This window comes from Malaclemys terrapin, chromosome 1 (assembly GCF_027887155.1).
Source record: "Malaclemys terrapin pileata isolate rMalTer1 chromosome 1, rMalTer1.hap1, whole genome shotgun sequence".
NCBI lineage: Eukaryota > Metazoa > Chordata > Testudines > Emydidae > Malaclemys > Malaclemys terrapin.
The window spans coordinates 211020132-211092220 of NC_071505.1; the positions used below are offsets into that span (position 1 = coordinate 211020132).

At 45.1% G+C, this 72089-nt stretch overlaps 1 protein-coding gene and 1 pseudogene across 2 annotated transcripts; both read right to left on the minus strand.

Moving 5' to 3' along the window:
• Window positions 1-2872: 2872 nt before the first annotated feature.
• Window positions 2873-3027, minus strand: LOC128830701 (U1 spliceosomal RNA; annotated as a pseudogene).
• Window positions 3028-4970: 1943 nt separating this feature from the next.
• On the minus strand, window positions 4971-52444 carry LOC128824361 (organic solute transporter subunit alpha-like). 2 transcript variants are annotated; one of them, XM_054005944.1, is made up of 8 exons: window positions 52383-52444; window positions 33930-34081; window positions 33732-33805; window positions 19305-19463; window positions 17257-17368; window positions 16453-16599; window positions 12176-12281; window positions 4971-8531 (listed from the first exon to the last, which is right to left on the minus strand). In XM_054005944.1, exons 2-8 carry the CDS (start codon window positions 34035-34037, stop codon window positions 8344-8346), a joined length of 894 nt encoding a protein of 297 aa, XP_053861919.1. In that variant the 5' UTR covers window positions 34038-34081; window positions 52383-52444; the 3' UTR covers window positions 4971-8343. The 2 variants fall into 2 exon arrangements, with proteins under 2 accessions (XP_053861919.1, XP_053861918.1); XM_054005943.1 differs by lacking the exon at window positions 52383-52444 and adding an exon at window positions 51831-52376.
• Between the last annotated feature and the right edge of the window lie 19645 nt (window positions 52445-72089).

The following is a 72089-nucleotide window of genomic DNA, read 5'->3' on the forward strand; positions in this document are numbered from 1 at the left end:
ACACACACACACACACAAACCCAACCCACAAGACATGAAACCTCACTTATGACTCTTAGACTCTTACATTCAGCAAACTGCCTGTAACCAACACAACCAAATCCAATGTGCAAGATCCGTATTATATGTAGCACACAGGTAGCAGCTGCTGATGGCATTGACAAAAGCACAGACACACAGTGACAGTGCAACAGATGAATGGATAATGGAACTGCAGTCCAGAATCCAAGCAGAAAAATAATCCATACGTAATGAGGTACCCTAAAGCAGATGTGCATGAGAAGAGAATTCACAGATGATGCAAATAGGAATGTGAACAGCTCCCACTGTTAACATCCTATCCAATGCCACTGCCCACACAGCATTAATGTTGCTGGGCAGCCATGCACATGTATGATTGGGAATAGCATTTTCATGGAGAGTGGAACTTTAGTCTCGGTTTACATTAATTTAGAAATACAGTAAAAAAAGACCAAGGCCCAAACCTATAACAGCTATCTGACCTATTCAGAACACATTGGTTAAGTGAAACATTAATTCAATAGTGAAGTGCCCCCACACTAGTTACATACCCCTGAATGATGAACAGTACACATCCCTACACAGACGGCTTCCAATATATGCCTAGTCCTTAGGACAGTAATGTGACCAGCATATAAATAATTGACTCTTTACTATCTTAGTCACTGATCCACCCCAAGCACTCCCAGGGATTAGTAACCCTACCTGGGCCCCAATTTCTGCTGAGGATCCAGTTCATTCAGAGCGAATGAGGTGCAAGTTAAAGCTACCTTCAGCAGTTTTCAGTTGCCTTAAAAAAAAAAATGCTGTTTCTCAAGGGGAACATAGTGAATGAAGACTTGGATGTTGCCCACCTGCTGCCATTATCTATGAACAGCCTGCATACACCACTTCCTGAGCCCCCTTGCTCGTGACAAGAACATGACTAGTCCTCTCATGAGTTGAGCTAGCACCTTTTTGTCAAAAACCTACACTGTACTACACAGGACAATGAACCCCCTGGAGTAGTGCAGATTTAGTAATCTAGGGATTAAATCCTGTTCTCTGCTAATCTCTTAAACCATCCAATACTGCTACACAGACAGCAATCCAAAAGAAGAGTTACTATACATTTGTATATTCCTATTTAGAAAGGTGATTCTGCAACAGGACATAAATTCCATAAGAATTGTCCTGTTGCAATCTAGGGGCTTCAAACCAAGGCCCTGGTCTAATAATAAAGTTCACCTAAACAGATCTCATTACAGGATTGGGCCAGTAATTTGAGGGGTGGGGGGTGGAGAAAACAGATTAGCAAGTGAGAGTGAGGAAATAGAGATATCTTCATTCAAAATTAGCAGCCTGTAGCAAACAATGTCCAAGTCTGAGGCCCACGTTGCTTATCCACACTAATGCTAAGAGATACAAGTAAATACAATATCAAGTTCACTACATAATAAACATCAGCCATTATGCATTCTAGACCTCTAGAAGTATGGCAACAAACAAAGCTCTTGGGGAACATAGATCACACCCTCTCTCAGTCTAAAGAAACTAATCCTTTACCTATCCGCCTTCACATAGGTTTAGATGTTATACCATGTGGTAATTATTTCCAAATCGCAAGTGCAAACACTCACCCTGATTGGAAAATTAGCAGATTTCAAACTCAGGTAATTTGCCCCTAATGAGGAACTTGTTGAACTGAATTTAACAATTAGCTCATACCCTTTCCTGGCTGTATGTGACAGGGCTACAAAAAGGCTCAGAAACTCACCTATTCAAAGATTTTCAGTGAAATATTATCCTCCTTTTCTACATAGCGCTTAGACTGGTAGTTCAAGGATTGTGGTCCTTGAAGAGCTGGCTGATCACATGATCCTGGCTCTCCTCGTTTCCAGTTGCTAAACTGCATTAAAATATACTAAAAAAAAAAACCCACATTACTTCCCTAATGTTACTTTTCTATATGAGCAGCTGCTGTAGTTGCCAGATGGGTGCCCTGCAATCAGGTATCAGAGAAGAGGAGGTCCATATGCAGTTGTGAACGACAGAACACCACAGTCAATGCAAGGGAAAATGTCCACAAGATAATCTCACCGTTAAGTTGTGATCTACACTAGAACTGGTTGAAAACCTTTGAAATCTCACCAGTTCTTTGTTTTTTTTTCCCCCAAAACTTTGTCAACATTTTGGGAAAGCTTTTTGCTGTTTTCAAACCAGCGTTTTACGGCGGTTAATATTTTACAGCAATTGGGAACGCCAATGAAAAAGTTTTCAATTAGCTCTGGCCACTCTAGGAAAATTCCTGTCCTAGAGTGGTGCAGCCCTGGCATACCAAGAGCATTATCATTTATCACTGTAACTGGCATCAGAATATTCCCAGAGAACACGTCATCAAGTTAAAAAAAGGACAACATGCAGCGGAGAAAGGGTAAAGAGAATCTTTTGCAACAAAAAAAGGACACTTGAGAGATACACCTGTACATGGTGCCTCTTTGACTGCCTTTGTGCTAAAGCAGTAGGTATTTTAATAGAAGCTGAGATTCTCAGGAGTGAAGAATGCTATGTTTATGCAAGGAGACAGTAGAGCTTGTCTACCTATGAGGTTGCACTTTGACCTCTCAGAAACTGCATTAAGGTGTGCCTTAAAGAGAAAAGAGCACAGAAGTATTCTGCATATTTTCTCTTATGAATCAACTGTACAAAGGTCCACTCCTCACACCTATTCTACAGGCTGGAAAAATTGATCTAGGTGACCTCTCACCCAAAGATTATGCAGGCTGGAGATTTGAACATAGCAAACAGCAAATCATTTTATTGTTCTGCCTAGTAAAGGCTTAACTGCCAGTAAGATGATTTTTTTTTCCCCCAGGGGAAAGCGCGAACGCAGTCCCCCACTACCACAAATTATGCAGTCGAGTTTCCCGCATTTGGGGAAATCAGCACACCCGCAGTGCAATGGATGAACCTCACCCTGGGAAAACCATCTTCGTGATCATGGTATCTCCCCTGCCAGGTAAGTATGATAGGTTAATTCACTATCCTACTGCATTTAGGAGAGTGTGTTTCCTAGTAGACAGTGCACAGAAGCAGGAGCCAATAACTTCTGGCTTTGGTACTGATTCCCCCCTGTAGCTTTGAGCAACTCACTTAACTTTTCTGCCTCAGTTTCCCCCTCTGTACAATAATGATAATAATACTCACCAAGTTCACAGAGGTGCTGGTGATGGTAGGATTAGCTAGTTAACATTTTTAAAGGACTTTCAAAATATGCAATATAACGGTGCATATATTCCACTTTTCACCCATCAGTCTTAAATTGCTTTATAAAAATGTGTGTATTTTACATTGGGGATGCAGAGACACAAGCAGATTAAACAACTTGCCTGGGGCCAGAAAGCAAATCAGTGGTAGGGTCAGGAAGAGAATCAGGGTCCAAAATAGTTAAGAGACTGTAAAAAAGAGTAAAGATGATAAATGGCAATGTATCAGTTTGGGGGAAAGAGAGCACAGGGATCTGTAGTCTTTATTTACCAGTCATGATCTGCTGGAGATGATAAACATCACAGTAATGATGTTTCCAAATGATATTCTTTGACTTAGTCTCCCTTTACATCACGCCACCTGCCCTCTCCACACTACCAATGACACCAGCCTCAGTACTCCTGTTGTGTCCTTCTCTCACAGACAGCCGCATCTCTGAGGCCTCTTCCATGCTACCCTTATGCTCAGCATGCCCTTCCATTCCCTGTTCCAGCACTGCCAATGCTTGTGAGTTCATTGCAATATTTGGTGGTTTTTCTAAAGCCCCAGCCCTTGGATTCATGGGATTACCAGGGAATCTCAGCTTTCATTTTTTAAAAAGTAAGTTTCCACGCCTTATAACTGTGGAGAAAAGCCTGAAAGCATGAACCCTAAAGGCTCAGAAAGCAGAAGGCATTTTCAAAAATCTCATGATTTTAAAGTCATGACAGAACAAGAAGTAATAGTCTCAAGTTACAGCGGGAGAGGTTTAGGTTGGATATTAGGAAAAAAGGATATTAGGGTGGTGAAGCACTGGAATGGGTTACCTAAGGAGGTGGCGGAATCTCCTTCCTTAGAGGTTTTTAAGGTCAGGCTTGACAAAGCCTTGGCTAGGATGATATAGTTGGTGTTGGTCCTGCTTTGAGCAGGGTATTGGACTAGATGATCTCCTGAGGTCCCTTCCAACCCTGATATTCTATGATTCTATGATTTTGGGGGCCCGACTTGTGGTGTTTGAAAATATGGGGTTGGCAATGGTGCTGGGCCCTAGAGCCTTGATCTTGCAGCGGCATCTGTGAAGGTGCAATTGTAGGGTCAGCACCTGAGCTGCCCCCTCACCACATCCAAACCATTCTAAAAAGGCATTTCTGCCATCTCACCTATTAGCAGTGAGGGGGAAGAAAAGTAACCATAAAAAGCCCAACCCTTGAAGAGAATTGTCCACACATGGACACACCTTGCTATATAACCACACAAAAATTGTACTGTCACTCTTGTCCTTTTCAGTTTATTATTCTCCTCAGTCTCACTAGTTTTCCAAATGCTTACAACATTTTAACCTTTGATTGCAATTCCCTCGCACTTCTCTCTCCAGTTCTTTGTTTAATATGGATGGTGCTTTTTATCATCACAAAAGGCACGATAAAAATATCTTTTTCCTATCTTATATGACAATCTGAAGTAGGCTTGGCATCAAGGCTATGAAGTTAACCCCTCATTTTATGGCAGCTGTTTGAAATTTGACTCATGGAACCTGAAGATCAGTCACTCTCTGGCCAAGAGAGCCTTGACATTATAGTATTTGTAAACCTTTAATGTCACAAATACACACCATTGGAAACAAAATGTTCTTACTCTTTGAGAAGTGATTGTTACCAGAATGAGGAGAAAGCACCTCAGAATGCCAGAGATCGAGCTAGGAGGAAAGACACATTACAAAAATAAAGTAGAAAACATTGTCATGTTTTATTTTTGGATAATTAAAATAAAACATTAAGAACAACAAAATTGATACATTCTACCACTTTCATGATCATTTTGGCTCTGGTTCAGGAAAGCATTCCTATTCAGGAAAATACTTAAACACATACTTAAAATTACGCAAGTCCTGTTCTGACCTAATTAGGGTTATACATAAGCATATGCATAAATGCTTTTCTGAATTGGGGCCTTGGGCCCAGATCCTCAACGGTATTTAGGTTCCTAACTTCAACTGATTTCAGTGGAAATCTGTCTTCTTAGCTGACAGCGCAAAAGTCCACTTAATCCACTTGCTAATCAATACCTAAACTGTAAATTTCATTGCTCAAATATGCAATGTAGTTGTAGTTGTGTCAGTCCTACCTTGAATGGTCCCTTAGAGTATATGCTAACTACTGATGCTCAAGAGTCTGTTCCACCTTGCATTTAGCTGTGATGCTGGAGTACCTTTCCCAAACCTAAAGAAGAGCTCCGTGTGGATCGAAAGCTTGTCTCTCTCACAAACAGAAGTTGGCCCAATAAAAGATATTAGCTTATCCACTTCATCTTTCTATTGCTCAAATATGACACATGAATAATAGTAGAAGTATTAAAAATCTACTCTAAAAGCATAATAGCTAAAGAGACTCTCATGGTTAAACTAAGCTCACATTGATTTTAAAATATAAATCTATTTTAATGAGCATTTCAGATATGTGATTGTGACAAATGCTCGGTTGACAGTGATGGAAAATGAAGCCTTCTCTCCACAGAATAGGTTAATCAGAGGCAGTATCAGAAGAGGCTTCTTGCTTTGCCCAGATGACACACCTTTAACTGTGTGTGGGAAGATCCAAGTAATTCAGTCTCCATGCCTGTTCCCAACACTTGATTTGAGTTCTAAATCCCCATATATACTAGGAAATTGATCAATTATTAGCAACAGGTCCCAGTGAAGCAATGCTGAAAGCCATTTAATTTAATGTATGGAACAAAACAATTTTCAACCTCATTAGAGAAAAAGCATGACTTTTGAAAATGATTTTGTCCCATTTGCACTAGCAATTAAACTGTTTCCAACCCCAATTCATGAGAAGACTTGTTGGCTCTAAATAGTCTATTTTCCCCATGTGGGATCCCATGAAGTCACAGCCAGCCATTATAAAACACTAGCAAATGCCATTTTATGTGGATAGGTATTAGATTACAACTATGGAGTAACCATGCTAATTGCTGTGGTTAAGTATCTATGGCCTTGTCTACACTTGGAAAATACATCATGTTAGAAAACGCGTTAAATAACAAGATGTTAAACATGCTTTGGTACATAGCATGGACAAGTACAACCGTGTTTAAAAGGTGTAAGCTGGTCATGATTAACCTTAGAGGGAGAATCTAGAAGCTAAGTCATATCTGATATCATGTATTTAAAACAGACACATTTTCCTAGTGTACATATGGCCAAAGCATCAATGCCCAGTGTGAACTAGAGAAGCCAGAACACACTCAACACACTCAACTCCTGACAGCTTACTAAACATTACATCGAAGTTATATCGAACCAAAATGGAGCAATTAGCCTCCTCCAAGAACACTGGATTTCCAGGGACCCCTTAAAATAGATGGAAATTCATTGAAATGAGGCTAACCAATGGGTGTCAATGATGGCAGTGTTTGTACCAACAAGTCTAAAAACAGTCTAAGTCTTAGTGCAGTGTTTCTTAAACTGGGGGTCCCGACCCAAAAGGGGGTCACAAGACTATTGTGGTCGGTCATGAGGGTGGCATCTGCTGGCAAAGTGCCTTGCTCTGAAGTAAGCAGCAGTGCAGAAATAAGGATGGCATGGTATGGGGGGGAGGGACATCAGAGCTTGAAATATTTTCAAAGGGAGGCCCAGCAAAACAAGTTTGAGAACCCCTGTCCCTAGTGGGCTTCAGGATGGCTCAGGATTGGGGGGCGAGAGGGGAGCAATTCTTTGAAAATGATTCCTTTTAATAAAAATACTTAGCCTTATAGAAAAAAATTGTATACATTATCTCAAAGCGCTTCACAAAGATAGTTAAGTATCATTATCCCCATTTTACAGATGGGGATACTAAGGCACAGCAGGTCAGTGGCAGAGCACAGAACATAACCCACCTCTCCTGCCTCCCAGTCCCATGCCTGATCCATTGGATCACACTGCCTCCCATGGGGAGGACTATTGGTAGCTATTATTAAATAGTCATGAATGGTTACTGTGTTCTTACTGGTATAAAACAGTGGTTCTCAACCAGGGACACGCTTACCCCTGAGGGTACACAGAGGTTTTGCAAGGGGTACATCAAATCATCCAGGTATCTGCCTAGTTTTACAACTGGCTACATAAAAAGCAATAGCAAGGTCAGTCCAAACTTAAATTTTATACAGACAAATGAGAAAGTAAGCAATTTTTCAGTAATAGTGTGCTGTTACACTTCTGTATTTGTATGTCTAGTATCGCAAGCAAATAATTTTAAGTGAGATGAAACTTGGGATATGCAAGACAAATCAGACTCCTGAAAGGGGTACAGTAGTCTGGAAAGATTGAAGTATCAGAGGGGTAGCCGTGTTAGTCTGAATCTGTAAAAAGCAACAGAGGGTCCTGTGGCACCTTTAAGACTAACAGACCCTCTGTTGCTTTTTTGGAAAGATTGAGGATCACTGGTATAAAAAAAAGACAGGAAAAAGTGACAGCCCTCACCCAAAGAGCTTATCATCTGTTGAGGTGGATATTGCATGCAGGATGTGGTGGGGTTTGAGAGGATATATTTACTGAGGTATGGTAGCTGTTTCGGGCTTGGTGAGAAGAGTGAGAGTTTTGAAGAGGGATTTGAATAAAGAGAGGGTGGGCACCTGAGGTGTTGGACCAGGGAGCGAGCTCCAAACACGGAGGTGGCTACATGAAATGAGGAAAAAACAAAAAAGAGAGTGAGTCTCCAGTGTTGCTGCATTGTATAAACACTGTAATGTGTGCAATACAGTATTATATCACTTCACATTTACACTGCAGGGTTCAAACAAGCTGATGGGACCCAAACTGTCTGACAACTGCATGAAATTATATGGACACTGAAATCTCTCACTCTGTGTATATCTCTCTGAAAATAAGGAGGTTTATCCTCCCACTTTTTGGACCTTTCTGTCCAGGTCAAATGAATTTATACCAGAAGCTGTTCCTGTTTGAATATCTGCTGTTTGCAGTATAAGGATATAAAAGTTGTAATGGACGTCTCCTCAAGTAAAGCATATACATTAGTCAGGATCTTGCCATGGGCAAGCTGTGTTGGGCTACAAGTATTGTCCCAGCTCTCACAAGACAGCACATCCATCCATCTTCTAAACATTGTGGGTTCCATCTTCAATAACTTTGCCATTTAGATTGATCTTGGTGTTCTGTTTGCTGTTGCTAGTTTCCTGGTCAGTGCACCCTGGAAGTTCCAGATCATCATATCTTTTCCTATACACCACCCTTGAGATCAGTGTTATCAGAAACATTTCCATTATGAGAAGCTGTTGGTTCATATCTGGCAAAAAAAGAAATCATGTCAGAATTGGGGAAGAACAGTAGGTTTAACTCATCCCCATTTGCCCAAAGGGTATAGGCACTGACTTTTATTTTTCCCTGGGGGTGCTCCACACCTATTCTGCCCCGAGGCCCTGCCCCCACTTCACCCCTTCCCCTGAGACCCCACCCTTGCTCTGCCTCTTCCTGCCCCCGCTTCAACCCCTCCCCTGGGGGTCCCTGCCTGCCTGCTGCTGTCTGCCCTCCCCTGAGAGCCTCCCCACAGCTGCCAAACAGCTGATCAGCGGCGCCACGAAACAGCTGTGGCTGGTGGGTGCAGAGCACCCACTATTTTTTTCCCCAAGGATGCTTTAGCCCTGGAGCACTCATGGAGTCAGCACCTATGCAAGGGAAGCAGCTTCCTCCTAAGCCAGCAAGTGGCTGTTGTAGCCCAGGTGGGTACACTCCTGCAGAGGGTAGCCAGGACTTGCAGTCTAAGCTGCCAAAGATCCACAGAAGCTCTGTAGGCAAAAATTGCCTTGGGATGTGTTGAATCAGCACACCTCCTGGATGCCCAGGCCTCCCTGCTCCCTAGCAAGTGTTGGCTTGGGGAGGGTGGGGGCAAGGTTCCTTGTTTCTGACTCCTTCCAAGGATGAGACTGGTGCTACTGCCTCCCATTTTTGGGTGGAGTTGCAGCTGGGAGCCTTGGTTCAGGGTTTACACTGCTGGGAGATGGGAGTGAAGAAGGTCTAAAGCCTGGTTTACACTTAGCTATGGAGCTCAGGGATGTGAAAAATCTACAGCCCCGAGCGCCCTAGCTATGCCAACTTAGCCCCTGAAGTAGATGCAGTCTTGTTATTGGAACAATTCTTCCATCGATCTAGCTATCACCATTGAGGCAGGTAGATGACCGACAGCAATAGAAAATCCTTTTCCATCATTGTAGGAAGCATCTACACCAGTGGACGCTATGGGGCACGCTGTGACATTTTGTACTCCAAAATACCACCTTGGTGCCCCCATATTCACCAGTGTTATACAATTGCAACAAATTTTGTTCAAAATATGTCATGTAAGGTGTCAATGGAAAAGGTATGGTTTGCTGATTATGATTACCCTATTTGTATGCATGTATCATTTTCGTATCTAAAGTTATGAATATTGACTATGGGCTAGTATTTCAAATGTGGTTACTCCTAGGTAACACCCATAAAGTAGTTTACATCCAATCTAGCCAATACATTGTGAATGGACTATTCAAGGTAAGGGCCCATCAATAAACACAATGGGCCATGGGAAAAGCTTTCCTGATGGACTTTCCTGTGAACATTCTAGCCAGAATATGGGTAATGGCCCCTGCTATGACTCATCCACACATGCAAGGGCATATGACTATATCATGTGACACTGGACTCCATCTTGTGCCTGTACTTTACTGTACAAACTGTGCTGGGATTTTGCTTGGAACAAAGAATTTCCCTCCACATGGAAGAAGCTATACAAGGGGGAAGTGACATCATCACTGGGCCTCACTCCTCCTACAACAAACACATGGAAACACCTTAGGAACAAAGACTGAACTGGGGATGTGGTCCCAGTCTGAAGGGATTTCTAGCCTGTGTATGGAAGATTAGTGGACTGTTTGTACCATCAGGGTGAGACACTGATTGATTCAAATCCGGTCTAGTGTATAGAACTTAGCCTGCAATTTTGTTTTTTTTCCCCTTAGGTAACCAATTTTGATTTGCACGTTATCACTTACAAGCACTTCCAATCTCTCTTTCTGTAGTTAATAAATCTGTTTTATATTTTTTACCTAAAACAGTGCGTTGTTTGAAGTGCAAAAGGGAAATCCGCTCAGGAACAGGGGTTGGTACATTGTCCTCTCCACATTGATAGAGGGGTGGACTGGGAAATAAACTTACACTGGTCAGGCTTTTGACCAGAGCAAGATGGTACAGCTCTTGGGTCCTAGGCTGGGGAGCTAGTGGAGGGACTGGCTGGAGCCACTGTATTGTCAGTCCATGAGTGGCTAGGAGAAGCATTCATGTAACAGCAGATGGGGGTGTCTCTGTCTGTGAATGTCTGTGACAGTGCAGGATCTGGAGGGGTCTGCAGCTTGTCCCAGCATCACAGTGAGTGAGGAAGCCCAGGCTGGTGATACAGAAGGCTCAGTGATACTCCAGTTCCAGGTTGCACCCTGGGAAAGTCCATCACACTGGCCCCCCTAGGGGGGCACAGAGGAACGTTTAGAGGGGTGAGTGGCAGGCCCAAGCCAGCCCCCGTGGGGGGGCAGGGAGGGAGAGCCACCCAGTCCTGCTCCACCCCCAGGCCATCTCCAGTGCCAGCCGCAGCTCCACTCCACCCCATGCTCTAGCCCCAGCCCAGCTCTGCCATCATTCGTTCTCTGCCCTGAGGCCACATCCACCTCTAACCCAGCTCTTCCCCCCATCCCCAGTTCTGCCCCCAGCTCCACCTTCAGCCCCAGCTCCTTTGCTGAACCAATTGTGCAGTAATGGAGTGGGGAGGGGTGTGGACAGATTCCATTACCGGGGTGGGGTGGGAGATGGATGACAGGAAAAGTTTGGGCACCACTGGTCTACACTATGAGGCTGCAGCACCATAGCGGTGCTGCTGTAGCGCCCATAGTGTAGACATGGCCTAACACTCAACTGAGTGGTATTTGTCTGTACTATGGTAACTTTTGAACACCACATCTGATCAATTCCAAAATTTCAGGAATATTCTAGGCATCAAAGAGCAGAAAATGGTAAAAAAACAAAAGGGGGAAAATGGGGGACACACCACGCCCCTGGCATCTGGTTAGCAGAGTCACAGCTTCAAGTGCCTCGGTAATTGTCTATAGATCAAAGAACCCGCTGATGGCAACCATTAACACTTTCCAGCCTAACGATGCCCATCTCATCTCTTTCCAGCCTCCCAGCCGAGTTTAACATGCTGACAGCCTAAATGATTTATCTCCCCACAGAAAGAAAAGAAATGAGAATTGTGGGGGGAAGATGGGAGTGGGGGGGGCACGATGGCACACACAATACCTTGTAGGATCAGCTCCTTAATTCTCACTGTTTTGGAGTTCATATCTCTGTAAAGTGCTTTGTTGCTCATGAAAGCACTTTAGTAAATACATACTTTACCTCCCAATAGATTTGTGGGTGTCCAACTTCAGAAACCTTTGAAGGGGCCTAATTTTCAAAGTCTTGATGTTTAGTACTTTATGAGATCAGACGCTTTAACACATCTCAAGTTAGGCACTCAAAATCACTAGTCATTTTTCAAAACGTACAGTATTGCCAACCTCAAGCATTCAAAAATCAGAAGATGGGCCCCAAAAAAACATGAGAAAGTTTTTTTTTTTAATCTCATGATTTTTAATCCTGATATGTGTTGGATTTTTTTTTCTTTGACATCTGGTTTCTGAGTCATTATTACTTATCTCTGTAACCAGGAGAGATAGAAAAATTTTTCTGGGAAAGTTGAAATGCTCATGTAACTGCAAGATGCCAGGAAACAGATATTTAAGGGAAATGCCAAAATGTCACAAGACACACATTAAAATCGAAAGCGTTGGCAACACTGATTTCCAGGCCTTTATACATTTAAAGAAATAACCCTCCCCCACTCTACAGCCCTCCAAAAGAACCTACACGCTCCTCTTGCGAAAGAAGCCAGAGGTGGTGCACAGGGAATAATTCCTTGCAGAGCCAGGATATTGATGATGGCTCCCTGGAGTTGGCTCAGAATGAGGACAAACTGTGAAAAGAAACAAAGAAAAGGAGATTGATACTTCAGTACTACAGAAGGGCTGTATCTCAGCACAGTGATCTTGCTTTCATGAAGAATATAAAAATCCTCTTCCACCTTGTCTCTCTCCTCATCTCCTATCCTAAGCCTGCCTCCCCTGCAGAATAAATCTTTTGGTGAAGGCAATATGGCTCACAGCTTGAAAATTAAATCAAACTTCCTAGCTGTAAAAAAGGCTTGACCCCAGCTCTTCGGTCCAAAGATGCAATGGCTGTGAGGCTTCCATTTGGGGTAACAATCAATATTTACTGCTTCATATCAGAATAAAACATAAGAAAAATGGAGTCTTACCAGCCCTGTAATTATTAATTTGTACCCACCTGTAACAAGGGGGCAAGATTCTTCTGTTGCCCTACTCTGGTATGAGGTGTTGGAAAACACAGACACACACACACACACACACACACACACACAGAGAGAGCAGAGAGACGCTGACTGATTCCTGCTAACTCACTGTGGCAGGGGTGACTCTTAAACTGTCCCCTAGTTATAAGGGAAGTGGCTTTTGGTGCAGAAGAAACTAGATTCTAGGACAGAGATGTCTTTGCAGGGGAACCCTAGGAAAGCCAAGCTGGGGAAGAAAGGGCAGGGTGATGTGTGTGCATTGTTGTAGTTTGAGTAACCAGTAAAGCCAATACGTCGGGAAGGGAGTAAGTTTGGACTAAATTCTGTGGACCAGTTTTATAAAGTTGTATACGTGCATAAAGATGCAGATAGGTTCCCGGTGGGATTCACAGACATGCCTAAACAGATTAGGGCCCAGATTTTTAAAGGTATTTAGGCACTGCTGTGCTCAATGTTGCAAAATCTAATTGATTTAGGAGCCTAGCTCTCATTTTCAAAAGGGATTTAGACACACACAAGTCTAAATCCCATTGACAGTCAATGGACAACACATTTAAAATCTGGGCCTAGGTGCCTAACTCCCATTGAAGCTATTGTAGGCACCTGGCCTGCTTAGGTGCTTTTGAAAACCCCATTAGGTGCCTATCTGCATCTTTATGCACCTAAATACCCTTGTAAATCTGGCCTTTTGTGTATAAATTCTTCTTAAAGCAGGGTAGAAACACGGCCTGCTCTCTTGAACTTTTCTTGCCCTGTTCCTGACCTGAGAACTTTCCCCCTGTGCTAGTCAGTGTCTCACTCGGGAGTTTGTTAGGAGCCCGTGTCTCTAGTTGGTGTGCGACCAGAGCATTTTTGAAATCGGTCAGGAAAACTGAGCTCTGCATACATTTAGTGCAGAGTGTTCGCTGTCTTAGCATGTTCCCAGCCCTGCCCACAAAGTAATCAGTAAACAGATGTAAAAATTAAGAAATTCTTTAAGGCCAGTGAGGACAGAATAGCATTCAACTACTTTCTCGGAAACTGATAAGTGTGGAGGAGGGAAAGAAAATCTGTGGTTCAATATAAGATTATAAAATCGATTGCATAGGTTAAAATGATCTGAACTCCCTCATGAATACATTTCCCATAAAAATTCAAAGACAAAAATGTTCTCATTCACCTCAATTATTATTGTCTTTACTAGTTTAGTGCTGATAGTGTACAGGACACAGAGAAAGACATAGTTCCTGTTCTAAGAATTTTATAATCTAAGGGCCTAAAGAACTTCATACGAGGTGTAATATTCACTTCTGTGAATAGTGCCTTGAGTTTAATGGGACTACTTGTGGTAGTAAGTCTAACTACTGAAAGTAAGTGTTGTAGGATCAGATGCGAAGGCCAGCTGTGATCATGCAGAACAGATTTCAGATCCAGATCATCCGGATGAATCACCCAATGAAGTAATTTTTAAAAACAAACAAATGCATGTGATCTCAGAATAGAGAGAGTGCTCTAGGGTGTGACACCTCTTAGTCTGTGCTGCTCTTAGCCATATATCTTGGTGGGCATCCAAAATATTTACGGGACACATATGGAGTATCAGTGACTCACTAGCTTGAAATCGTGTTTAATTCCATGTTGAAGTAAATGTACAGGCTGACTTCAATTAAATAGGGTTGGGGGAACTAGCCTAAAAACTATCATATATAGATCTATACCTGAGAGCAAGAGCCAGTAAAAACTACATGCTGCTTTTGTACTGTGTTAGATGGTGCAAATCCCAAAAACCAGAGTGAATTTAAAGCTGTACTGGTCCCAGATCCAAAAAAACTTTGCCATCTCCATCCTGCCAGACAAACAGCAAGATCTGATATGTGTTGCTGGATGGCATCCAGCTGCTGCCTGCCTCCTACCTGTTCCTTCAGGGCATGTACTGACATGTACTGACTACTTGTGAGTGCCTCATGGACACAGGCTGCACCTCCTCATTGACAGCATGTGGCCAGAGAGACTACGCAGCTTGCTGTACACTGGCCTAAGCCTTCTCTATACTGAGTGTATACCCCTAGTGTAGACACTGTACCAGTGCGTAACCCCTTTGCGGTTTAGAGAGAATGGCCCTTTTAAATCTGTGTCCTGAGGGGAGGAAGTGTTGATTTTTCCAGGAAGAGGAAGTTCTGTTTTGAGGGGGTGGGCATGGAGAGAGGGGAAACGACAGGGTGCATGTGTGTCTGTAGCTCCAGATAGAAGGGCTGCAGCAAGTGGGCCATCACACAGTGAAGCAGCCAAGAACCTGCCTGAAGCCTGGGAGGGACAGAGCAGCCGATCAGGGACACCCCAGGACAGGAGCCAGGAGGAGCACCATGCCAGGGTGGAATCTGAGAAACAGGAGCTGGACTGAGGATCACTGTTGCCCAGAGCTGTATGGGGCTGTGAGTACTGGGTCTTGTGACTTTGCATTGGGAATAAGGGGAGAGGCGGTAGCTAGCTAAGTGGGGAGGTTGCCGCTCTGTCTGGGTTTGCAGAGAGTGGCAGAAGAGGGCACTGGAAGGGTTTGTTGGGGAAAGTTTACTGGTGCCCAAGATGACCAGGAGCACCCAAGACTCACTGCCAGACTGGAACTCTGCCCGGGACTCCTGATCTCTGAGTGCAGACGTAGTGCTCAGTGTCTGCCCTCTCAGACTGTGGTACTGCTGGGCCTGTGGGGCCGTGTGGTAGATGTAACTCTGTTTTACCACTGCCCCATCTTCCCTCCTGTTGTTGTTCTCCATTCATCCCTCTGTAAATAAATATTTCCTCTCCTGTATTCATTGTACTATTCCGATGTGCATGTGTTCACATCGTGGGGTGTGGAACAACGTCCCCCTGGGGCGGAAGGGACTTTCCCTGCTGCGTTCCTGCGTGCGCCTTTTCTTAGCCAGAGCTGCCTACAGACCAGACTCCATTTTGGCCATGAGGGCACTAAAGTTACAACTTAGTGTGACTTGCACTAGGGCAACTTAGTGAGGTAAACTGCCCAGGTGTGAGTCATGGTTTACAGTTCTGGCCATTGCATTTACACTAAGGTTTTTCACTGATGACTAAAACGTAACACAAACAAGGCCTTACAGCACCACCTCCTAGGGATGCCCACAGATGGCAGGGCCCAAATAAGAGGATACTGCCTCAGTCCTTGAGTATGGAGGTATCTTTCACAGGTTTCTTTAATATTGAAAATGGATAGAACTAAATCTGGCCCATATCTGGCCCCACTCTATTATTCAGTGGTTTCCTACCAATGTTTTTATTATTGTCTTATTCTCATTTGTAGGCTGGCCAAGAAAAATAACTAACATCACAGAAACAGCAGCATGTTGCAACAATTGAAACAAGAAGAACCCCCCACCCCAGTTCCAGAACCCTTCCCATCTTTTAAAGTACACACTAGAATTTTAACATTGTATTACAGGATACACCATCTACTATATGAGGCTTCCTTTATGCTGAGAAAAGAGAGCTCAGCTATGTGCTATTTTTTCCCCACAGCCCAAGGAAGAATGGATTATAAATATTTCTCAATTCTCCAGCATTATACAAACACCAGATGCAAGTTAATACAAGTTGAGCATGAACAAGAACAACGCTTCAAAGAGAAACTACATCTTTAACCAATCAAAGGGTGTGTCTTTGTACAGTAAGTTTTAAATTACAGTCTTTGAACTGAGAAGCAATAAGCCGTACCAAATTCTGCCCAGGACTTGGGTTATTCTATATCAATAGCAATGCAAATTCTGAACTGAAATGTGAAGATTCTTACCTCATAAAGTGCAAACTTAGGGATGATCTTCTTACAGTTAAGAAGAACTCGAACTTGTTGAAACATGATTCCAATTGGCCACAGAGCAATGATTGTAAGGACACCAACAAAGCAGTTAATCCATATTGCAGCTCCATTAGGGGTTAACTAAAAAGCAAGTTAAACAGGCATATGGATAAGACTCGGCAGCTGTGAAAACATGCAAAAAATAAAACGCTTGTTTCTATTTTTATGAAAGCTGAAATCAACAGCAGAGGCTCCTGGGATTTGCACTGGAAACTGCTCTGAGGACACTGCCAACAGAAGGGATAATATGGAATGCAGTTCTTGCTCACCAAGCAGCCAGTGGCTTGCAAAACTGGTAGGACCTGGGAAGGTGACAAAGAGCTAGATTCTTCCAGGACCTGAGCACCGTCCCCCTCCCAGCAACACCAGTGGGAATTGCAGTGCTCAGGATCTTGCAGGATCAAACCCAGAATGACCCACCAAAGGCTTCTTCTGAAAGACAAATTGTCTCCCCCAGGAGCCTCAAAGATATTTTACAAAAACAACAAGGAGTCACATGATGTTGTGAGCGTTATCTTGTTGCATGACAACCGGCAGCCGTGCAAGGTGAATGTACAATGCTACTTTATACTGAGTTCGCACAAGTATAAATGACAGCACAATATGCAGCGGAATGGTGAATTGGGTCTACTGTTTATAGGATGTTGGTTGGTACATGAACCTGGCCTTTTAGATACTAATTGTCAAGCCAAAGTGTAAAAGCTTGGTGAGCAATGGCTGATTAGAATATTTACTTACATCAAAAGGGCTGTAGTTTCCATTGATCCAAAGCACTATTGACAGAAACATTAGCACAGGTCGAAGGAAAGCAAGCTGAAAGGTCCCCAACTTCAGCAGAAACAGGGTTCGTCTGACAAGTCAAAAAACCACCACTGCTCAATACCTTGTTAATAAGCTTAACAACACTTCACTAGTTAATGTTTAATAGTAGAGGCCCCACATTTTCCATATGTACTGTACATGGCTGAAATCTGGCAAGGAACATCTTCTAGAACCTAAATAGCTTGTCTAGAATTCTCTACTTTTTCACAGCATATTGAAAGATGTAGACACGAACGTAGCAGAACAGGCACAACATAATGTTTTTTGCTCCATTGCTGGTTCTGCAGCAGCAGTTAAATAACTAATGGAGCTGTGCAAAAGGCGATGTATTAGAGTCTACTGGGGAGCCAATGGCAAAATAGCTAGCACCTGAAATATGCCATTAGCTCCTCCACTGCAGCCATACTATCCCAACCTTCTGCTACAGTGGGCAAGTTGGTGCTTCACTACCAGCATTAAACTTAATGGCAAGTTACCATAGATCTTTATTCCTTGTGTAGAAAAACCATGTCACATATGGTGGCTTCTTCCTGATTCCACCCTTCCTGATTAGCGAACCCCCAATCTTGTGGTAGTCCAGGAAAGCAGGGGGTTTGCAGGATCAGGAGAGAGGATCAGCATTTTCTGAAGTATTCCTCCATGAACACTGTTCAACAGCCATCCACTTTTCCTCCTAGGTCGGAGGAAATCATCCACCTTCGACCACTACACTTCCTAGCCCCAGCAGGACAGCTGGTGCATGCTTCCCTCTTTTCAGTGAGTCATAATCACAGACCCAAAAAACATCCTTCAGATTTTAATGCTGTTTTAAAAATACCATAAGGAAAGGGCGGGGCGGGGGGAGGGAAGGGGAAGACACTTGTCACTCAGATACATGAAAGCTGATATAGCTGAACTATCTAAGTGTACACTGGGCAAGGTCCAGCTCCTGCTCCCCTTTTCTTTGTCAACTTTATTATTCCTCATCTATTTCCCAGCTCTCGCTCTCTGGTTATTTCGGTCTTCGCTGTTGTGCCCTTGGCCCCTCAGACACTCTACCTAATGAAGGCTCAGCAGCCAGCCAGCTGCCATTTAATGTATAATGTGATATATTAATGAACCTTGATTTATTATAATTGCTCAATTAATACAGCCATAATTACATCATTACAGTGGTAATTTTACTCCCGCAAATAATTATAGAACTACAAATGGTACAAACAAGTGTGAAATGGGCTGAGACAGGTCACCCGATTAGTGCATTTGCCCTTTCAAGCATTTGGAGAATTGTGTGACAACAGAGCAATTGTTGCTGATAGAAACCTGTTACTGTACCTTCCCCTGTTCCTGACCCTTATCACTCTTATCTGCACTAGCCTGTCCTACCTACCATCCTTATTTCTTATAAAAAAATTTAAAAAAGCTAAGTTCAACCGAACAAGAGACACCTGCAGGAGGGGCCAGATGAGGATGAAATTTTCAAGAAGTCATCCTCTGTCCTGGAAGAAGCTTAGAGAGCTCAAGAGTAGATAGAAGGCAAGGCCTCCCAACCCTAGGTACCGATGAGAAGGAGCCCAACACAGGTCTACAGAGGTAGGAGCCATCCTACGAAGACAGCCATCCTTCCATACACTGGCAGCATGACTCCAGCAACAGCCTCATTTTCACTGAAAGGCTGAATGTCCGCTGGGTTGACCAAGAATGATGCTACAGAGACTGTCTGGTCCCCAACTCCAAGCCCTTCCACCCCAAAACAGTGGAGGATAGCCACATGGTGCAAGCTAAGAGAGTCAATTTTGATGTGGCCCCATAATGATAATACACCTTAAAATAGACAGCATGAGATACAGAGGTAACGCATACAAAATGTGCCGGGTGCAAGTTTTCTCTGGAGCGGGAAGACCCAGTATTGTATGTGTGGCTCTGCTAAGTTGCTGGTTTCTGACACCAGTACTCTAGCTGGAGAGCTCTCAAGTGAAACTCACCTAGTGATGTGTACATAAGGGAGGCAAAGGCAACAGCAACAGCAGGGACCTGTGCTGATCTTGAAACGATCATTTTCAAATCTCCTGAGAAATAACTTTTGACCTCCACACTCTTCAATCATCATCAGCAAGAACTTGTGGATCACAATGGCAAAAAAACTACAAGAGAAAAAATATCAGGTTAAATATACACATAGTGCATGTGCTCTTTGTATACCAGCATAGACATGTATCCTTAACCATCCTACTACAGGAATTTGCAATGCTTGACATTTCCTAAAGTCTGTTAGTAATAGTAATATTTAGCGCTAACTGCATAGAAACATTACTTTATAAGGGTAGGCTGAGTTAAGTATTAATTTCATTTTTCAGAGAAGGAAATCGAGACATAGAGCAACTAATTGATTTACCTAAGGCCACATAGCATGTAGGCGGGAGAGTCAGCATTAGAATGCAGGAGCTCCTGGCTCCCACCCTAGTGCTCTATCCATTAGACGATGCTGCCTCTGCTTTTTGTACTATTTCTCTACAGGTATGTCTACACTACGGGATTAATCCGAATTTATATAATTCGAATTTGGAAAACAGATTGTATAAAGTCAAATGTATGCAACCACACTAAGCACATTAATTCGGCGGTGTGCGTCCATGTACCGGGGCTAGCGTCGATTTCCAGAGCGTTGCACTGTGGGTAGCTATCCCATAGCTATCCCATAGTTCCCGCAGTCTCCTCCGCCCATTGGAATTCTGGGTTGAGATCCCAATGCCTGATGGGGCCAAAAACATTGTCACGGGTGGTTCTGGGTATATCCTCCCCCCTCTCCAGGAAGCAACGGCAGACAACCTGTCATAACTATAAAGGGAAGGGTGTAACAGCTGTCCTGTGTACAGTACTATAAAATCCCTCCTGGCCAGAGACTCCAAAATCCTTTTCCCTGTAAAGACGCTCAGGTAACCTGGCTGGCATCTGACCCAAAGGACCAATAAGGGGACAAGATACTTTCAGATCTTGCGGGGGGGGAAGGCTTTTGTTTGTGCTCTTTGTTTGGGAGTTCGTTCGCTCTTGGGACGGAGAGGAACCAGACATCAATCCAGGTTCTCCACATCTTTCTAAACAAGTCTCTCATATTTCAAACTTGTAAGTAAATAGCCAGGCAAGGCGTGTTAGTTTTCCTTTGTTTTCTCAACTTGTAAATGTACTTTTTACTAGAGTGTTTATCTCTGTTTGCTGTACTTTGAACCTAAGGCTAGAGGGGAGTCCTCTGAGCTCTTTAAGTTTGATTACCCTGTAAAGTTATTTTCCATACTGATTTTACAGAGATGATTTTTACCTTTTTCTTTAATTAAAAGCCTTCTTTTTTAAGAACGTGATTGATTTTTCCTTGTTTTTAGATCCAAGGGGGTTGGATCTGTATTCACCAGGAGTTGGTGGAAGGAAGGAGGGGGGATGGTTAATTTCTCTTTGTTTTAAGATTCAAGGGTTTGGATCTGTATTCACCAGGGAATTGGTGAAAGGTTTCTCAAGGCTTCCCAAGGAAGGGAATTAGCTTTGGGAATGGTGGCAGTGGACCAGATCTAAGCTGGTAGTTAAGCTTAGAAGTCTTCATGCAGGCCCCCACATTTGTACCCTAAAGTTCAAAGTGGGGATACAGCCTTGACATGGTAGCATAGCGGTGGGATTCATTTTAAACCCAAAAACCAGTAAGATTTTTTTTTCCTTCTAGCTGCTTGGAAAGCAGAGCTGAAGGTAGATGCATATCTTATCTCTCCTTGCCTGAAGGCAGAGGTGTTAAGTTTTTTTAACAAGATCCTTTGTTAAGAGAAGGGTTCCATTAATGAGCAAACGACTGGTAAAAGGAATTTACAAGCGGAATTGTTTTTTTTTCTTTTTACATCCTCGGGAGTAGCTAGTTAGAAAGTCTCTGTTAACTCAGCAGCAGCCAGAGCTGAGTACATCCCAGTTTCAGTCAATTGCAGAGGGGGTGACCCAGCACAAGAAAACAGGAAAATGATTACCAAAGAAGTAGCTAAAAAAATAGAACTGGCCGAACTAGAAGCAGAAGAAAATGAAAGAAAACATCAGAGACTGCTTCAATTAACAAAACTCGAGACAGAGCAGAGAGAAAGAGAAGAGAAAGCCAAAGAGGAGGCCCACAACAGAGAGATGGAGCTGAAAGAAAAAGAGATGGAGGAGAGAGAAAAAGAAAGGAAGCATGAACTGGAAGTAGCAAAGGCTAGGCCGGATACAACAGCCAATCCTAACAACCCCTCTCCAGGTACCACTTCCCATCCCAGAAAATTCCCCACCTACAAGGCAGGCGATGATACTGAGGCCTTCTTAGAAAATTTTGAGAGGGCCTGCCGTGGATACAGCATCGCTGCAGACCAGTACATGGTAGAGCTGAGGCCGCAGTTCAGTGGACCCTTAGCAGAGGTGGCGGCTGAAATGCCTAAGGAACACATGAACAGTTATGAACTTTTTAAAAACAAGGCCAGACTCAGAATGGGGCTAACACCTGAGCATGCCCGTCGGCGGTTCAGAGCCTTAAGGTGGAAACCAGATGTGTCATTTACCCGGCATGCCTACCACATTGACAAAAATTGTGATGCCTGGGTGTCAGGAGCAAATGTTAAATCTCTGGAAGATCTGGTTTCCCTAGTAAAAATGGAGCAGTTTTTAGAGGGTGTTCCTGAGGAAATAGAAAGGTACATCCTAGATAGGAAGCCCAAAACTGTAACCGAGGTGGGGGAGATTGGAGCCAAATGGGTGGAGGTGACAGAAAAGAAAAAAACTAGTAGCAGTTGGAGCGAATATCAGAAGGGGCACCCCGAAACCAAACCTTACCACCAGGGACAACCCAAGGCCCCACCCACATCCCAAGGGAAACCCCAGACGCCTTCTCACCCCACCACACCAGTCTCCACCAACCAACATTGCCCCGGTGATACCTTAGCAGGGCGATGTTTTAAATGTAATGAACTGGGATATATAAAGGCTCACTGCCCCAAGAACCCCAACCGATTACAGTTCATTACACCACAATCAAACCAAAGATCCCCAGACCCAGATGCCTCTCTCATACCATCGGAGCGAAGGGAAACCTTGAGAGTGGGCGGAAAGAAGGTTATCACTTGGAGGGACACTGGGGCACAAGTGTCAATTATCCACCAATCCCTAGTGGACCCCAAACTCATCAACCCGGAGGCTCCAGTGACAATTCAACCCTTCGTGTCACAGTTGGTAACCTTGCCTACAGCCAAGTTGCATGTCCAGTACAAGGGCTGGTCAGGAATGTGGACTTTTGCAGTCTATGACAATTATCCCATCCCCATGCTGCTGGGGGAAGAGTTGGCCAACCATGTGAAGCTAGCCAAGAGGGTGGGAATAGTCACCCGCAGCCAGGCTAAGCAAGCTTTCACCCCCATCCCTGTTCCTGAGCCGTCCACCAGGGCCCCGTCTGTGTTACCAGAGACCCAAACAAAGGTGGTGGAACCGGATCCCCTGCCAACAACTGCAACAGCCGTAGTGGATCCAATCCCAGAGACCAGCCAAAGCCAGTCCCAGAACCGGAACTGGCAACGCAACCAGCACCAGAACCATTGCCAGCACTGAGTCCAGCGCTTGTAAACCCGTCTACAACTCCAATGCCAGATGGCACCAGAGAGCCTGAACTGGTGGAAGCAGCAGATAACCCTACCCAAGAGGCTCAGCCAGAGCCTGAAATACCACATAGTGCACCAGCGGACAGCGGTTCACAGTCAACAGAAACAGCCCCAACACCTGCATCACTTCCAGAGGGACCAAGCCCCAGTCCACAGTCCAAGGAGGAACTGATGTCTCCAGCATCAAGGGAACAGTTCCAGGCCGAGCAGGAAGCAGATGACAGCCTTCAGAAAGCTTGGGCGGCGGCACGGAGCACCCCAGCGCCTCTCAGCTCTTCTAACCGATCCCGGTTTGTTGTAGAACAAGGACTTTTATACAAGGAGACTCTTTCTGGTGGGCATCAGGAAGACTGGCATCCTCAAAGACAGTTGGTAGTTCCCACTAAGTATCGGGTAAAGCTCTTGAGCTTAGCCCATGATCATCCCAGTGGCCATTCTGGGGTGAACAGAACCAAAGACCGGTTGGGGAAGGCCGTCCACTGAGAGGGAATGGGCAAGGACGTTGCTAATTATGTCCGGTCTTGTGAGGTGTGCCAACGAGTGGGAAAGCCCCAAGACCAGGTTAAAGCCCCTCTCCAGCCACTACCCATAATTGAAGTCCCATTTCAGCGAGTAGCTGTGGATATTCTGGGTCCTTTCCCAAAGAAGACACCCAGAGGAAAGCAGTACATACTGACTTTCATGGATTTTGCTACCCGATGGCCGGAAGCAGTACCCTTAAGCAACACCAGGGCTAAAAGTGTGTGCCAGGCAGTAGCAGACATTTTTGCCAGGGTAGGTTGGCCCTCCGACATCCTTACCGATTCGGGAACAAATTTCCTGGCAGGGACCATGAAAAACCAGTGGGAAGCTCATGGGGTGAATCACTTGGTTGCCACCCCTTACCACCATCAAACCAATGGCCTGGTGGAGAGGTTTAATGGAACTTTGGGGGCCATGATACGTAAATTCGTAAATGAACACTCCAAGGATTGGGACCTAGTGTTGCAGCAGTTGCTTTTTGCCTACAGGGCTGTACCACATCCCAGTTTAGGGTTTTCACCATTTGAACTTGTGTATGGCTGCGAGGTTAAGGGGCCATTACAGTTGGTGAAGCAGCAATGGGAGGGGTTTACGCCTTCTCCAGGAACTAACATTCTAGACTTTGTAAGCAACCTACAAAGCACCCTCCGACACTCTTTAGTCCTTGCTAAAGAAAACCTAAAGGATGCTCAGGAAGAGCAAAAGGCCTGGTATGATAAACATTCCAGAGGACAGTCCTTCAAAGTAGGAGACCAAGTCATGGTCTTAAAGGCGCTCCAGGACCATAAAATGGAAGCGTCGTGGGAAGAACCATTCACGGTCCAGGAATGCCTAGGAGCTGTTAACTATCTCATAGCCTCCCCCACCTCCAACATAAAGCCTAAGGTATACCATGTTAATTCTCTTAAGCCCTTTTATTCCAGAGAATTAAACGTTTGCCAGTTTACAGCCCAGGAAACAGATGACGCGGAGTGGCCTGAAGGTGTCTACTACGAAGGAAAAAAGAATGGTGGCGTGGAAGAGGTGAACCTCTCCATGACCCTTGGACGTCTGCAGTGACATCAGATCAAGGAGCTGTGCACAAGCTTTGCACCAATTTTCTCAGCCACTCCAGGACGGACCGAACGGGCATACCACTCCATTGACACAGGTAATGCTCACCCAATTAGAACCCCACCCTACCGGGAGTCATCTTATGCCCAAACTGCTATACAAAGGGAGATCCAGGACATGCTACAGATGGGTATAATCCGCCCCTCTAATAGTGCATGGGCATCTCCAGTGGTTCTAGTTCCCAAACCAGATGGGGAAATACGCTTTTGCGTGGACTACCGTAAGCTAAATGCTGTAACTCGTCCTGACAACTATCCAATGCCACGCACAGATGAGCTATTGGAGAAATTGGGACATGCCCAATTCACCTCTACTTTAGACTTAACCAAAGGGTACTGGCAAGTACCACTAGATGAACCCACTAAGGAAAGGTCAGCCTTCGTCACCCAGACAGGGGTGTATGAATTCAATGTACTCCCTTTCGGGTTGCACCCGCCACCTTCCAAAGACTTGTAGATGGTCTCCTAGCGGGATTGGGAGAATCTGCAGTTGCCTACCTCGATGATGTGGCCATTTTTTCTGATTCATGGGCAGAGCACCAAGAGCACCTGGAAAAAGTCTTCGAGCGCATCCAGCAGGCAGGACTAACTGTTAAGGCTAAAAAGTGTCAAATAGGCCAAAACAGAGTGACTTACCTGAGGCACCAGGTGGGTCGAGGAACTATAAATCCCCTATAGGCCAAAGTGGATGCTATCCAAAAGTGGCCGGTTCCAAAGTCTAAGAAACAGGCTTCTTAGGCTTGGCTGGATATTATAGGCGATTTGTACCCCACTACAGCCAAATCGCCGCCCCGCTGACAGACCTAACCAGAAAGAAACAGCCAAATGCAGTTCGGTGGACTGATGAGTGTCAAAAGGCCTTTAACCAGCTTAAGGCAACACTCATGTCTGACCCTGTGCTAAGGGCCCCAGACTTTGACAAACCGTTCCTAGTAACCACAGATGCGTCTGAGCGAGGCGTGGGAGCAGTTTTAATGCAGGAAGGACCGGATCAAAAATTCCATCCTGTCGTGTTTCTCAGCAAGAAACTGTCTGAGAGGGAAAGCCACTGGTCAGTCAGCGAAAAGGAATGCTATGCCATTGTGTACGCGCTGGAAAAACTACGCCCATATGTTTGGGGACGGCGTTTCCAACTACAAACAGACCATGCTGCGCTACAGTGGCTTCATACTGCTAAGGGAAATAACAAAAAACTTCTTCGGTGGAGTTTAGCTCTCCAAGATTTTGATTTTGAAATACAACACATTTCGGGAGCTTCTAACGAAGTGGCTGATGCACTCTCCCGGGAAAGTTTCCCAGAGTTAACTGGTTAAAAATTGTTTTTGGAATGTGGAACATATTGTCAGTTTTTATATAATCAGTAGTATGTCTAAAGGTACATGTGTCTTATTAACTCTGTTTTCTCCTAGAGCTCCAGGAAGAAATCACAGCCAGTGTGGAACCGGATGTCCAACACTATCTGTGATTTGGGGGGGGTGTCATAACTATAAAGGGAAGGGTGTAACAGCTGTCCTGTGTACAGTACTATAAAATCCCTCCTGGCCAGAGACTCCAAAATCCTTTTCCCTGTAAAGACGCTCAGGTAACCTGGCTGGCATCTGACCCAAAGGACCAATAAGGGGACAAGATACTTTCAAATCTTCGGGGGGGAAAGGCTTTTGTTTGTGCTCTTTGTTTGGGAGTTCGTTCGCTCTTGGGACGGAGAGGAACCAGACATCAGTCCAGGTTCTCCACATCTTTCTAAACAAGTCTCTCATATTTCAAACTTGTAAGTAAATAGCCAGGGAAGGTGTGTTAGTTTTCCTTTGTTTTCTCAACTTGTAAATGTACCTTTTACTAGAGTGTTTATCTCTGTTTGCTGTACTTTGAGCCTAAGACTAGAGGGGAGTCCTCTGAGCTCTTTAAGTCTGATTACCCTGTAAAGTTATTTTCCATCCTGATTTTACAGAGATGATTTTTACCTTTTTCTTTAATTAAAAGCCTTCTTTTTTAAGAACCTGATTGATTTCTCATTGTTTTTAGATCCAAGGGGGTTGGATCTGTATTCACCAGGAGTTGGTGAAAGGAAGGAGGGGGGATGGTTAATTTCTCCTTGTTTTAAGATCCAAGGGGTTTGGATCTGTATTCACCAGGAGTTGGTGGAAGGAAGGAGGGGGGATGGTTAATTTCTCCTTGTTTTAAGATCCAAGGGGTTTGGATCTGTATTCACCAGGAGTTGGTGGAAGGAAGGAGGGAGGATGGTTAATTTCTCCTTGTTTTCAGATCCAAGGGGTTTGGATCTGTATTCACCAGGAGTTGGTGGAAGGAAAGAAGGAGGATGGTTAATTTCTCCTTGTTTTAAGATCTAAGGGGTTTGGATCTGTATTCACCAGGGAATTGGTGAAAGGTTTCTCAAGGCTTCCCAGGGAAGGGAATTAGCTTTGGGAATGGTGGCAGCGGACCAGATCTAAGCTGGTAGTTAAGCTTAGAAGTCTTCATGCAGGCCCCCACATTTGTACCCTAAAGTTCAAAGTGGGGATACAGCCTTGACACAACCGTTTCGCGCCTTTTTCCTGGGTAAACAGTGCAGATGCCATACCACGGCAAGCATGGAGCCCGCTCAGCTCAAGACAGCAGTCATGAACATTGTAAATACCTCGAGCCTTATCGTGCAGTTTATGCTGAACAAGAACCTTGAAAACCAGGCGGCGAGGAGCAGGCTACGGCAGCACGGCGGCGAAAGTGATGAGGATATGGACATGGAATTCTATCGAACCGCGGGACCCGGTGCTTTGGAGATCATGCTGTTAATGGGGCAGGTTATAGCTGTGGAACGCTGATTCTGGGCCCGGGAAACAAGCACAGACTGGTGGGACCGCATAGTGTTGCAGGTGTGGGACGATTCCCAGTGGCTGCGAAACTTTTGCATGCGTAAGGGCACTTTCTTGGAACTTTGTGACTTGCTTTCCCCTGCCCTGAAGTGCCAGAATACCAGGATGAGAGCAGCCCTCACAGTTGAGAAGCGAGTGGCAATAGCCCTGTGGAAGCTTTCAACGCCAGACAGCTACCGGTTAGTTAGGAATCAATTTGGAGTGGGCAAATCTACTGTGGGGGCTGCTGTGATGCAAGTACCCAAAGCAATCACTGAGGTGCTGCTACAAAAGCTAGTGACTCTGGGAGATGTGCAGGTCATAATGGATGTCTTTGCTGCAATGGGATTCCCTAACTGTGGTGGCGCGATAGATGGAACCCACATCCCTATCTTGGCACCGGAGCACCAGGGTACCCAGTACATAAACCGCAAGGGGTACTTTTCAATGGTGCTGCAAGCACTTATGGATTACAAGGGACATTTCACCAACATCAACGTGGGCTGGCCGGGAAGGGTTCATGATGCTCGCGTCTTCAGGAACTCTGTTTAAAGGGCTGCAGCAAGGGACTTACTTCCCGGACCAGAAAATAACCGTTGGGGATGTTGAAATGCCAATAGTTATTCTTGGGGACCCAGCCTACCCCTTAATGCCATGGCTCATGAAGCCACACACAGGCAGCCTGGACAGGAGTCAGAAGCTGTTTAACTACAGGCTGAGCAAGTGCAGAATGGTGGTAGAATGTGCATTTGGCCGTTTAAAAGGTCGCTGGCGATCGCTACTGACTCGCTCTGACCTCAGCCAAAGAAATCTCCCCATTGTTATTTCTGTTTGCTGTGTGCTCCACAATCTCTGTGAAAGTAAGGGGGAGACCTTTATGGCAGGGTGGGAGGCTGAGGCAAATTGCCTGGCTACTGATTACGCGCAGCCAGACACCAGGGCAATTAGAAGAGCACACCAGGAAGCGCTGTGCATCAGAGAAGCTTTGAAAACCAGTTTCATGACTGGCCAGGCTACAGTGTGAAATTTCTGTTTGTTTCTCCTTCATGAAAACCCGCCCCCTTTATTGACTCATTCATTCTCTGTAAGGAACCCACCCTCCCCATTCCCCCAGCTTTCTTTCAAAGGAAATAAAGCCACTATCGTTTAAAAATCATGTATTCTTTATTAAGTGATTATAAACATTGGGAGAGAACCAACAAGGAAATCTGGGTGAGGTTTGGGAGGAGGATAGGAGGGAAGTAAAAGGCCACTGAACAAATTCAATATAATAACATCCTTTTGGTTGGGCTGTCCACTGGGGTGGAGTGGGAGGGTGCACGGAGCCTCCCCCCCCCCCCGCGTTCTTACACGTCTGTGGGAGGAGGATATGGAACATGGTGAGGGGGGAGGGAGGTTATACAGCGGCTGCAGCGGCACTCTGTCATCCTGCTGCCGTTCCTGAAGCTCCACCGGAGCATGTCCGTTTGCTCACGCAGCAGCCCCAGCGTTGCAGCCTGTCACCTCTCATCTCGAGCGTCCTCATGACCTCACGTTCACTGGCATCTTTCCTAAATTTAGATACAGCGTCCTTCAACTCATTCAAATGAGCTCTTTCATTGTGGGTGCATTCCATTATTTCCGTGTCGTCTCGCGTCCTCTTTCTACGCCGCCTTATCTGAGATAGCCTTCGGGACGGAGGAGGGAGGCTTGAAAAATTTGCAGCTGCTGGAGGGAGGGTTGAAAAAAAGGAGAGATGTTTTTAAAATGATACATTTTACAGAACAATGCTTATACTCTTTCATGGTGAAAAACACTATTCACATTACATAGCACATGTGATTTCAGTACAAGGCCGCATTTTCCATCTTAATATTGAGTGCCTGTGGCTTTGGTGTTAGAGATCACAGATGCAGGTCCGGGCAACAGAATTCAGCTTGCAGGCAGCCATGGTAAGTCATTGTCTTTCGGCTTCTGCGCCCTCCTTTCCCACATACCAAGCAAAGCCCGTTGACTGCTGCGGTTTTCCTGTTAACCTTCAGCAGCAGAAAACAAACTAACCCCCCCCCCATCCAATTCTCTGGGATGATCGCTTTATCCCTCCCCCCACCGCATGGCAGGTATCAGGGAAGATCCCTGCAGAAACCAAACTAACCCCCCCACTCCCCCTCCCGCCATGAATTCTCTGGGATGATCGCTGTACCTCTCCCCCCACCGCGTGGCTGGCAACAGGGAAGATCCCTGCCAGCCAAACGCGAAAAGCTCAGGGCCAATTCCCCCTACCTGCGCTTGGCTAACTGCAGGAAAGGATTTCTTTTCAGCCACAGGCAAACAGCCCAGTAGGAACGGCCACCTCTGTCCCCTTAATTAAGTTCCCGTATTTCAACCAGGTTACCATGAGCGATATCACTCTCCTGCGGATTACACAGCAAGATAAAGAACGGATGTTGCTTGAATGCCAGCAAACACCGGGACCATATGCTGCCAGGCTTTGTCAGGCAATGATACCAGATTACTTGCTGCAAGCATGGCGTGGTCAAGTGTCCTACCATGGAGGACAGAATAAGGCTGCACTGCCCAGAAACCTTGTGGCAAGTACCTCCAGGAGAGCTTCATGGAGATGTCCCTGGAGGATTTCCACTCCATCCCCAGACACGTTAACAGACTTTTCCAGTAGCTGAACTGACCGCGAATGCATCCCAAGTCCTCAGGGCAAAGTAATCATTAAAAAACGCTTGCTTTTAAAACAAGTTTTATATTTTAAAAGGTAAACTCACCTGAGATCCCTTCCATGGGGTCGTGGTCTTGGATACTGGGTTGGGAGGGTTGGGAGGGTTGGGAGGGTACTTCAGTCAGGCTGAGAAAAAGATCCTGGCTGTTGGGGAGAACGGAGTGCTGGGTGCTCTCTGCAAGCTCGTCCTCCTCCTCCTCCTCCTCCTCTTCCCCATCCGCAGAATCCTCAGGTGTAGCTGATGAGACTATCCCCGACCCGGAATCCACGGTCACAGGTGGGGTAGTGGTGGCGGCCCCCCCTAGAACTGCATGCAGCTTGTCGTAGAAGCAGCATGTCCGTGGCTCTGACCCGGAGCGACCGTTTCCCTCCTTTGTTTTTTGATAGGCTTGTCTGAGCTCCTTGACTTTCACGCGGCACTGATCTGAGTCCCTATTGTGGCCTCTCTCCATCATGCCCTTAGAGATTTTTTCAAAAGTTTTGGCATTTCGTCTTTTCGAACGAAGTTCTGCTAGCACTGAATCCTCTCCCCATATAGCGATCAGATCCAGTACCTCCCGTATGGTCCATGCTGGTGCTCTTTTTCGATTATCGGCCTGCATGGTTACCTGTGCAGATGAGCTGAGCTATCTGTGGTCACCTGTGCTCTCCACGCTGGGCAAACAGGAAATGAAATTCAAATTTTCCTGGGGCTTTTCCTGTCTACCTGGCCAGTGAATGCGAGTTCAGATTGCTGTCCAGAGTGGTCACAATGGTGCACTCTGGGACAGCTCCCGGAGGCCAATACCATCGAATTGCGGCCACACTAACCCTAATTCGAAATGACAAAATCGATTTTGGCGCTACTCCGCTCGTCGGGGTGGAGTACAGAAATTGATTTTAAGAGCCCTTTATTTCGAAATAAATGGCTCCGTTGTGTGGACGGGTGCAGGGTTAATTCGATTTAACGCTGCTAAATCCGAATTAAAGTCATAGTGTAGACCAGGCCTACTTGTTGGCTGAGCTCTCACCAGTGCCGTCATCCTTGGTACTCACACAGTCAGAACCTTGTAAGCAAATCACATTCAGCCTTCACAGTTTTCATTTTAAATATATAGCCTATGATTGGCCTATGATTTGATGGGCAGGGATGGTGTCCCTAGCCTCTGTGGCCAGAAGCTGGGAATGGGCGACAGAGGATGGATCACTTGATGATTACCTGTTCTGTTCATTCCCTCTGGGTACCTGGCACTGGCCACTGTCGGGAGACAGGATACTGGGCTAGATGGACCTTTGGTCTGACCCAGTGTCACAGAGTGTGGGGGAGTCAGGGCCTTGCACCCCCCCACTTCCTGCGATTCACTGTGACTCTCAGCCAGCCAGTAAAACAGAAGGTTTATTAGATGACAGGAACCCAGTCCAAAACGGAGCTTGTAGGTACAGACAACAGGATCACCTCAGTCAGGTCCATCTTTGGGGGCAGGGAGCCTAGACCCCGGCCCTGGGTCTCCCTCCTTTTCCCCAGCCAGCTCCAAACTGAAACCCCCTCCAGCCTCTCCCCTGTCTCTTTCCCAGGCCAGGAGGCCACCTGATCTCTTTGTTCTCCAACACCTTCAGTTGGCACTTGCAAGGGAGGGGCCCAGGCCATCAGTTGCCAGGAGACAGGGTGTCGGCCATTCTCTGTGCAGAGAACATCACAAGGGCCAGCTCCAGGCATCAGCGGCAAAAATGCTGGAGCCGGCCCTGAACATCACACTGGTCTTCTTAGGCCTTGGCTACACTTGCAGATGTACAGCGCTGTGAGTTAAACCTGACTTCGTGCAGCTGAGTAGGGAAAGCGCTGCAGTCTGTCCACACTGACAGCTGCCCAGCGCACTGTCGTGGCCACATTTGCGGCAATTGCAGCACTATTGGGAGCGGTGCATTATGGGCAGCTATCCCACAGAGCACCTTTTCCCATTCTGGTGCCGTGGATTGTGGGAAGGGAGCGTGGGTGTGGGGCATTCTGGGTTCTGTCCCAACGCCCCGTGATGCATCACTTTGCATCCCAGAAATCCCTTTGTTTCCGTTCACCTTTGGCGCCATCTTTCAACGGTTTCTGTGCAGCGCGATCTGTCTGTGGGAAATGGAGCCCGAACTGCTGAGGCGTATGCTGACTTATCTCGCCAGCACGTCACGTTTGGTTGTCGAACTATTCCTTAAGATCCAAAGTGACAGCGAGAGTGAGGAGTCCGACGATGCTATCGAGCCGCGTAACGTGTACGACACGAAATTGCTTGTGGCATTCATGGACATGCTAAGCACCGTGGAACGCCACTTTTGGGCTCGGGAAACAAGCACCGAGTGGTGGGATCACATTGTCATGGAAGTCTGGGATGACGAGCAGTGGCTGCAGAACTTTCGGATGAGAAAAGCCACTTTCATGGGACTGTGTGAGGAGCTTGCCCCCACCCTGCGGCGCAAGGACATGAGATTGAGAGCTGCCCTGCCAGTGGAGAAGCAGGTGGCTATTGCAATCTGGAAGCTGGCAACTGCAGGCCTTAGGGTGGCAAAAAAGCCAGAGCCGGCCCTGACCAAGGCCTTAGGCTCTGCAACAATCACACACTCTTATCCCATGCATAGGGGAAACTGAGGCACCCACACAGTACTCGCAAAAAACATTAAGAATATTCCCACTTCGTCACACCCAGTTATCGCCATTCTATGATTTTGTTTTCTTTTTATACATATTTTTAGCATCACGCATACTTCTACAGTTAGACAAAGTTGGGAATCTAATAATATGGCAGAGATTTGCATGGTTTTATCTCAGACACAGATTAAGCCAGTGAGAATTTGCATTTACCATCCAAATAAAAGCAACTTAACTAATTAGCATTGCTCCATGTTGTTTTATTCCATCTCAGATTCTTAGTTAATGCAGCTAGAAGTCACGAGGAGTTAAAGGGGAGATTTGCAAAAACATTTATATGATTTAGGAGCACAATTCCCATTGACTTGCCAATGGAACTGTGCTCCTAAATCACTTAGACAGCTTTGAAAATCCCACACTGTAGCCTTCAACCTTTCAACCTCTGCCTTAAAATTAGAGGGTTGCACCATTACCTCTAGGAAGCAGAGACCACAATTCTTCATCCTCCCCTTTACATGTCAGAGCTGTCAAACCCTCACACAAAGATTTTATCAGGACATGTATGGAATATTTTCTCATTGATATACTCATTGAAGATTCACTTGCCATCATTAATAAAAGCCCCCTACAGTGCATCATTAATGAAAGCACAGTGAAAAGTCATAGAGTCTCATTCTACATGGCATTGAGAGAGATACAGGAACGACTCTATTATTTCAATGCTGCTGCCAATCAAAGGGAACAATTATTTTCTTTCATTCTGCAGTTCCCACACTAAGGGGGCTGTAGTACTGGGAATTCATTTTTTTTATTTTTTCCCTCCCTGATAAAACAACTGCCAAGAGATTTCATGTCAAACTAAAAATCCATTATTAAATTTACAAAATGACTATGTTTACCTAGTGCTAGAGGCTGTTTAAAGGCAGGAAATTCAGGGTTCAGAGAAACAAGAATACATACACTGCTGCAGTGAAATCTGTAAACATTGTTGAGCGAGGAATCCACATCCCAGTGCATGATGTAGTAGCTATCACCTAGACAGAAAGACAGGAGGGTGTCAGAGGGGCAGAGATAAAAGAGGTTTGTGCATTAACTACAGCATCTTTAGAGAAAGGGTCTTTTCGATATTCAATTGAATTTCTTTCTCCCCCCTCTTACCGGAGCTGCTGCATTTATCCAAATAAAAATCGTCCTTTTAGAGGAGGGGGTTTTCTTGTAGATATAGAACACTTCCTCTACAAACACCAGGTTGGCTATTAGTGTCATTAGAGTCAAGATGGCAAAGAGAAATATACCTGTTAGATCAAGGCCTGCAAAAAAGAAAAAAAGACACATTTTATTTTAGGAGTGTAACATGTTCAATGCAAGAAAGTGCCTCAGAAAGAAGTTTTAGGTCCCACTCCTGCAAAGGCTTTCTTAACTTGACACAGTGACATTGACTTCAATGGGATGCCTCGCAGTGCATCAAGTTAAGCTCATGAGCAAGTCTTTGCAGGATCTGGGCCTCAGGCTCCATATTCATCTTAGTGCATACATATGTAGCTCCAGCAGCAAAGTGTAGTGTTTAGGGCCCCATAAAGCCTAAGGACAGCCCTGTCCTTCTCTCCCCCAACACCCTCCAACAGGGGAAGGTTTAAAAAAAAAAAAAAATCTCAGACAGCCCTTAGTTGGAATCAGCTGTTCCTAATTGACCTCAGGTGACTCCCTCTCAGCTGATCCTAATTGAACTCTGGTAACCCCTTCTCAGCTAAACCTGATTGATCTGTAGTCACCCAGACCCAGTTTGAAAGGGAGGAGGGCCTTTTAACCTTCCGGGACTGCTTTTTACCCACCCCCTCTCCGCCCGCAGCCGTTTGTCCTGAGTTTATCACAGTAGAAAGAACGTATCTCTGTTTTTGTGTGACATCCTGCAAAAATCCCCTTCAGATTCCTGAACACGGACTTTGACATGTCTGCAATAGAGACATTCCTTGAGCATTAATCCATGCTGGTTCTCATGCAGGAAGGATCAGAAATGCATGTTGGGACGAGGTTCTAGGACAAGTACTCTTGTATGAATCTAAATAAATAACACCAAATATTCTGGGAGATGTACTCACTCCAGCTGGACCATAAGCAAAGCCGCATTTATTCAATATTAGTTCCTTACCTTAACAATGAGTTTAAGGGGCTATTCCTGCATGCCTTGGGCATTCAAAATCCCTGTGGGTCTGTGTGGGAGTTTTATCTGCACAAGGAATGCGTTAATCATAGATTCCCAGGGGCCTGGGATACAACTGCCTGTTTCTGGCCAGGTTAAATTATCATCAGGGGCGGCTTCAGGCACCAGCGCAGCAAGCATGTGCCTGGGGCGGCAAGCCACGGGGGGCAGCCTGCCGGTCACTGTGAGGGCAGCAGACAGGCAGTCTTTGGTGGCATGCCTGCGGGAGGTCCGCCAGTCCCGCGGCTTCGGCGGCAATTCGGCGGCGGGTACGCCAAAGGCGCGGGACCAGCAGATCACCCGCAGAAACGCCACTGAATCCGCATGACCGCCCGCAGGCGTGCCGCTGAAGGCCGCCTGACTGCCGTGCTTGGGGCGGCAAAAAACATAGAGCCTTCCCTGATTAGCATTGTGCATCTCCTCCTTGGCACTGGGTATTGACATTAATATTTACCTCTGGCTCAGTGTAAGGCCGGTCTACACTACTTGGTTAGGTCGACAAAAGGCACTTTACGTCAACCTAGTTGTGCATGTGTCTACACTTATTTGGTCTCCCACCGCTATGCTGAGATAGTAACACCACCTCCCTGAGCAGCATAGAGTCACAGTGAATGTATTTAGGTCAATACAGGGTAAGTATAGATACTGCATTACTTATGTCGACCCTCCAGCAGCTGTCCCACAATAACCCACAGTGGCAGTTCCACTGCTTAGGGGTCACGGAGCCCAAAAGCCCTCCCCTCCCTTTAAAACCCCACCATTTTTGAAATTCCTTTTCCTGATTGTCCAGCTTGATGAGCACACCTAGCAGCTCTCCATTGCTGTGTGCAACTGCCCAGCTGACCGCGCTGGCTGCCCGCTCCAGATGCGCCCCTGCCTGCAATAGACAGGAGATATTGCATCTGTTGGTCTGTGGGAAAAGAGGCTCTGAAGGCACAGATCCAATCCAGCCATAGAAACATCGACATATACGAGCAGATGGCTGGGGTGATGCAGGAGAAAGGCTACACTGGGGACCAGCAGCAGGGCCACGTGAAAGCCAACAAGCTGTGGCCAGTATACAAAAAGACCAGAGAGGCCAGCGAGCTGGTGCCAAACCTCAGACCTGCTGCTTTTACGAAGAGCTGCATGCTATCCTCAGCAGAGACCCCACTACCACATCCCACAGCACTGTGGATACCTCCAAGAAGCCCAAATCATAAGCCCCTTCCATGAACAGCAAGGAGGAGGACGAGCTGGTGGAAGAGGACAAGGAGGAGTATGGGGGACAGATGACGGGGGAGCCAGCTGCGCAGTGAGCCAGGATCCATTTTTAACTCCACTGCAATATAGCCAGTCCCACCAGTAGAGCAAGGGCAAGCGTGATGCAGGGGAAGGAACCTCGGGTAAGTGTGTAGATAAGTTTTCAGTGACAGGGACGGACCCCCAGAGTAGCAGGACACATCTTTTGACTTTTCATCAATTTACTTGTGCTAGAAGAGGCAGTGGTACAACTCTGCTTTCCAGTCCCCTTTACAGTTAGGCAGGGGTGAAGTGGGGGGGAGGATGGCATGCAGAGCAGTTTGTTTATGGACAAACAGGGATGTCCCTTAAATCCTCCTGAGAGATCTTGATGAAACTTTCATGGAGTTACTCTGCAATCCTCTGCCCATGGTTTTTAGGGAGGGCTGCTTTATTTATTATCCACGGTAGGACACTCCCACACCACTCAGCCATAACTTCAGCAGGCCCCATTGCAGTACACAGGCTAGCAGTGTACGGGCCTGGGCGGCTTCGAGACACCAGCAGCAGCCTTTGAGACCTTCAGGAGTAAGACATCAGCTAAAATCACCACCGCCTGTGGAAAACGGTGCCAGTATTCCTATACTTGCCCTATACTACTAGAATCATACAGCTGAGCAATTCCTTTCTCATTTCCCCTCCCCCCAGGGGGCCATACTCAGTACTCACCATGGCTGGTGCTGTGACTGGTGCCGTGCACAAGCAATCCCAAGCAGAAGTGAGAAAGTCGTTGGGGAGCAAGGGGAGAGTGTTCAGCATCTTCAGTTTCTCATTCTGCAGTGAATATGCTGACACTAGTACCTCTGTGTGTGTTATATTCTGCTGCTGCCACTGCAGCCTTCAGGATCCCCTCCCCCCCACCTGCTGAACGCCTGAGCCAGATAAGGAGGAAAGAGAAGGGGACTTGGGAGGACGTGTTCCAGGGCATCTTGCAAGCCAGTGCTGGATCAGACTGTGAGCACAGGGCCTGGAGGATGAACACCGCAGGCAGCCTGGAGAAGGTAAGAGCAGAGAGGAGAGAGGCCCAGGAGTCTCAGCCGGAAAAGCTGAGGGAGCTGCATCAGGACATAATGGGGCTTCTCAGGAAGCAAACACAGATGCTGCAGGCTCCCTTAATCTATATCAATATTCCATGTGGCATCTGGGGTTTCTGCACTACCCCTACCACTCCACATTAAAAGCAATCACAGCTTCCCCTAAACTGACCTGTGAAAGCCACAGTTGGTGTATGTGTAGCTGACATGGACATGAATGTTCTTTCCTCTTCATAAGCTCTGCTCTCTTTATTATTATAAATTAAAATTTATTAAACTTTATTACATTTTTAATGTATTTGTTTTAAAATTGCACAGGTTATTTTGCACTGATTTTATTACAGAATAAAATTACAGTATTTGGAACTCATTCAGCTTTATTGGGTCAAAACATATACCAATGAGTGCTCAGCAGTTCTGAGAGTAACCATGTCACATAACTCATAGGATCATTCACAAACAAAATTAAGAGGTGCATTGACTATGTTATATTCCTGCATGTCCACCGAATGATTCCTACTAGGCCACAAAAGAGGAGGGCCAGGGAGAGCCACTACAACACCACACACTTCTCTGGCTCACTGTTAAAATGGTCTTTCAGAGTCGCCCAGAGCTATATAGCTCCGTGTTGAGCTCTTCTAATAGTCCTTGTATCTGGCTGTTCAAATTCAGCAGACAGCTGCTTCACCTCCGCCCTCCACTCCAGCGGAAACTTTTCCCCGCTTTGCTTCACAGATATTATGCAGGACACAGCAGGCAGCTATAAACCATTGGGGTATTTTTCTCACTGAGCTCCATTCTGGTGAATAAACAATGCCAGCAGCCCTTCAAATGACCAAAAGCACATTCAACTGTCATTCTGCACCTGCTGAGCCTATAGTTGAATTGTTGTTTGGTGCTGGCAAGGTGGTTTCATGAGCCAGGGATATGCTGCCTCCCCCGGGATCACTACTGGCATTTCAGCGTTCCCAATGTTAATCCGCCAGTCAGGAAAGAAAGTCCCTGCTTGTAGTTTTCTGAACATCCTGTGTTCTTAAAGATGTGAGTGTTATGCACCTTCCCTGACTATCTAACATTGATGTTGGTGACGTATCCCCAGTGATCCAACAATGACGTGTAACTATAGAAAAGTAGCCCTTTCTGGTGATGTACTCAGTGGCAAGGTGGTCTGTGCCAAAAGAGGGATGCCTGTGCCGTCTATCACGCCTCTGCAGTTTGGGAACCCCACTGCTGCAAATCCATCCATTATGTCCTGCATCACAGTCCTGCATAGCAGGAGGTGATAAATAGCCCTGCATGCTTGCATGACAATGGTCCCCGCTGTGGATTTCCCACCTCCAAACTGATTTACCATTGACCGGCAGCAATCCAGAGTTGCAAATTTGCCTAGTGCGATCACCACTCGCTTCTCCACTCTCAGTGCACCTCTCATTTTGGTGTCCCTGCACAGGAGGGCTGGGGCAAGCTCGGCACACTGATCCAGGAATGTGGCTTTGAGAATCTGAAAGTTCTGCCGCCAATGCTCATCATCCCACACCTGCATTACGATGCAATCCCACCACTCCGTGCTCGTTTCTCAGGCCCAGAAGTGGTGCTCCACCATGTGCAGCTGCTCCATGAATGCCAGCCACAACCTTGAAATGGCTCTTCCTATGTTCCACAGCACTCTGTCCTCCAAGAAATTGTTATGTTGCCACTCATTCAGTTCTTGCAGCTCTGCAAACGCTCCAGGATCGTGTGCCCTGTGCTTGCAATGCTCATGACAACAATGCAGAGCTGTGCAGGCTCCATGCTTCTGTCAGAGATGGCAGATAGCAAGGAGTGTTGTGCGGGTTTGTGGGATTTTGAAAAAAAGGCACAAAAATTATGGGATACAGATAACATTGTGGGATGGAGATAGTTGCAAACTCAGAAGTTGACCCCATATTCCCAGTCACCCTACACGACTCGTTTCAGTCCCATCATGCATTGCCAAAACTTCCAAAAACACAGTGCACTGGACAGGGTCAAGTTGCACAATGGGATACCTAACCATAGTGCACTGCACTCTGCATCGACTCAAGCACTTCTGGTGAGTACGTGCACTGCTGACACAAGGTGCCAAGTATGCATGTGCACAAGCAAAGTACTAACTCCGGCAACTGTACGCCAACGTCACTTGAGTTGACATATGTAGCCCTGGCCTAAGAGATATACTCTCTCAAAGAAAGGTGCTGCCTGAGATAGATGAAAAAATTCAATGACACCACATCCCATTCAAATAGGAACCCATTCATCTATCAAGGCTCACTGGTACTGCTTTGCTCTAGGCTACAGAATGTTTGAGAAGGTGTTAAATGGTGTCTACACAAGTGCTAAGGGGACTTCCCTGTCATTTTAAGATAACTCAGCTAAAAAAAAGTGCCTTTACTTTCTTGTGTAGACAAGGCTGTAGACGTAAGTGGAAATACTTTGAATCCACCCCAATGTGACAGGGAGCAAAATTTAGGATTTGGGTCAAAGAAGCTAGGTGAGGTTTATCAGGATTGCTTCACTTTCTCTCTCAGTAGTTGTCCCCCTTCCATTCCATGATCCAAACACCATCCTGGCTGCAAACAGTAAGGAGTGACCATGCTGTCATCTCGCCCTTCCCCCTCCCCAGGGGCGAGAGGCAGTAAAGCCAGCATCATGGCAACTAGTTTCATCAAGGCCAGGAACCCATTGTCAGGCCTTCAACAAAGGCTGATTGATTAGCAGCACTTGGCAAAGGACTGATTCTCTCACTCTGCCTTTTTACTACTGCAGGGAGTGAGATGTGCTGGACAGCACCGTGTCTCGTATTCATTTCTGGTCAGTATATTCAAAAGCTGCAAAGATTTTTTCTTTAAGCCTGGGACATTATTAGATTGGGACACCAAGGGCTTGAGTTTTTTCTCATGTGACACCTGTAACTCAGTTAGAACAGCACTGAAGTCAGTCGAATGACACCAGTGCATTATTTAGTGCAACTGGAAAACAGCTAACACTCCCCATAACAGTTAGCAAAGTCTCACTTCCCTTTACACAGGACCCACTCCAGATGGGTGCTAAGCATCCACAATTCCCCACAGGTGTTAAAGGGAGCTGCAGCTCTCCTCAGAAGTTTGCTGACTGACTATCTGTGGTTTCTCCATTGGTAGGTAACGGCTAGCCTTGTTTTCTGGTCTGTAAGGCAGCAGCAAAACTGTTTGCCATGGATAGGAAGCACTCAGTAATTAGTTTACAAGGTTTGAATGTTTTTGCACCAAACACCAATTTGTGAAACTCCTGCTTTTGCTGCTTTTGCAGCATATGAGATAGCCTGACCTTTCGGCAGGGAACGTTCACCTTGATTCAATAAAACAAAAACTGTCTTTCCTGCCCCATAACTCCTTGTGTGTCAAAATATAACAATGGACAAAGGCTTTACTAAGGTTCAGAAACTGGAAGTTATGTACATTTCTAGCCATTGGGAGGCCCCTGAGTCTCAGACTTGGTTGATCCAAGCCAGACCCGTTAAACTAGTCAGTTATGTTCCCCTGCTGCACAGCAATTGACTTAGAAGGTTGCCTGAGTGCATCTGCCATTGTAGTCTTCTGAATCCCTGGCTCAGAATTTCACACTCTATTTGATCTCATTAGGCAATTTTCCTGACATTCAGCCTGAGTTTTCCTCTTCCCATTAAACACCATAAACAATTCCACTTCTTCCTTGGCCTTTAGTAGAGCAGTGTGAAATGCCTGTTCCTAACCTGAATTCAGTCTGATCTCACTTATTGTTCTTTATTTGTACTGCAAATATTTTGTGCTTGAAAGTCCCAGTCACTGATCCCTTAGGCACTGTGTACACGTATGAAAAAGAAAGAACCATTGGAACAAACCTGATCTGGTTTTCATCAAAATTTTATTTTTAAACATTGGACTCATCAAGCAGCATTTATAGCTTACCAGAGCATCTTATCTGTGTAGCCTTTGTCTCCCCAATCCCCCTAGTATCATCACTGAACACATTTTGTGTAAGATTAGAGGTAAGATCCTTCGGGCAAGGGCCTTGCTTTTTATTTGTTCTATACAGCCTAATGCACAGTTTTGCCACTGCATAAATGATTAATAAATGTAGGTACATTTAAAAAAAAAACATCAACTTTTGCTTTCAAACACAGTCGTTGCCGCAGTCTACAAAGGCGGGATTCCCAGTTGTCCTGGAGTTTGACAAAAATATCAGTGAGCAGGCCCACAGTCATATGCGGCGAACAGTCTGGTTTATGCAGGACAGAACTAAAACATAATCCCATCTTTCATTCACCATTCTGTTTCATGCAGTTGTCTGCATCATTGTAAGTTTGCAGAACAACCACTGGGAACAGGTCAAGCAGCAGCCTAGAAAGGGTTAAGGGATCCCTTTTTATCAAATGGCTGTGCAGGGTGTGTAAGGAAGCTGAAGATAGGAACACAGGTAAGTCCTGGCTGTGGATTGTGTCCAGTATTTTCTGTTGAGTTGTTTATCCTTTGTTATACATGATAAACCATGATCTGATGAAAGGACCTTACTTAACAAGGACTTGGCCAGGGCATTTGCTTCCCTTTCCTGGCTGGTGAAACAGCATAGCAGCCTACAGTTACTCACTGTGTACATGACTAGATTAAGTGTAAGCAATGAATAAGTGAGGGAATCCACAGACAACAGCTGTAAACAATACCATGAAATCCAGACACTGTGCTTTTACAGGAAATATTTCAGTTGTCTTGTGTTCCAGAAGAGACAGGAAATGCTATGCCAGACCAAAGTAGTGGCCCATCTAACTTCTGCTCCTCTCTCTCTGACAGCAGCTAGTACTACATGCTTCAGGAGCAGAAACTACATACTAGACAACTGTGGAATAAACTGCCCAAAGAGGAAATTTCCTTCTAACCCCATCAGTTAGTCTTATGTCCTGACATACGAGGGATCCCATCCCGTGTTAAAGCAAACATTTCAGTCCTGTGGATGTTCTCATTATCTACATAAACATCTCTGCTTTTTCTAAACCCTAAGAATCTTGTGTCTGAGCGCTTCATAATGGGTACAGCAAAATGTTGTGCAATGGGCAGTAGGAAAAGATTATTTACTTTCTCAATTCATTGCTGACTGTAGTAACGGCTTCCACAGTTTTAAATCCTTACTCCAAACATACTGATGATTCCAATCTGGAACTGGTCCCACCATTGCAACATCCGGGCAGAGGTCATCTGTGTTGTGAAGAGCCACGCACTGACCTGTACGTTCTTAAGGTTGCTGGGTAATTTAGCTGAGAGTGTGTCCACACCTGAAATGCTACAGTGGCAGAGCTGCTGTAGTGCTTCCCTGTAGACACTACCTATGCCGACGGGAGGAGTTCTCCTGTCAGCACAGGTAATCCACCTGCCCCAGAGCTGGTAGCTAATTCCATGGAAGAATTCTTCCATCAACCTGGCACTGTCAACTTGGCTTAACTATGTTGTTCAGGAGTGTGGATTTTTAATACCCTTGAGGGATGTAGCTGGGTCAATATCATTTTCTAGCATAGACCAACCCTGAGTTTGCAGACCCTCAGACCCTGCGATCCTCCAGTAGGAAGAAATAAGGCATGTTTTCTTTTGCCAGCCCTAACATCCTGGCTCACTGCCTTCACACACTCTAGAACTACCCTCTTTCTAATGCTGTGCCAGTTCAGTGGTAGGGGATAATCCGATGCTGGACTATGTGTAACCACACTGACATGATTTAAGATGTGCTCACTATTGGGTTATGTTGTATGTTGAAAAAAATAATAAGAAAATGCAATTTGTCAAGATGGCGGCCTTTATTCACCAAACTGCTCAGCTTAGCACTCCTTTATCATTGACTAGCAGTCAAATTTTATTAGCAGCAAGGGCCTTTTGTTAACACTCTTAGGGAATGGCTACATGTGACGTAGGAGGTGTGGTTCCCAGCTCGCGCAGACAAACCCACGCTAGCTTTGCTCAAGCTAGCACCTAAAACTAGCAGTGTGTCTGCAGCAGGCTGGGCTCGCCAGCTAGGGACGTACCCAGGGGCTGGGCAGGATTGCACTAGTTTAAGTGGCCACCCATGTCATCCTGGACACACTGCTTCTTTTAGGTGCTAGCTTGAGCATGACTACATTTACATGAGCTGGGAATCACACCTCCTAGCTTAAATGTAGACGTACCCTGAAAACCCTCACGCTTGACTCCCACATCCCTCCAAGTCACACGTTCAATGTCACTTTCGTGTCATTTTTGTCTTATCTTTTTACAAGAATAACATAAATAGCAGAGTGTGAGTGAGAGCGGCTTTCCCCTCCAGCTCTAGTTCCCTCAGGCCAGCTGGACTGAGCCTCACTCAGTCCCCCACTACAGCCAGCTCACAAAGCACCCACTTCCCCTTGCCCTGTATCAAGGCTGCCCCTCTCCTAGCCTATGTTTAGGATACTATCTTGACAGCTGAGCCTTGACCACAGAAGCCGTGTTACCGGCCCTCCAAGACAATGATGCGAATAAGAGTACTAGACAAGAGATGAAGATTGAGAGCCCTTCTAGTAAAAGGTACATGACATGTCATACAATACCCAGGGTGCAGGAACATCACCTCCAGATTCCTGAGTGGGATTTGGACAACAAAGATATGAAATACATGCACCCCTTCCCTGGATCCACCTCAGGTTTTATAGTGACCCCAGTGCACTGTGGGACAGGAGTTAGTGTTGCCAATCCCAAGCATGCAAAACTCAGGAGTCAGGAAACAAAAACTCATGAGACTGACTTAAAAATCATGGAATTTTAAAAAATAATAAATGGAGGGTTGATTTTATTTGCTTTCTAGTTTTGCATGCGTTTACACTTTCCTCTACCACTATCATGCTAGAAACTTCCTTTTTTTTAATGAAAGGTGAGAGTCTCACAGTCACATGATTCCAGAGACGGGGCAATACGAAAAATGCCAAATATCACAAGACTCATGATACAACCTCAAGAGTTGGAAATAGTGTCTGTACTCCCTTGCCCAAGTTAGCTTTGATCTAGCTAGCTCAAGTGACAATAGCAGTGAAGCCATGGAAGCATGGCTGGTGGCTACTCTTGTATGAACCCAGGGTGCTGGGCGGGCAGGACTAGCTTGTGCTGCTGCCTGGGCTGTTGTGGCTTCAATGCTATTGTGCTGACATGGTCTAAATCCCATAGTTTTGTACTGACTATCAAAACTCAGGCTTTGTGTACATAGTAAGTTGCACTGGTCAAAATGAACTCAGATTTAAAACCACTTTGGTTAAACTGCTGCAAGATACTTGTTTGGAGCCTCTTAACCCATTTGAAAACGGGCTTGTATCAATTAAATCAATTGCTTTCTGACTTAAGCTAAAGCACCACAAACCAGGTTAAATTGTCTTTAAGTGTTTGTCTTTATGCTGGCTCCCAGCCTGGTTGCTAGGCAACCCAGCAAGCTCAGTTGGACCCAATGAGCTCCCTCCATACGGTTTCATTTTGATTGGGCAGAGGAGCATTGCCAAGTCCGCTGTAATTTTTTTTTTTAGAGCCACAGGCTGCAGGTTTTGGGGCTTGTTTTATTTGGAGGTTGCTTTTTTGTAAAAGTGGACTTCCATGCCACTCATACTTCTGCGCTGCTCCTGGCAGCGGTGCTGCCTTCAGAGCTGGGCACCCGGCCAGCAGCCGCCGCTCTCTGGCCGCCCAGCTGTGCTTACTTTGTGCTGGGGCTGAACCCCGCAAGGGCGCTGGAATGGGGGGACCATGGGGCCATGGCCCCATCACTTTTTTCCTGCCTTAAGGGGGTAGGAGGCAGAGAGGAGCAAGTGGCAGGTTGGGGAGCCTCAGGAGGAGAGGCGGAGTGGGCATGGGGCCTCGGGAGAAGAGGTGGGGCGGGGTGGGACCTCGAGGAAGAGGCAGGACCACCATTCAGGTGCTGGTGGCCCCCACACACTTCTCGGGAGCTTCCAGTACTCCCGAGTCCTGGCAACTCTTTCATTTAAGCACTGTCCCCACACTCCTCCCTCTGAAATGGGCTGCACTAGTTTTGGGCTTGTTCTGAAAGGCAGTGCCACTTTTTTCCCCCTTGTGTTGCCAAGTCTCACATCAGCGGCTGTTCGGTGCATACAGCGGTGCTTAACTTGCTCTCACTTCTGCGTAAAGCCTACTCCTGCTCCAACCTCAGCCTGTACCTGTTCCATTCTGGATTCTGACTCCTGGCTCTGACTTTTGGCTACATCCCTTGGCTTACCCATTGGCTTCTGACCTTTGGTTTGACCCCTGGATCTATACTCGATTACTGGAACTGCTAGTACAACCACAGGCAAGATCCTGCTCTATCCACTGGGCAGCTTATAGCGTGTCCACACAGGGCTTTGCACCTCTTTAAATCAAATAATTGTACAATACACTTTTAGTGGAAGCCAGTGCCAATGTATGTATATACAAGGCCATACTACTTGATGTAAGGAGCTCTCAGTAACATGGGACACAAGGAGTACGTTTACACTACCAAAAACAAAAACCCTGCAGCAGCACATCAACTTTGTCAACTGACTCAGGCTGGTGGGGCTTGTGCTATGGTGAGGCTAAGAATAGCTGTAAAGCCATTCCTACTCAGGCTGGAGGTGGGGCTCTAAACCCCTGTGGTGGGTGCGGGGGGGTGCAATGGTTCTCAGAGCTTCAGCTCCAGCCCAAGCAGGAGTGTCTACAATGCTACTTTTAGCCCTGTAGTATGAGCCCTGGGAGCCTGAGTCCGTTGACACAGACTCTGAGACTTGCTGCAATAGGGCTTTTGGGAGGGGAGCGGGGGGTTGGTTTTTTGCAGAGTAGACATACTCCCAGGTCAGGGTTGATGTCCCACCATGCTCCATTCTGACACTCATTAAGAGATAAGGAACTCACTTCTCCTCTCCCATTGTAAAATCTATGGGGGTGGGAGGGCTCTCCAAAAATGTCATGAAGTTGGAGAGATGCAGATACATGTACCACTCAGGGGAGAGGGCTGTGACCACACAGCCTTTGTCTTCACTAGAAACAAAGGGATATTTTGAACATATGTAAAACAAATCTAGTGTAGAATATCAAGGTTGGAAGGGACCTCAGGAGGTCATCTAGTCCAACCCCCAGACAGATTTTCCCCCACAGATCCCTAAATGACTCCTTCAAGGATTGAACTCATAACCCTAGGTTTAATAGACCAATGCTCAAACCACTGAGCTATCCCTCCCCAACAGGGTAAATTGATAGGGTAAATTGTACTTTTAACATATGTTAAAATCCTGCTCTAGACTAGGCAGATTAACAAGTTAGCTAACATTTTAAAAACACTTTTTTCCTAGAGAAGGCATGGCCTTAGGAGACAGGAAGGAAGTGGCATGACAATACAGACCCCCAAGGACTTACAGGGAGAGTTTAGCACAACCCCATGGGACTTTCCCTCCACGTGCCTCTCTATTCTCAGTCCCCTAGCTGCACAGGAGGAGTCGTGCAACATTAGGAGACTCCCTGTGGCTACACATTTCCCTATTGTCAATATTCCCTATTGATTAAAAATAAAAAGGAGTTAATGCTGCTTCCAGCAGACTTTTTGATCAGCAGAGCTGCTCCCCAACTCTGATTCCTTCCCACCCCCCAGTCCAGGAAGCCCTGATTGCATTGAGTTTACATGGAAGAGCATACGTGGGCATAGCAAGGAAGAAGCTGCTGCATCATCCTCTTGATGGTTGCTGCACAGATTCTGTGTGACTGTTTACTCCGCTCTTCTTGGGAGGAAGGAAAGGGCATCTGGACCCAGAAACATAGCATCTCTGCCCAGCTCCCCCATCCCAGTCACAGAGACACCAAAATAAAGTATACTCCTCTTCTTATAAATGGTCTATAAACTGCAGGTGACAAAGCATTAGCTCTTTTTTCAGGCATTTTTCTGGGTGTCCCAGTCATTGCTGAATCTATTCTCCCCCTCCCCATTCTATTAAATAGAAAGTTAATGTTGCCTCAATTTAGCAGTGGATTTTTCCCACTATCTTGGACAGCCTGGAAATCATCATGCAATAATGCCAGCTGAGAGATGATTCATTGTATTGGAGTCCCCTCCTGAACTTCCTGAGTAAATTTACAAGTGACAGACAACTCATTAAGGGAATCATTAAGAAAGGGATAGATAATAAGACAGAAAATATCATATTGCCTCTATATAAATCCATGGTACGCCCACATCTTGAATACTCATGCAGATGTGGTCACCACATCTCAAAACAGATATATTGGAATTGGAAAAGGTTCCAGAAAGGGCAACAAAAATGATTAGGGGTACGGAATGACTGCCATATCAGGAGAGATTAATAAAACTGGGACCTTTCAGCTTGGAAAAGAGATGACTAAGGCGGGATATGATAGAGGCTATAAAATCATAACTAATGTGGAGAAAGTAAATAAGGAAGTGTTATTTACTCCTTCTCATAACACAAGAACTAGGGGCCACCAAATGAAATTAATAGGCGGCAGGTTTAAAACAAACAAAAGTATTTTTTAATACAACGCACGGTCAACCTGTGGAACTCCTTGCCAGAGAATGTTGTGAAGTCCGAGACTATAACAGGGTTAAAAAAATAACTAGATAAATTGATGGAGGATAGGTCCATCACTAATGGCTATTGTAATGGCATGGAGGATAGGTCCATCAGTCAGCTGGGGACTGACTGGCTAAGCAGCAGTTCTGCAGAAAAGGATGTGGGGATTATAGTGGATGAGTAGCTGGATATGACTCAGTAGTGTGCACTTGTTGCCAAGAAGATTAATGGCATATTGGGTTGCATTAGTAGGAGCATTGCCAGCAGATCAAGGGAAGTGGTTATTCCCCACTATTTGGCACTGATGAGGCCACATCTGGAGTATTGCATCCAGTTTTGAGCCTCCCACTACAAAAAGGATGTGGACAAATTCGAGAGAGTCCAGCGGAGGGCAACAAAAATGATCAGGGGGCTGGGGCACATGACTTACGAGGAGAGGCTGAAGGAACTGGGGTTATTTAGTCTGCAGAAGAGAAGAGTTGGGGGGAATTTAATAGCAGCCTTCAACTACCTGAAGGGGGGTTCCAAAGAGGATGGAGTTCGGCTGTTCTCAGTGGTGGCAGATGACAGAACAAGGAGCAATGGTCTCAAGCAGTGATTTCCCTACACCCCCCTGAATTCCCCCCCCCCAGTTTTGTGAACTAGTTACAAGCTTTCAAACCTGGTGGCTGAACTTTGCGACTTTGTCCTCACCCACAACTATTTCACATTTGGGGATAATATATACCTTCAAGTCAGCGGCACTGCTATGGGTACCCGCATGGCCCCATAGTATGCCAACATTTTTATGGCTGACTAAGTGCTTAGTCCTGCTGTGGAGACAGTGTTCCTGTGGGTACAGTGTTTTTGTGCAAAAGACAGCCCAGACTGCACTAGCAGCGAGGTTCCCCCACTGAGAGCTCAGCTGAAATCACTGAGAGCTGGGTGGAACCTCAAGAGACCAACTAGCAGAGGTCACAGTGACAGGTGGCAGCAGAAGGTGACTGCTCAGGACCATTGGCAACAGAGTGGTGGAGTGAACGGTGGCACAACGAACAGCCGTGGCCAGAGCAAACAGTGAGCAGCTGGAGGAATGAGCAAGGTGTCTTCTGGCCCCCCACCCGGGAGGTGTACTCACGTGAAAGCATCTCTGAACTCTGAGTCTCCACTGACCAAGGACAACCCCGGTGAGTGGGGTGCAGTGGAGGGAAAAGTGAGGGGCACGTTAAAGAAACATTTGTTTGTTAGACTATCTTTTAGTGACTTTGCTCCAGAATGCTAGATTTGTGACTGGGAATGGAAACTTGTATAAATATGTTTCCCAGTAGGCCAAGATTTTTTAAATGCATTATTTGCCAAGGTTGTTATCTCACATTGTTGCTATCTTGAGAGGTCATTATGTTGGGAAGTTTCTGTACTAAACATTTGTATTATTATAATTAATTTTTACATAAGAATGATCATACTGGGTCAGACCAATGGTCCATATAGCCCAGTATCCTGTCTTCCAACAGCGGTCAAGGCCAGGTGCTTCAGAGGGAATGAACAGAACAGGTAATCATCAAGTGATCCATCCCCTGTTGCCCATTCCCAGCTTCTGGCAAACAGGCTAGGGACACTCAGAGCATGGTGTTGCATCCCTCCCCATTCTGGCTAATAGCCACTGATGGACCTATTCTCCAGGAATTTATCTAGTTCTTTTTTTAATCCTGTTATAGTTTTGGTCTTCACAGCATCCCCTGGCAAAGAGTTCCACGGGTTGACTTTATGTTGTGTGAAGAAGTACTTCCTTTTTTTTTTTAAACCTGCTGCCTATTAATTTCATTGGGTGACTGCTAGTTCTTGTGTTATGTGAAGGATTAAATAACATTTCCTTATTCACTTTCTTCACACCAGTCAAGATTTTATAGACCTCTATCATATCCCCTCTTAGTCGTCTCTTTTCTAAGCTGAAAATTCCCAGTCATTTTATTTTTTCCTCCTGTTTTCATACCCCTAATCATTTTAGTTGCCCATCTCTGTACCTTTTCCATTTCCAATATATCTTTTTTGGGATGGGGTGACCAGATCTGCACACAGTATTCAAGGTGTACACGTACCATGGATTTATACAGAGGCAATATGATATTTTCTGTCTTATTATCTATCCCTTTCTTAAAAAAAGCAAAGGTTTCAGAATAGCAGCCGTGTTAGTCTGTATCCCCAAAAAGAACAGGAGTACTTGTAGCAGCTTAGAGACTAACAAATTTATTTGAGCATAAGCTTTCGTGGGCTACATCCAAAGAAGTGGGCTGTAGCCCACGAAAGCTTATGCTCAAATAAATTTGTTAGTCTCTAAGGTGCCACAAGTACTTCTGTTCTTTTTAAAAAAGCAAACAGAATGTTGGGAATCATTGACTGCCGCTGCACATTGAGTGGATGTTTTCAGGGAACTATCCACAATGACTCCAAGATCTCTTTCTTGAGTGTTAACAACTAATTCAGACTCCTTCATTTTGTATGTATAATTGAGATTGTTTTCCAATGTGCATTACTTTGCATTTATCAACGTTGAATTTCATCCGCCATTTTTGTTGCCCAGTCACTCAGTTTTGTGAGATCCCTTTGTAACTCTTCACAGTCTGCCTGGGACTTAACTATCTCGAATAGTTTTGTATCATCTGCAAATTTTGCCACCTCACTGTTTACTCATTTTTCCAGATCATTTATGAGTATGTTGAACAGTAATGGTCCCAGTATCAACCCCTCAGGGATACCACTATTTATCTCTCTCCATTCTGAAAACTGATAATTTATTCCTATCCTTTGTTTCCCATCTTTCAACCAGTTACTGATCCATGAGAGGACTTCCCTCTTATCCCATGATGGCTTACTTTCCAAAAGTCAATTTAAATTAAATACATTTTTTTTAATTATATTTTTTTAGAAATCTAGACCTGTTATGTGTTTTGGTGTAACTTGCATTATCCTTATGTTAAATTTGCATTATCCTAACAAAACATTTACTTTATTCATATCTCTTTTATATATCTCATCGGTCCTGACAGCCCCCCCACCCCCGGGTAAATTTGGACACCACCCCTAATTTCAATTCCTGGGGAAACCACTGGTCTCAAGTTGCAGTGGGGGAGGCCTAGGTTGGATATTAGGAAACACTATTTCACTAGAAGGGTGGTGAAGCACTGGAATGGGTTGCCTAGGGAGGTGGTGGAATCTCCATCCTTAGAGGTTTTTAAGGCCGGCTTGACAAAGCCCTGGCTGGGATGATATAGTTGGTGTTGGTCCTGCTTTGAGCAGGGGGTTGGACTAGATGACCACCTGAGGTCCCTTCCAACCCTAATCTTCTATGATTCTAGGTGTCCCTAGCCTCTGTTTGCCAGAAGCTGGGAATGAGTGACAGGGAATGGATCACTTGATGATTACCTGTTCTGTTAATTCCCTCTGGGACACCTGGCATTGGCCACTGTCAGAAGACCGGATACTGGGCTAGATGGATCTTTGGTTTGATCCAGTATGGCTGTTCTTATGTAACTCACCATAATATAAGCACTTGGTCTGGTAATAAATCTCCGCAGGATCAGGCCCTTAATGTTTTACTTGTATAGCATCAAAATTACAATACAGCACAGATTATACTTAGCATGGCCATTACATTTCTGTTACTCTGGTGAACTACTTTGTACTAAAAAAATTACCTCCAAATATTAATAATTATCACACACTTTAATAGTGGGTCCATTTTTTAGCGTTTTTAGTTACTGGAATCTCTTTCAAACACTAACCCAGCTTCCTCATGTTACAGATCACTAAAATAAAACGGGAAACTAGTGACCGGGTATTTAGATGCACATAGTCTGGAACGAGAAAACAGGGCTTTCAGTCCAGACACGTTTTCAACTAAGAAATCTTCCTGGAAAATCCCCTTTCCCCCTCCCCGCGCGCGCGCACACACACACACACACACACACACACAGAGTTTTTAAAGCAGCAGCAAAACTTACTTCCGATAATTTTGTGAGAGAACGGAGGCTCATTTGCAATGCAGACGGGATCCGTCCCATTCTCCATTTCTTTAGCTTCTGGTAAGCTTTGTCTCCTGGTGCTGTCCCTGAGGCGTTGCTCCCTTTTCAGTGTTGGCTGAGTTACAAAGCGCTGCTACTTCTTCTGCGCTTTTCCAGTAAGGCGCCGAGACTTGTTGCCAAATGTAAATTTCCTCCCAACCACCTTTCGATTGGGTAAATGCTTGACAGTCCGAATCCCAGCTCTTTCTCTCTCCGTTCAAACACTGCTGCAGAATGAGGCGCCAGTGAAAGATCCCCCAAGGAAACCACAGGGTGACTGGGTGGCAGTGCAGACACACAATTTACACTCTTGCCTTGTGCATTAGCAACATCCCTCCCGTCGGCAGGGAGGTTCCACACTTGTGTCCGTGTCCCCTCTACTGTTGTGTTATTTATTTGCTAGGTGCCGTTAAAAACATACAGTAAAGATGTCCCTGCTCCACAGGACACATAAAGACAGAGCTCCCTAAGGCATACAGCGTTAATACTTACAGTACAAGTTCCAAGCTTCAGAATTTCACCCTCTTCTTCACACACACCCCAGCACCAGGCAGCACCTCCCACACACCACCTGAAATGTCAGCGATAGTCACTTTTGCAAGGCTTTGAGAGAAATAGTTTAAACCTATGAGCAAGAGGCATATGTACAGCGCTCCGCATTTACCTCTCTGTGTAAAGTTAGGGGCGGGGGAGACCAATGGATACATTTCGGACCAAATCATGGTCTATTAAAGTGGAAAACTACCATAGACTTCACCCCTAAAGGAACCAAAAATGAGGAGGGAAAGCAAGTGAAAATTAAACTTTTTACCTCATGTTTAAAAACGATGTAACAGGAGAGCTGGATTTTACTCAGCTCTTAAACAAACAACCACACCATTTTGATCCAGTTTTGCAAGTTCTTGCCATATAAACCAAAACTACTTTTTGCATAAAAAGGGAAGGGAAGGGGAGAGAGAGAGTTACATTACAATGAAGGGGAGAGAGTTCAAGAGAGAGAGTTACATTACAATGAAGGCAGATTTATAAACTTCAAAAAAACAACACAAAATAGCAGAATTTTTCAATTTGATCTCTGTAGCAGGTAGAGCTGGTTGGGAATTTTTGTTGGAAATATTTTCCAAAGGAAAACTCATTTTGCCCAAAATTGACATTTTCCACAGGAGAATGTCAATTATGCTGCCATTTTGATTTTCTATTTGGAAAACAAAATGGAAATATTTCCTTTTGGGTTGGTTTCACCTGATTCTGAATATTTGGGATTGTTGAAAGCCAGGGCTCTTTGTTTGGAGCCAGTTCAACATTAAACTGCATTTCCCTAATAGTGACACATTTCTTTATGGAAGCTGTAGTTTGGGCTCATGTTTTCTCCTATGGGCTGAGCTCCCTGGCAAGACTACATTTCTCATGATGCAATACAGTCCACTGAGCATGATACATCATAAAAGTCCCATAACTACAGGTGCACGATGGAAGATCAGTGGTGTAGTGGTAAAAAAAGAAAATGGGTAAACTAGCCTAAAGGAAACTCCATATTCCCTAAATGAGAAGTGGGTCTACTCTGTTTACCCAAGTTTACCATCAACTACACTTCTGTGGGAGATGTAGTCTGGCCAAGAAATCTGGCCCATAGGGGATAATCTGAGGTACAACACCCCCAAGGCAATGCATCACAACAGGGAAACATAGTTTAAGGCTGAAATTGACTCAAAAATGAAGCATTTATGGTCTGTTCAACAAACCAAAATGAAACATTTTGATTCAGAAATGTCAACATTTTATTTTTTATCAGAAATGCTGAAGTGAAATATTTCAGCCTTTCCCAAATGAAACATTTTTGAAACTTTTCATTAATAGAAAAATGTTGATACTTCATTTTTTTCATTCTGATTCAGGACAAAAGCAAATGTTGAACATCAGAACTTTCTACAGGATGGAAATTCTGATTTTCCACTCAGCTCTACTAGCACCCCCTTTTCTGGATATTCATGACCGTGGGCTCTTCATCACAGATCTCTAAAACTTGAGCTAAAGGGGTAATTGTCACTAGTAGCAATACTAGTTTTTTATCCTCTAGAGAACCAGCCACTAGAAGGGGATGTGGCACACACTTAATCAATGTCTTACACCTTCAGGTTAGGAGGCATTTTATCTTGCTCTTTCCAGCAGTAGTTATGCTAGTTGTGTAATACGATTGTCAGGCAATGCACACAGGAAGGTGGAAGTGAAACCAGACATATCCATCTTGGAAAACACTTGAGAGAAAATGCAAGAACCATTTGTTTTGGAAATCTGGCTCAGCCTACTGCAGAACTCTCCAGACAGGTTTTGGGCAGCAGGTCCAAGTGTGTGAGATGAGAAAGGGAAGAACTGTGGCTGGATTTAGGACAGTCCCTCCAGGATAGAAGAGGAGAAATATAAGGAAAACCCAGACTCCAGAGGTTAGGGTCTGAGGAAAGATAGGCCTGCCTAAGATTCTAGGTAAGATAGCTGTGCATGTAGGTCTTTTGTAGTTTCAAAATCCTTTCTCTCTTGTTATTGTTTGCTCCTACAGTTAAGATTAAATAATACTTTGTTTTAAGAAAACTGGTCACAAACTCCTAAACAGATCTGCAGCTACTGAGTCAAGACAACCCAGTCTAAGAGTGGGAGAACTATGTGATTCCACCCCAAGAAAGGAAACAGCTCAAGGCCTGGGATCCTAGAGCAGTGGTTCTTAACCTGGGGTGCACGCACCCCCTGGGCGTGCGAGATGCCATTTCTGGGGGTGCGAGACATGCCAGATTTTTTTAGAAGGTAAATCATCGAAAACACAAATTAAGCACAGGCACGTAAGTACAATTACTTTGTTTCATCAAACCTATGTATTTATTAACATTATACATTTTTTAACAATTACCATAATATACAAACAAAAAATATATCTAGGTTTAAGAGGTGCGAGAACATATTTTTTAGGTTTAAGGGGTGCGAGAACATATTTGGAGAACCAAAGGGGTGCAGGCTGCAGTAAAGGTTAAGAACTACTGTCCTGGAGGGTGCCCTCAGACACCGGAAAAGGGACATATAGGAGGCTGGCTGTGCTACTGTGACAGTAGTGATGTGCCTATATATTTTTTCTAGGGCTGTCAATTAATCACAGTTAACTCACGCAATTAACTCAAAAAAATTAATCGCGATTAAAAAAATGAATTGCAATTAATCGCACTGTTAAACAATAGAATACCAATTAAAATGTATTAAATATTTTGACTGTTTTTCTACATTTTCAATATTGTTTTCAATTACAACACAGAATACAAAGTGCACAGTGCTCACTTTATATTATTATTTTTATTTACAAATACTTGCACTGTAAAAATGACAAACAAAAGAAATAGTATTTTTCAATCTGTCAAAACTATAAAGGGAAGGGTAATAGCTGTCCTGTGTACAATCCTATAAAATCCCTCCTGGCCAGAGACTACAAAATCCTTTTACCTGTAAAGGGTTAAGAAGCTCAGGTAACCTGGCTGACACCTGACCCAAAGGACCAATAAGGGGACAAGATACTTTCAAATCTTGGTGGGGGGAAGGCTTTTGTTTGTGCTCTTTGTTTTGGTGGTTGTTCACTCTTGAGACTAAGAGGGACCAGACATCAATCCAGGCTCTCCAAATCTTTCTGAACAAGTCTCTCATATTTCAAACGTGTAAGTAAACAGCCAGGCAAGGCGTGTTAGTTTTTATATTTGTTTTCTCAACTTGTAAATGTACCTTTTACTAGGATGTTTACCTCTGTTTGCTGTACTTTGAACCTAAGGCTAGAGGGGATTCCTCTGGGCTCTTTAAGTTTGATTACCCTGTAAAGTTATTTTCCATCCTGATTTTACAGAGATGATTTTTACCTTTTTCTTTAATTAAATGCCTTCTTTTTAAGAACCTGATTGATTTTTCCTTGTTTTTATATCCAAGGGGTTTGGATCTTGATCCACCAGGAGTTGGTGGGAGAAAGGAGGGGGTTGGTTAATTTCTCCTTGTTTTAAGATCCAAGGGGTTTGGATCTGTATTCACCAGGGAATTGGTGAAGAGTCTCTCAAGGCTACCCAGGGAAGGGAATTAGCACTTTGGGAGTGGTGGCAGCGGACCAGATCTAAGCTGGTAGTTAAACTTAGAAATTTCATGCAGGCCCCCACATTTCTACCCTAAAGTTCAGAGTGGGGAAGCAGCCTTGACACAATCCATCTCAGACAAATACTGAAGTGCAATCTCTTTATCATAAAGTGTAACTTACAAATGCAGATTTTTTTTTGTTGTTGTTACATAACCGCACTGTAGCAGAGCGGTTACCCTGCTCCTGGGATAAAAGGAGTGAGAGCAGCTGAGGGAGGCTGGCTGAGTAGCTGGCCATAGGTGTGGCCAGCTCAATCAGGTCACAGCTGGCCCTAATAGGGGGCTGTGAGTAAGGAGCCATGAGAGTCTCACTCCAGCCCTGGAGTGAGAAAGACTTGGCTGCCTGGGAGAGACAGGGTACCTTTGACAGAGCAGTGCTGGGGAAGGGGCAGGCTGAGCTGGGGAGCTAAGGCCTGGCCGGAAGGCCTAAGGCAGTACTGGGGCTGCAGGGAAAGGCAGCAGGTCTAATCAGGGCCGGCTCTAGGTTTTTTGCCACACCAAGCAAAAAAAATGTTGGCTGCCCCTTGGCCCAGCCCTGGGCTTCTCGCTGCACCCCCCTGCTGCCCCAACCCTGGGCTCTTTCCCCTCCCCCCCCCAACCCACACCCCCCTGCTGCCCCAGCTCTGGGCTCTCACCCCCCACCTGCACCCTCCTTCCGCCGCAGCCCTGGGTCACTGGTAACTTGCTCCCAGGGCAGGTCACTCAGCAGGAATTTTAGATGTGCACGGAACACAGTCAGGATTGGTTCCCATAAGGTTACAGAACTGCAGTAAAGCAGAACAATTTTCAGCTTGTGTGATTGGAGGATATCTGGATGCATGTTATAAGACTGTCCTACATAAATGAGGAAAAGCTGAGGTGCCGTTATTATTCTTTTGTTCCACTCTTTCTTTCTAGGGGGAATTTGCCAATGCAATATCACTGTCTTCCTTTTAAACAAACAAAAAAGGCAATGGCTGTTGAAAATAGCAATTCCAGTCCTAATAACCACTGGGAAGCATTTCTTGCTCAATTTTATCCTATTTTTTCTACAGCAAGTTACAGTGGATCAGTATATTTGATTTGGGAGAAATGAAGTAACAGCCACCCAAACTGAGCTTGAGCACTCCTGAATTTTGAGGTGTTCAAATCTGGAAGGCAGGTGCTGGGTGGGGGGCTGTGGCTCCACAGGGGAGCACGGCAGCATGTATGCAGCAGCGTGTCTGGCGCTGCGCGAAGCCAGACACGCTGGTCTGAGTAGGGGCTGGGGGGTTGGAGAAGGTGTAGGGGGTTCCATAGGGGCAGTCAAGGGACAGGGAGCAGGGGGGGTTGGATGGGGCGAAGGTTCAGGGGGGGCAGGCAGGGGCAGGGACAAGGGTGGGGGGTTAGATGGGTTCGGGGTTCGGAGGGGGGGTAGTCAGGGGACAGGCAGCAGTTGGATAGGCATGGGAGTCCCAGGGGTTTGTCAGGGGACAGGTAGGGGGTGGGGTTCTGGGGTCTCAGGATGGGACAGTTGGGGACAAGGAGAAGGGAGGCTTAGATAGGGGGTGGGGTCCTGGGAGGGGACAATCAGGGGACAAGGACCAGTGGGGCTTAGATAGAGGGTGGGGTCCTGGGGGGCAGTTGAGGCAGGGGTCCCGGGAGGGGGTGGTCAGGGGATAGGGAACGGGGGGTTGGATGGGTTGGGGTTTCTGTGGGGGGCAGTCGGAGGGGGTGGATGGTGGGCGGGTGGGGCTACCCTCCCTCCCCATGAAGTGTCCTATTTTTTTGAAAGTTAAAATATGGTATCCCTACCCTTCCCAGTGCAGCTCTCCATTCATAGCAGGCTGCAGCATGAGGTCTCAGCTTCCTCACTCCCTCCCCCTCTTTCCTGTTGGTAGTGGCCAAGGGAATGCTGGGAAATGTAGTTCTTTCCCTGCTCCAGGGCTGGTTCTATAGGCAGGGAGCTAACCAAGGAACTACAGCTCCCAGGGCCCCCTGTTGGTTCTTAGCTCCCATGCTGGATCCCTGCCGCCCCTGCAAATGGGCTGCCCCAAGCACGTGCTTGCTTTGCTGGTGCCTAGAGCTGCCCCTAGGTCTAACCGCCTTGCCAATGATGAGTGGCCATTACAGACTGCAGGTTGCCCCAGAGAAAGGGGGCTAGATGATGACTGGCAGTAGCCACTGTGGCAAGGTGGGCATGGGGGAAGGGGTTCCCCTGGGCGGGGAGATGCAGAGTGGGGGTGCACTGTTGGGGGGCAGCACCCCAAGATAAGGGTCACCGCAGGCCGGGAGGGATGCAGGGCCTGAAGTATGGTGGTGGAGACCAGGAAGCAAGTACCGGTAGGGAGACTCTGGCCAGCAGAAGGTGCTCTGAGGCTGGAAAGAGCTAATTCCCAGACTGACCAGCAGGGGGCACCACAGCAGTGAGTGCCCGCCATGCTACATGCACTCAAAAACAAAACAGTGTAAAACTTTAGAGCCTACAAGTCCACTCAGTCCTACTTCTTATTCTGCCAATCACTAAGACAAATGAATTTGTTTACATTGACAGGAGATACTGCTGCCTGCTTCTTATTTACAATGCCACCTGAAAGTGAGAACAGGCGTTCACATGGCATTTTTGTAGCCTGTGTTGCAAGGTATTTATATGCCAGATATGCTAAACATTCGTGTGCCGCTTTATGCTTCAGCCACCATTCCAGATGACATGCTTCCATGCTGATGATGCTCATTAAAAAAATGTGTCAATTACATTTGTGACTGTACTCCTTGGGGGGGGGGAATTGTATGTCTCCTGCTCTGTTTTACTTGCATTCTGCATATATTTCATGTTATAGCAATCTCAGATAATGACCCAGCACATGTTGTCCAATTTAAGAACACTTTCACTGCAGATTTGACAAAATGCAAAGAAGGTACCAGTGTGAGATTTCTAAAGACAGCTACAGCACTCGACCCAAGGTTTAAGAATCTGAAGTGCCTTCCAAAATCTGAGAGGGACAAGGTGTGGAGCATGCTTTCAGAAGTCTTAAAAGAGCAACACTCTGATGCGGAAACTACAGAACCCGAATCACCAAAAAAGATGCTGGTGGCATCCGACTCAGATAATGAAAATGAACATGCGTTGGTCCACACTGCTTTAGACCGTTTTCAAGCAGAGCCTATCATCAGCATGGAACCATGTCTTTTGGAATGGTGGTTGAAGCATGAAGGAACATATGAATCTTTAGCGCATCTGGCACATAAATATCTTGCAACGCCAGCTACAAAAGTACCATGCAAACGCCTGTTCTCACTTTCAGGTGACATTGTAAACAAGAAACGGCCAGTATTATCTCCTGCAAATTGTAACCAACCTTGTTTGTCTGAGTGATTGGCTGACCAAGAAGTAGGACTGAGTGGACTTGTAGGTTCAAAAGATTTACATTGTTTTATTTTTGAATGCAGGGGTTTTTTTACATAATTCTACATTTGTAAGTTCAACTTTCATGATAAAAAGATTGCACTACAGTACTTGTATGGGGTGAATTGAAAAATATATTTTATTTTTTACAGTGCAAATATTTGTAATAAAAATAAATATAAAGTGAGCACTGTACACTTTGTATTCTGTGTTGTAATTAAAATTAATATATTTGAAAATGTAGTAAACATCCAAAAATATTTAAAATAAATGGTATTCTATTGTTGTTTAACAGCACAATTAATCATGCAATTATTTTTTTCCTTAAATTTGGATTCATTATTCTGACAAATGCTGAAGCTCTTGTACAGGCAAAACTTCCATCAGGCACCTGCTAGTGTAACCTACACACCTGCTGGGTGTGGTGCTCTGTCCCATTGAGTGGCACCGAGACCAGTTAGTGCGAGATTAATGAGTTTGCTCTACAGCCTTAGCTACCAACCCGTTGGCTTTTAGCTCATGCAGTAGAGGCTTATGCACTAAGCTCCAGAGGCCCCAGGTTCAATCCCACCCGCCACTGACTGGTGTCTGTTGGTGTTACACTAGCACCATTTAGTATTACCTTTAAAACTATTTCACTTTTGAACAAAAAAAAACAGCATTTTCACTTTATTCTTTTCACAATTATCATTGGATAGAAATTTGCAGGAGCCACCGAGTTCAGATGAGCCCCCTATTGACAAACATGCAGCCACAGGTACAAAACAAACCAATGGCCTTTCTGAAGATATAGGCCCAACTTTTCTTCTTGAGCAAGATCTGATCAATGCAGTGGGGAAAGGGAGTTGCCAAGGAACTGGTTAGAGTTTCCTGAGTCTCCACCCCCAGTCCATGTTAGAGCAGCCTGAGGACTGCTCTAACCTACACCAGCTGGCAACATTCCCCAAGCAACCATCTCTCATCTGAAGATAGCTGAGGTGCAGTACACTCTAGCCATAGCCCCTCCCTGACCCAGACACAGCCTCTATGCTGGAGTTGTGGCTTTAAACCCACTAGAGACTCCCTCATACTAGGGAAATTCCTAGAAAGAGGGGATCCGAGCAGTTTCCACTCCCTTTGTGCTACCTGTGTAGCAGAAAATAACAATTCATAGTCAGTTAAAAAGGACAACCTCAATCATGTTGATGGATTTGGTTGTTTTAAAAAATATGAGAGCTGATGGTCATTCAATTAAATTAAATGACAAAGACATTTAAAAGAAAGAAAAGAAAATATTTATTCACACAGTGCAGAGCCTGTCCAGTAATTTATTCATTGTCACAGGAGATCTTGGAGTTAAATATTTAGCTTGAATTTTAAAACTGGCTGGGTAGTTTTATAACTGATAATAAAATTTATTGTTCCACGTCCTTAAGTGGCGTAATAAAATCTTATGCTTCAAACAATACACAGATTGCTGCAAAGGTCAAGGAGAACATTTTTCTCTAGTATTCAGTGTCATGCAATTGGCCAAGGGCATTATTGGTTTGTTTGTTTTGTTGCCTCCTTTCAAATATCCTATCAGCCACCATCAGAAGCAGGAAACCACACTGGAAGGATCAATATTCTCGTGCACTATGGAAAATCCTTTGTTTGTAATTAGCTTTTTACCCTACCATACAATTCAACGTACTAATGCATAACGTCCTTCAAACAAATTATCTCAAAATGCAGTACAGTGAGGGAGGCTAGAGAAATGTTGTGCAAAATTGGACGAACCAACTTGAATGCAAGCAGAAAGGGAAGTGATGACTAGAGATGGCGCAGGGGACAAGAAAGAAAGCTGAAATATCAAAGCAAGAATTAATCCTATGTGTTTGTACAGAGGGCTGCTCCACTTTCACAGGGCGAATGTCTCCCTACCTAGCTGCCTCAGAGACACTTTCCCTGGACTCAAAGGGGACTACCCATAGTCAAGACTCATGTATTGGAACAGTTATCTTGGATGAGGTGAGGTGCTGGAGGAAGATTCAGAGAGGAAGCATATCCTTCCTACCAAACAGCCAACATCATGCAGGAAATCCACAAAAACATTAACATAGCCTGAGGCAGAGTCATTTCCTTTGTGGCACCCTCTCGGCACTGTACATAAGAACATAAGAATGGCCCTACTGGGTCAGACCAAAGGTTCATCTAGCCCCGTAGCCTGTCTTCTGACAGTGGCCAATGCCAGGTGTCCCAGAGGGAATGAACAGAACAGGTAATCATCAAGTGATCCATCCCCTGTCGCTCATTCCCAACTTCTGGCAAACAGAGGCTAGGGACATCATTCCTGCCCATCCTGGCTCATAGCTATTGATGGATCTATCCTCCATGAATTTATCTAGCTCTTTTTTGAATCCTGTTATGGTCTTGGCCGTCACAACATCCTCTGGCAAGGAGTTCCACAGGTCGACTGTGTGAAGAACAACTTCATTTTGTTTGTTTTAAACCTGCTGCCTATTAATTTCATTTGGTGATCCCTAGTTCTTGTGTTATGAGAAGTAGTAATCAAAACTTCCTTATCTACTTTCTCTACACCAGTCATGATTGTATAGACTTCAATCATATCTCCCCTTAGCCGTCTCTTTTCCAAGCTGAAAAGTCCCAGTCTTATTAATCTCTCCTCATACGGAAGCCGTTCCATACCCATAATCATTTTTGTTGCCCTTTTCTGAACCTTTTCCAACTCCAATATATCTTTTTTGAGATGGGGTGACCACATCCGCACACAGTATTCCAGATGTGAGCATACCATGGATTTATATAGCGGCAACATGATATTTTCTGTCCTATTATAATAGATAATTATCTATCCCTTTCTTAATTATTCCCAGCATTATGTGCACTTTTTTGGCTGCTGCTGCGCATTGAGTGGATGTTTTCAGAGAACTATCCACAATGACTCCAAGATCTCTTTTTTGAGTGGTAACAGCTGTGACAGACCCAGAGCAGTGGGGTACAGGAGTCTGGTAGAGGGCAAATAAACCGGTCCCTGGATGAGTAGTTTTCTGTTCCCTGAGTGACCAGAGAAGGGGCTGCACTAGAGTAATCAGGAACCTGCTAGAACCAATTAAGGCAGGCAGGCTAATTAGGACACCTGGAGCCAATTAAGAAGAAGCTGCTAGAATCAATTAAGGCAGGCTAATCAAGGCACCTGGGTTTTAAAAGGAGCTCACTTCAGTTTGTGGTGTGAGTGTGAGGAGCTGAGAGTGAGAGGGTGTGCGGCTGGAGGACTGAGGAGCACAAGCATTATCAGACACCAGGAGGAAGGTACTGTGGTGAGAATAAGGAAGGTGTTTGGAGGAGGCCATGGGGAAGTAGCCCAGGGAGTTGTAGCTATCATGCAGCTGTTACAGGAGGTACTATAGACAGCTGCAGTCCACAGGGCCCTGGGCTAGAACCCGGAGTAGAGGGCGGGCCCGGGTTCCCCCCAAACCTCCCAACTGACCTGGACTGTGGGTTCTTCCAGAGGGGAAGGTCTCTGGGCTGTTCCCCAACCCACATGGTGAATCTCTGAGGCAAGAAAATCCGCCAATAAACGCAGGACCCACCAAGATAGAGGAGGAATTTTGTCACACAGCTAATTTAGACCCCATCATTTTACATGTGTAGTTGGGATTATGCCTTCCAGTGTGCTTTACTTTGCATTTATCAACATTAAATTTCATCTGCCATTTTGTTGCCCAGTCACCCAGTTTTGAGAGATCCTTTCGTAGCTCTTCATAGTCTGCCTGGGTCTTAACTATCTTTAGTAATTTTGTATCATCTGTAAATTTTGCCACCTCACTGTTTACCCCTTTTTCCAGATCACTTATGAATATGTTGAATAGGACTGGTCCCAGAACAGACCCCTGGGGGACACCACTATTTACCTCTCTCCATTCTGAAAACTGTAGAACCTGCCGCCTCTTCTTGAGGAAGTATTTCAGGAGCAGTGGCTTGGTAGAGGGAAGAGGTAGGGTCCCTGGAATCTGTGCACCCAAGGCCTCTCCAGAGATAGCTCTAGCCCCTGCAGCTTCATGGGATTTCCTGTTCCATGGAGGACAGAATGAATTGGACAACTTGACCCAGGATCCAAAGTGCCACCAATTAAGGTATGCACACAGAAAAGAACCACAATCAATGTGGCCTAGACGCTGAACTACTGATAAGACTGATATGTCAGGCAAGACACTTGGATGAGAAGATGTACCTGGGAGCAAGACAGTAGAGCCCACAAGTCAGTGATAACAGTATTGATCATCAATAACAGTAATCAATAGAAAGGTACGTATGGTGCTGATGAACCAAACCAATTCTCTTTCACTGAATCTTCACTATTATTGTTCACACCGTTTTCCAGTAGCTCATCACCATTTAAATGTAATGGAAGGACTTGGCCCCTTTTGTATTTGGTGGGAATTTTGTGACATCGGGGCAGGAGGCACGTGTATCTTAGCTGTATTTATAGACTTCCCAAAGTTTCAGACATCGAAGAAATCCTAGCCATCCAAGTCTCTCTTTTCTAGAGGAAAGATGCCAGCACACCCTGAAGTCGTAATTGCCCAGCTGGGGGGAAAATAACCACTAAAACATCCTGCTTTCCCTCCCAGGCTACATCAGCAGCCCCAGCAGACCTTTTTACTGAAGTTGTCATCAGGAAATTTTAAGACAATCACATGTGTTCAAACATGACTGAAAGTGCAATTGTGTGTTTGCTGACATGGAAAGCTGGCCTTGGGCTTTTGAAAGCTCTTTCTAAGAAGAGTCAATAAGGGCCCATCTGTTCCCAGGATGTGTGCCAACATCCTGCATTCACTGAACATATGGATGAAAAATCACACTTATGTGAATTCCTTGCTTGAATTAGACAAGAACATTGTTTCTTGTTTGATTTCATTCAGATTCAAATAATGGTGCCCAGTGGAGGAGTTGGAGTACACATGTATATTTTATATTATTTTTATCATATTTAAAAAGAAAGTTTTTAACAGTTACTGGGACAACCCACATGGGTGGAAGTTTTATGGTTGGTTGTGTCCGTGTTAGCACATGAAGCTGATTCCAATACCCATGTGGAACAGACAAAAAAAAATATTACAGCATATGGCAAATGTATTGCATTAGAGCCTTTCCTGCCTCATTAAGATGTACAAATGTGATTGGCCCATGCATAAGAATTAGCAAATTAGCTATCCTGAGATATTGTCACTTGTCCAGTGCTTAATTTGTAATGAAAGAGGTGCTGGGGCTCAAGCAATTTTTTTTACATTCATAACTGATGCAGGCAGCCTAGAGGTGCCGGGGCTATGAACTGCCAGCCCAGAGGTGCCGGGGCTCAGCACTGGCAAGTCCTGGCACAAAGTAAGTATTGAGAAAATCCTGACCCAGCCTAACTGAAGTTTGTAAAAGGTAGACTCTAAAAAACAACAGCTTCCAAGAGGATTTCTGCATTAGTGCCCATTCCTCTCCTTTCCCCCAGATTTATGAAGTAACCTTAAATAAAAGGGAACTCTTGCCCTTGTGATAGCGTTAGGGTATGGGGAAGCGGTGGAAGCTTTGCAGAGCCATCTTGGCAACAGGTGTGTGGAAGCAATAAACAAGCTGCGACCTTGGCCCTATTCAATGTCATAAGAAAATAAGAAAGGCCATACTGGGTCAGAGCAAAGGTCCATCCAGCCCAGTATCCTGTCTTCTGACAGTGGCCAATGCCAGGTGCCTTAGAGGGAATGAACAGAACAGGTAATCAGCAAGTAATCCATCCTCTGTCGCTCATTCCCAGCTTCTGGCAAACAGAGGCTAGGGACACCATTGCTGCCCATCCTGGCTAATGGCCATTGATGGACCTATCCGTCGTGAACTTATCTGCACATCTGTGTCACGCAGATTCTGCCCAAAGTATGGTGATCTCGTTACACATTTGTGTCTTATACTGCACAAGTGCTAATAAGGTAAATTGAATCCCAACACTGCAATGGAATCATCCAGGCATAATAGCAATGTAAAAAGGCAGTGTAACAGGGTGGCTTGCCTTGGTGGAGGGATGGGTACTAACCAACCCTGATTACCGTAGGAGGTACACCTGTGAGAGTAGCTGTTCCCCTAAAAGAGCAGCGGGTAGCTGTAGTGAGGGGGAGATGGTCAGGCAGCAGGAGCTTGAGGAGCTAGTACTGGCTTGAAGCAGCAGCTTTAGGGAGCAAGTTTGGCTCCTGCAGAGACACTGAACTGTGACCTAGCTCTGAGACAGAGGGCTGAAAACCCGCTCCAACTAAGGGGAGAGAGATACTGAATGGGGGTTGAGAGCTGGAAGGCCGGCATGTACTTGAGGACAGAATAAATTGGACCCCAAGTGGGGAATGTTTTAATTTCCTCTGCACTATGTTGAGTGTGTTTAAGGAGCCCTGAAGAAGGAGGAAAACAGAGGCAGGGGGCCATAGAGTGACCTCTGGCCACAAGAGGGTAGACGGGAGGCAGAAACCACATTATAGGAAGCATGTTCAACTGAAGATCTAGATTTCAGGAAATTATCAAAGACCTTACAAACTAAGACCATGTCTACACTAGAGACTTATGTTGACTAAAGTTATGTTGGATACAGCCACCACGGCTAGTACATAGGTAGTGCATATGCAGACCTGGTAGCCTGTGTTGGGAGTGCATGTACTCACCAGAAGTGCTTGTACCAACACAGAGCATGGTGCACCATGGCTAGGTGTGCAACTCGCCAACATTTGTCTTTTGGGAAGTTTTGGCAATGCACGATGGGGCCAAAACAAGTCGTGCAGGGTGACTGGGAACGTGGGGTCAACTTCCCAGTATGCAACTGTCTCCAACTCCATCCCATAATGTTATCTGTATCACATAATTTTCACACTTTTTTTTTCAAAATCCCACCTGTACTGCGGCTACAGAGAGGGAAGATGCCTGGGCACTAGCAGTCAGAGCCTACGCCTTCCACATACCCCGTTCCTTCTCCAAGTCAGGAATTGTACTCCCAGATGGAACCACCCCTGGCATACAGGGGTCTGCCCCTTTCTTTTGGAGCCATTCTAACAACCGCCTAGGCGGCGGCGGCACTCCCCAAGTGGGGGGTCTATTCTTGCTTGGGCTGCTTCGCCTTTTTCTTCCCCTCGCCCCACAGTGGCATACTTAGCAGTGGCATCCTTTTCTTCCTGCAGTGGGTCACTAGCCTACCACCTTCTACACAGGCTCGAATCGGACCCTCTCAAGAAGCTATTAGGGGGCACCAGGGGATTTACATCTAATTCTCTTCCTTGCCCTACACCAGCACTCAACAGTGGCGTCCTTTTCTCCCTGCAGTGGATTGCTAGCCTACCACATTTTCACGCAGCCTCGAGCCGGACCCACTCAAGAGACCACCGGGGGCCACGAGGGGACCCCTACTCTTGGGTCAAATCCTCCACTAAGCTGCCCGCATTCTCCACCATTAATGTTACCCAAAATTGGGCCAGCTAGTAAGCTTAGGGAGGACTAATGACCCACCAGAGTTTGGCAGAAAGCAGCACATTTATTGTACTGATAGCTAAGCTCAAAAGAAGTGGGGGGTCACACTCACACTCACATACTCATGCTCCTAAGACAGGCACGGCACTGGAGATGTTAGGATCCTTGAAGGTAAGTGTCCCATAGCGCAGTGATGGACGGTGTGATGAAGGTAAGTCTTCCCAAGGCACGATGGAATGGAATGCAGAGAACCACTGGCCAGGCAGTCCGGGCGAAGGACCTTCACGGGAGGTACAAGCTTGTGAGTGCACTCCTGAGCACATGTCCCCTTCCCCTTTTAAGGACCTGCTCCTTATGGCCTGCGACTAGAGATCACTTGGCCACACCTGGTTGGTCACACTCCACCTCAGGCAGCGTCCATGCAATGTCCATGCATTTGGTGTGTGATACCTGTGTGCTGCCCCGGCTCTGCAGATCGCTGGCACACCAGACCCCGAGAGAACCTCCAATGACCACAGACTCCGATAAGGTACAAAGGCACCCGGCCAGGTTTATTGTCAAACTAACCACAGTAATAGTTCCCCGCAGACTCTACAGGACATACTATGAATATGTGCCCCTTGACAATGGACCGGCTCAGTCAGTGGCAGGACTCTCCACTGCCCCCTAGGCCAGACAAAAACGTCCACTCAGGGATGCATTCTTATACTCAGGTACAAACAAGTTACACATCATTGAACACACTGAGGTACAGCCCCTCGATGCATTAGGATGTTGCCTTTCTCCTGGTACAGGTTGGTTCAACCAAATAAGTCTAGTCTATCCATCATATTGTCCTTTTATACTGTCTTTAGGCTGGGTCTGCCTGTTCCTTGTTAGCGGTGTGGGATGTGTTCGTATCTGGCTGTTCTGGTGCCATCCTGCCACACGTTCTTTTAGCAGCCTTCCTCTTGCCAACTTCTGTGAGTAGGGCTTGCCTCTGGCTCACAGCCTAACTTTGCTTTATGTTAGCAACATCTTGACCATTACTTCAGTTCAGGCCTCATACCGGGCCTCTGATACCAAAGGTTTATGTCTCAGGGCCTCAACTTACTACACCGCATAGGGTTACCATATTTCAAGTTCCCAAATAGGAGGGCACTGCTGTGGGGAGAGGAATGGGGGATCTTTTGGGTACAGTTGGGAGTTCTGAAGGGGTGTATGTACTGGGAGGGGATATTTGGGCTCTTGGAGGAGGTATTTGGAGGGTGTTGGAGGTGTGTGCAAACTGGGAGGGAATATTTGGGGGGTGCTGGAGAGGTCTGTTTGTACTGGAAGAGGATATTTGGGTGGTGGTGGAAGGGGCTGCATAGGCTCCCCCCAACCCAGATACTGTGCCCATTTTCCCCCAGAGCCCAGCAATGGGTCCAGACATCCACACACAGTCCCCTGAGCCCAGCAATGGGACGACCCCCAGCCCAGGTGACTGCACCCCCAACCCTGCAAAGCCCAGCCACAGGCTCCGCTCCATACAGCTTCTTTACTGTCTTGCTGGGCAGAGATGACCCGTACCTGCTGATAGTGGGGTGGGGCGGAGCAGAATTTAAAGGTTTGGCCATCCCTGGAACAGCTCAAGGCATGCTCCCCCCGGCAACCTGCCCCTTACCCTCAGTCTCCCCTCCCAGAAACCAGTGGCCCACAGGGTGCAGCTCATTAATATATTAATTCTGTGCAAATTCTGCATTGAATGGTGACACAGAATTCCCCCAGGAGTAACAACGTGTACTTTACCACAGGGACTGAAGAAAAACATCACTTCCTCTGACCTACCATAAGTTGCTGATCACGGATTACCGACCTTACTGCCAATTTTGGATCTGAATTTTATAAATGTCCCTGCCAGCTCCTCTAGTCCAGTGTGAAATGCTGTGGATTTCCTTAGTGTCATTGTATCATTTCCAATTGCTCAAGAATTACTTTTAAAGGATCAGTCAAGACAATCATTTACTCAAACACTGGTTAATATGTAACTCAGAAAGTTGTTTGGTTTGATTTGGCTTGTTTATTCTTCAACCTTATATTGAGATTTGACTGTTTTTTGTTTTTTTTAGTGTGTGGGGGTGCAAATAAAAGAATGCCCCAGTGTTTAACAAAATTGATTTGCCATTTTGTGAGTGAGAAAGTCAAAACAATCTTCAGCTCTGGATTTAATGGCAGCTTTTGCTCTCTCTGCCATAACCAAGATCACCTGATATGTGATCTAACATGACAGAAAACGACGAGCTAGGGAACCCCTTAGCCCCTCCCTGCAAAACCCCATACAGTTTAAAAAATATAATGGGGAAGAAACATGTAATGTAATTTGTAAGGCTAGGGCAGAGACTGTGTCTTTAAATGTAAACTATAACCATGCCTGTTAAATGGTTAAAACAGCACACCACAAAATTGGCAGAGCAAGTAATGGTAACAAAGAAAGAGTTAAATGAATCAAAGAAGCTACGCAGCCCTGGAATGCTCCCACCCCCCTTGCAGGGTGGCAAGCAGCCCAGAGACAACCAGCACAGGAACAGAATAAACCATTGGAAACAGCTGCAAGGAACTTACAAAAAATACATGTGCAGTCCCCTGTGATAAATATTGGGGGAGGGATAGCTCAGTGGTTTGAGCATTGGCCTGCTAAACCCAGGATTGTGAGTTCAATCCTTGAGGGGGCCATTTAGGGATCTGGGGCAAAAATCTGTCTGGGGATTGGTCCTGCTTTGAGCAGGAGGTTAGACTAGATGACCTCATGAGGTCTCTTCCAACCCTGATATTCTATTCTATGAAACAGCAGGCTTCAGGTAGCTACCCTATGCCTAAAGAATGGGTCCCGAAGTGGGAAAAGGTGGCCCTAGTAAAATTAAAAGATGAAACGGGGTCCACTGCAGTCCAACCACTAACTTATGACAAAAGCCAGGTTCCAGTTAAACCTAGACTGGTGCCTGTCAGAATGGGACAAGTAAGTGCACAGATGGAAAAAGTAGCACACAATACTTTCACTGAATTGGTAAATCACATGAAGGAAAAAAAATGAAACAGAACACATTAGAAGACAGGAGCTGTGACTTGATTGCAGGGGAGTGAATAAAAAAGAATTTCAAGTAAAAAACCAAAATTAAGCAGATTAACACCTAGAAGTGATGCATTAACACATGGAGTTGCCCAAAAACAGTTAACTACAGTAAAAAAAGGCACTTGTGCCATCCATTTGGCATGCAGACAAAAGCAACAGACACAGAGGGAACAAATTCAGATTTTACAAGAGCAGGTAACTACCGCCATTCTCCTCTCAAAGCCAGGATAAAAACTAGGGGCGCAGTTCCCAACTGTGCAGGTTCCCAACTGCTTTGACCCACGGAACTACATTCTGCGCTCATATCTAAAAATATAACCTTCTTTCTCAAATATTTTTACATATTGGTTAAGTTTTTTCCTTTATATGCTTTCTCAGTTTGCTAAACTCGCGACTGCTCCCTATACTTTCAAATACCTTAATACAGTTAATCTCTCTTGGCTCAGGTCTCGCTACCTTCCTAGGTTGCTCTTCACCTCTCCCCCTCCTTATCCCCCACCTCTCCTCACTTCGGCTCTCTCTTTGTTTAGAAGTTAAAAGTTATAGTTTTTACAGAAACCTCCAAAAGATAAAGCAATTGAAAACAGAACAAAACAAGAAACAAAAAGAAAACAAGGTAAAAACTTTACTTTAAATAAATCCAGTAAATTAATTATTTTAACCCTTCAGGAATGCAACAGCTGGAATTATTCCTAACTTTCTTGAAGATAGATGCACACTCTGCTTCTAATCCTAACCACTCACTAATACTTGAAACGTGGGCTTTCCTTATTTCCATATAGCAGAGTTTTAAAATAATGTTAATTATAAAGTAATGCAAAATTCCTTGTTAACAAATTAATACAAGGAATTTGGCAAATATTAATATATTTTTATCAATTTTTGTTAAAAGTTTTAAATAAGGTAATAATTGTTTATTCAAATGTTTAACCCTTTTAATGTTTTGTTTTTGTTTTCCTTATTTTGTATAGTTTTGAATAGAATTCTGGCGCCATTTCTTTTTAATTGTAAGTTTGTCCTGTATGTCATGTGTGTTGTCCTGTGTTGTATGTTGTGTGTCACCTGACTATTTTTTATTATTTTTATTTTGTTGCAACAAAAGTCAATTTTATACCCTTTTAAAAATATATGTATATGTGGTACCACACTATTTTAAGATTATGGTTGGGGTATAACCATCATATTATTATTAATACCATTTTTTTACAAAGTTCAACAAGGTCTCAGTTATAAATATATGTACATATATTTCTGCCTCAACAAATAATAAGATTGCAAACAAAAATAATTCTCTTTTATTAATCACAGTTTTGTTTTTTAAGTTTTGTTTTTATTTGTTATTCAAAGAAAAAATTTAAGGGAAAACCTCAACATTAAGGAAAGATAATATTAACAAAATGTCAATTTCTTATTTGGGTTTTTATAAACTTGTTTTTTTTTTTAAACTTGTTTGCACTTCTAAATATAGTTATAAGAATGTGATAGCAAAAATTTTTAAAATTAACAATTTATGCATAAAGCTAACCAAACAATTTCAACAGGTTTCCACCTTTGGCTCCCACACATAACAAAGCATCATGAAAGTTTAATACCCTCAAAGTATTTGCATGGACCTGTATTTAAAATTTATTTTGGTTTAATTTTATAGTTGGTTTAATTTTATACACTTTTATTTTGTTATGTTATGTTAATGGGAAGCAGTGGTTGTTAAAGTTTGTGCTTCTAAACAGTTAACAAGAGTGAAGTTGGTATCATAAGCAAAGTAACTCTAAAAAGCTTGTTAAAATTATGTTACTAACTCTTTTTCTGAAACAAAGTGTTCAGCAAGGGAAAGCAATACACCTTCTCATAGAAGATTGTGAGCATCTATTTTAGCCGTTAAGCATTACATTCAGTATAAAATATTAGTAATGCACCTCAAGTGAAAATGAATGTCTGTACAACAATTGCAAAAGTATAGCTTGTGTATAAAAGACTTGGTCCCTATTACATTGTAAACACTAAATTAATCTGTGTATTAAATTTGGGTTACTAAAAACAAGAGAAATGTAAAAACAAACAAACAAAAACTTTATTATATTAACTAACTTAAGAACAAAGACACCAGAAGCTATCATACCACAAAGACACC

Bases quoted from the DNA above. Each gene is read 5' to 3' on its own strand.
- LOC128824361 (XM_054005943.1), bottom strand. From the start codon at position 51,897: ATGGAGAATGGGACGGATCCCGTCTGCATTGCAAATGAGCCTCCGTTC. The intron at 33,806-33,929 runs GTAAGAGGGGGG...CTTTCTGTCTAG, and splicing joins GGATAAATGCAGCAGCTCCG to GTGATAGCTACTACATCATG. The intron at 19,464-33,731 runs GTATGTATTCTT...TTTCTCTTGTAG, and splicing joins ACAGATTTCACTGCAGCAGT to TTTTTTTGCCATTGTGATCC.